Genomic DNA, 72,089 nt, shown 5'->3' with positions numbered 1-72,089 from the left:
CAACTCCTTGTGCTACTCTTTTACTTACGAATAGTGGGATTAATCGTCACTTATAAAGCCCCCACGGTTGAAAGGGTTAGTATGTTTGGTGCGACGGGGATTCGAACACGTGACCCTCAGATTACGAGTCGAACGCCTTAACCCATCTGGCCATGCCGGGCTACAACAATTTGTTGCTTCGGAATTTTGAGATACGAAATGAACACTATTCAGAGTGGTATTTTTATGAAATAATAAATTATGTCTCTTCTATCTCCCACATCCGGTATTCATTCGTCCTCTTTTTTCTCTATGTTGTTCATAAACGTCCAATGCATTTACTTAGCGCCAGATGCTAATAGTTACCATGTTATTAGACAGTTATTATTTGCACCTGGCGCTAAATAAATGCTTTGGACGTTTACAAACAACCGCAGTCAGAATTTGTACATGTGATGTAATGTGATTGATCAGTAATGGGAACTGCAAGTTTGCCATGCAATAAACCACAATCAGGATTTGTATATATACGTGAGTCCTCAGTATAGGGAGTCCAAGGGTTTACAGGCCCGGCATGGCCAGGCGGTTAAGGAACTCCACTCGTAGTCTGAGGGTAGTTGGTTCGAATCCACGTCACACCAAACATGCTCGCCCTTTCGTCCTTGGGGGCTTTATAAGTTACGGTCAATCCCACTATTCGTTAGTAAAAGAGTAGCCCAAGAGTTAGCAGTTGGTGGTGATGACTAGCTGCCTTCCCTCTAGCCTTACACTGTTAAATTATGGATGGGTAGTGCAGATAGCCGTCGTGTAGATTTGCGCGAAATTGAAAAACTAATAAACAAAGTAGAAATTGGATTTGTACATATACGTGAGTCCTCAGTGAAGAACGTTTGCAGGTTTCAGGTTTTATTGTAAAACAAACTAGATTTGTTCATGTACGTGAGTCCTCAATAAAAGAAAAAGTCTGCAGGCCTACTCTTCAACAAACCAAAATCTACATGAGGGCTATCTACGCTAGCCGTTCCTAATTTAACAGTGTAACACTAGAGGGAAGACAGCTAATCATCACCACCCACCGCGAACTCTTTTACCAACAAATAGTGGGATTGACCGTCACATTACAACACCCCCAGACTGCTGAAATAGCGAGCATGTTTGACATGACGGGGATTCGATCTCGCGACCCTTGGTTTACGAGCGAGCACCTTAACCACCTGGCCATGTCTGGGCCCAGCAAAAAGAGAGATTTTCAGTTTACTATATTACAAACCACAATCAGGATTTGTACGTATATACAGGTTTATTATATAACAAACCACAAACAAAGGTTTGTACAAGTATGCATGTTTACTGCACAAAAAAAGTTTTTATTGCACAATTATCTGAAAACAAACAGGTTTTAAAGTATGAAGCGGTACTTAGACTTGACTGAAATGGTTCTTATATCTAATTATAATAAGTCACTGTCAACCAATAATACACTCAATTATGTTGTAATAATGTGCTTATGTGAGAGCAGCGACTTATTAAAACTGATATAAAGCAGTAAACAATAGAACATTGTTATCAATTCACAACATTGACATTGACTTGGCATGTTTTTAAAACCACGTGTCTGGTCAGTTTGAACATTTGTAATTCATGTTGTACGGTTCTGTCCTCATTGTTATAATACACCTTTTGGGTTGTAATAAATTATAAGTCAACCTTGTATTCCATAACGCCAAAATCTGTGGTTCGATTACCCGCGGTGGAAGCAGCGGATAGTCCAATGTTGTTTTACTCTAAAACAAAAACACAATAGCTTTATATAAAACACTTAAAGAATTCGCAGAATACTAGAACCTAAAATAAAATGCTTCACAGTTGGAACTTACATGTTCAGATTTTATGAAGTTTACTTACATCTATCGCCTTTAAATAAATGTATGTAAAGATGTGATGTGGAACACCACTTGATAACATGGAGTAAAATACATTATAAAAGAGTATCTCTCTCTCTCAGCTAGAGTTGCTTCAGCGACAGGGATCGAACGTATGAAGTCCAAGATGAATCCGAAAAGTATATAGAATGTACCCTCGTAATACATATGTTTCTTCTGTTTCTCACAATCTACTCGTGTAAGGAGCTTATAAGGATCAATTCAAGGTGGTTAGTTAGCGTCAAGCTTCTAAAACGAAAGAAACTCACGGATTTTCAACTACCAACCATTACTGGATATACACTTAGTGATGTAAGCAAATAAGAAGTTCCAGCCTTTCTATTCATAGCCATTTATACTGCAGGTAATGAACTGAAATAACAACTTAATATAAATCCTAGGTCCAGGAGAAACTTGAAAGACTTGTGAATTAAAACTGCACATTTGACAATAGAGTCAGCACTCGTGACGTTACTGAGTGTTTACAATAAACATTGTACATGAAGACTTCCAGTCTGCAGCTCATAAAGCGCTTAACATAATAATAATGCAAAGCATAGACTCACGAGATGCCTGGATCTAATCATTAGAATTCAAACGCTAAAACAGATATTTGCTTTTGATACAAATATTGGTTTGATGGAAATCTGAAGTATACTTTAAGTATGGCATCTCGTGACATCCAAATCTTGAAAAGTATTGGTCCTGTTTTGGGTCATTCGGCTTAAGACCCACTGAATACAGTTAAAAGTATCATAAATCCCAAATTGTAATGTAGGATTCTGTCCATTGCTTCAAAGCCTGCATAGATAAATTATAAAGGTAAATATATAATATCTTTCAACATGATAATTCGTTACACTACATCACATACCCTGTAAAATAAAAAGGGACATGGAGCAAATAACATCCACAAAGTGCCCTGCCTACCCAAAATATCCAATCTTATTCAGTTTTAAATATTCTTGGACATTTTAAAATACCACTTGAAGATAGAAGTAATAGATTTGAAACTTTCATTAAACTTGAAGATACTCTGCAAAAGAAATGGCGAAATAGTCACTAGATGTGTTCCAATTATCAACAACAAGTGTCATTAACAACAATTTCGAAGCTGAACCAATTTTATATTAAAATGTGACCCCAGACGAAATAAGACAACCATCTTAAAACATGCTTTCCCAGTAATTTTAGTGGTATATGTGAGGGCAAACAATTTTTTCTTTATAAAATGGACATACAAGTTATATTTTCACGCACAAAAGCAATGAGAGAATTGTTTACAGATTTCAGATTCAACATCTATTTCTTGTTCTTCTCTTCTGTCCGAATTTTCGAAATCCTAGCCCGAAGAACCATTAAACATAGATCTTAAAACGTTACCAATACCAAAAGGTTGTATAAAAACACTTTACGAAAAGATGAACTCCAAATATCTTGCCTTAACCCTAGCAGTGATACTATGTCGAAAATATATTATCGTTTAGTAGGCTTTATAACATTGTGAAAACTTTAAATGTGATATCTGTCTGTTCGAAATTATTAACAAAAAAAATAGCTGACTGAAACTGGAAAAAAAATCTAGACTTGGTAAACTGCACCTTGAACCGTGTTTGCATTTAAACTGATAGCTTAATACGTCAGTTAAATAGAGCTTATATGAAATACGGAGTTATTGCTAGATTATGTAAGATGTGATTGATTGTGAGTTAACAAGATTTTAATTTGAGTAAAACAAAACCCCAAAAGCTTTTTTTTAGATAAATGGGTTGACAAACGGAGATTATTGATTATGGTTTATCTGCATCTTAAACCAGTCTCTGATGGGAGCTGCAGCTTTTGTGCCTGATTTGTCGAAAGTTGGGTACCAGCAAGGAGTTAGGTTTATTTGCACTTTAAGTTGAAGTTTACTGTAAATCAATTCAGTTTGTGCTAAAATTAACGAAGTTGAGAATTTTTAAATTAGTTATTTTTGGTTTTTCCCAACTTCGATCTAATGTGACGTTTTATTTCAATAAGAGAGTGTAATATATGAAGAAAACAACAACAGTAAACACGTGTCAGTTAATCTATGAATTCTTTTTTTGATTTAGTATGACGTGAACATGCTAAGCCTTTTAAAAATCGCAAAATATGAACAGAAAAACATTCTTAGCTACATTCAAATGTGAGCTTGTGCGAATTTTTTTTTCTACTAGATTACGTTGACAAGAGTTTAAGGCACTCGACTTGTAATCACAAGTTCGCGGGATCAAATCCCTGTCCCATCAAACATGTTCGCCCTTTCAGCTGTGGGGCATCATAATGTGATGGTCAATCTCACTATATGTTGGTAAAAGAATATCCCAAGAGTTGGCGGTGGGTGGTGATGACTAGCTGCCTTTCCTCTAGTCTTACACTGCTTGGACGGCTTGTGCAGATAGCCCTCGAGAAGCTTTGCGCGAAATTCAAAAACAAAACAAAATAAACGTTGGCAAGAAGCGATGACTTTACTCATGTTATAAGCAGCAATGATAAGATGTTTATTTCATTTACAAATATTTGACCAGAACTGGATATTCTTGGTTGAATAGCTGTGATTTATTGATATATGGCATACTGTGATATAAATATCAATTGTCGTGTTTCAATTTTAAAACTTTTGTAAAGAACTGATATTATTTCTTTAATTGCAAACTAGAAACAATTAAAGTAAAAACACGTCAGTTATAGATTTGAATCGAAGTTTTCCTCAAACTACAAAGCAACGGCATTCAAATTGTAATCGAAATGTTCTAGAGATATAAATCTTCCGTTTATATCATTGGCCACGATTTCAAACATTAACGAATAAGTGTAATTTTGTATATTTGATTTTATAATGATTAATTATAATTACTAAAGATAGTAATTTAAAATAACCCACCAGCCAATTATTGAAGAACAATAGAAATCTGGAATAACATATAAACAATCATAATAATAACAAAGGAGTCTAGAGTACTTTGTAATGAATGAAGCTTACATTTCTTACCTGAAGTTTGACTTTCTAGTTCAGGTATATGTTTTAATAGAGATGTGTTATAGACTGTCACAAGTTATTGTGTTGACTATAATGAAACTGGCGTAACCATCAGTAAACTGTCTTCATGTGGGAATAACTCATGGTTCTAAAATCATTTAGGAGTTGTGATATGAAAGACTTAGGAACACTCTTCTATATTTTGAAACCATAATATTATCTGCTTTGGTAAATCGGTAACAGACTGTTGAAGAAATGTGATCATTTTACACGTTCATTGATACGAGAAAATGAATGTATAACACTGGACTTGGAAGAAAAATCATACGTTGTATCTGAAGAACGAAGTGTTTCTAAAAAACACAAATTGTATGTAAAGCTATGCAGATATTTAAATAATAATAATAATAATAATAATAGTTACAATTTGAATAACTACGTTTTGTGCCTTATCCTGAGAAGACTAGATAATATTTGTGGTTTTTTCAGAGTTGAAACAAAATACACCGCTACACCGATTGTATTATCCATAGAAATCTCTAAGTTTACCAAGAAACATTTGTTACTGTTATGGCTGACCGTTCCAGTGCTTTCAACTTTAACTTCTTGGTAGCCGAAAGATTTTATATTCAGTTTTTATGTCCACCAAACCCTTGTTTAATGATCCGTAACTTCTATTTCTTCTCAAGTATCGGAACAGATCATTATAACTTTGATAAGACCTATACTTTAGGATCTCGTGGACAGGTAGTTTCTAACTTTGATAAGACCTATACAATAATATCTTGTAAGCGTGTAGTTTCCACGAAATTTTTGTTTGTCAGCGCTTTTTTATAATTTTATCCATTTTACTTAATATTTAAACACTAGACCAAAACGAGTCTCTGAGAGACAACTTTAGAAAAACGAACATGTAGCAGAAACAATATGAAAAATAATAACAAGATATGTATGATAGTGACATATGTGACATATTTAGAACCTGCACAAAACTTTTAAGATGTGTATATTCATTGCATTAAAAATATTCGTAAATATTTCATGTTTTCTTGAAGTTAGATCATTTGTTTGTTTATTGTTAAGTATAAAGCTAAACAATAGGCTATCTGTGTTGTGCTCACTATGGGTATCACTTGTTTTCTAGCGTTATACCTCCGTAGCCTTTACACTGCGCTATTAGGTTTCGTGAGCCTACAGCTCAGAGAGAAATTTCAAAGTATGTGTCTGTGTGCCTTTAGATGCATACACAGCTGTCAAAAGTCAACAGAAAATAACAGTAGAATATATAAATGTATAAGAATAGTAGAACTAAATCAACAACTGTAAACATGTTTTATGAATGTTTCGGAGTTACACTTATTCCATATTCAGTAGATCATAATAATAATAATAACTCTCCAGCAGAACAGTGGTATGTCTGCTGAGTTACACGCTAGAAACCAAGTTTCGTATCCATTGTAGATAGGGCACAAATAACCCATTGTTTACTTTTTTTTGCATAATTACAAACAAACAAATCTGTAATAATAGCGACTGAGTCAGCCTTTAGTATAATATAAAAATAAAATTACTAATGTTAGGAAATTATAAGACATTCATTCAAATAAAAGAGAAAGATATATTTGGCTTAAACAAGGGGAATAACTGGGAATTCGTATTGAAGATTCGATTCTCACTCATAATGTTCAGATGTTCTTTTATGAACAGTTCACGATCATTACAACCATAGGTTAGAGGTCAAAAGTTTCTGAGGAAACAAGGTGTAATAACGTTTCGTTGTGAGAATATATACGTGGTTAGGTGGTTTTGAGATTTAAGGACACATGTGTTAGAGGTTACCCTTTATAAATAGAACAAATCCAAGAAGTGTAATTTAGTTTATATATGTAAAAACGGCTCGTTTGGGTTGGGAAAATTTTTTACGTAGAGGAACAAACATCGTCAGGTTCACAAAGAGAGATTAACTCGACCACATGTTTGAAAGGGGTTGTGTAACTGAGTGTCGGAATGTAGAGAGCGGGCTTAGATGTTTGAATATATAATTTTATATTATTTATTTTATTATTAATATTATATTATATAGATATAAAGGTGTTCCTTTGTATTGGTTTATTTTGGGCTCAAGTTGTATAATTAAGGCTTCTTTAATTTTGCGTTTGTTTATGTTTGTTTCTTTATTTAGTATTTGAGTGTTTTCTATGGTTATGTTGTGTTTATTTGACTTGCAGTGTTCGGAAACGTGTGAAGGTGACTTTTTATGTTCTTTAAATCTGGTTTCCATTTTTCTACTTGTTTCTCCAATATAAAAGTCGTGGCAGTTATCACATTGTATTTTATAAATAATGTTGGTGTGGTGTTTGTCAGTGTAGTTTTTACATAGTATAGACCGCACATTTGTGCCTGATTTTTTAATAAATTTGGTACTAACTGGAATGTCATATTTTTTACTAGTTTTTGCCAAATGTTGGTTATTTGTCTGTGATGTCGGGAATATGTGGTATGCAGCAGTATATGGTTTCGTGATTTTTTGATTCGTGAGATATATTTACTTTTGTTGGTTGATTTTGCTTTCTGTCTAGTTGTGTGCGTATAATGTTTTCTACGGTTTGTGGAGGAAACTTATTGATGTTGATAAAGTATTGTTTTATTTTGTCTAATTCATCGTTAATTTTATCTGGTGAGCATAGTTTTATGGCTGTGTTTATTTGGTTTCTTAGTATGTTTGTTTTTTGAAGTTTTATCGCAAAGCTAGACAAGAGCTTTTTTCGCATAAATAACCCTGGTGTTTAATATATATAAAAAAAACTAGAAGGCCGCTACTCAAGAGAACCCACTGCCAACTGTAGTCTCACCAAATAGTGAGATTCGACTGCCACTCCTCTAACGCACCCACAACCTCAAATATATATATGTACATAAGATTATCACCGTGTAGAATAGCAAACAAACCAAACTGTTTGATATCCACAGGTAAAAACAAAAGACTGCCGGTATAATGGAGAAAAATGATCGTACTCCATTGAAACAAAAACAGCAGCGAATTGTAACATTATTGCGTTTGAAAAAATATTTGATTATTCTAATCGTTGTATGTATAATTATTGTAAAATAAAACTTCCCACTCATCTTAACAATGCTACCTTTTATTCTCTCAAACTCTTTCTTTGTTGGATCCTCCAATAATTGAAATGCACTAAAATATTTTTTTCTGTTATGTTGATGTTCAAATTGTGAACCACAAATATAATAGTTTTCAAAGTTATTAGGTATTAAATGTTTTGATGTCAAAGGCCTGGCATGGCCAAGCGCGTTAAGGCGTGCGACTTGTAATCTGAGGGTCGCGGGTTCGCATCCGCGTCGCGCCAAACATGCTCCCCTCCCAGCCGTGGGGGCGTTATAATGTGACGGTCAATCCCACTATTCGTTGGTAAAAGAGTAGCCCAAGAGTTGGCGGTGGGTGGTGATGACTAGCTGTCTTCCCTCTTGTCTTACACTGCTAAATTAGGGACGGCTAGCACAGACAGCCCTCGAGTAACTTTGTGCGAAATTCCAAAACAAACAAAGAAACAAAATTTGATATCAAATATTATAAGAGATTTCTAAATTTTAAAGCAATAATATTTGTGAAGTTTTTACCCGAACTAACTATAGTGTGTAATATAAATTACTTCACTTATGTTGGTCCTCATCGCGTATCAAATTATTCATGAGTGAACAGCGCATGCGTGATTACTAAAATAATTTATACGCCTGAGCCCTTGTTTCAACAGCATATTGATTACAGAAATGGTCGAAAGATGCTAAACATCATTGAGTTTTGTTTTTGTTTTCAAACCAGTAATATTGGTTTATTAATATTTTTCTCTAGTTTTTCTTTATTCAGCTTGGTTGCTTTCCATATCCACACAAAACTAAACAAGAAATATTTCCGTTAACCTCCCTAATTTTGAATTGACAAGTTAAGGAAATAAAAGGCAGTTAGTTACCCAATAATGTAAACTGCCAACTCGTGAGATACTTTACTTCAGTAGTATGAGTTGGTTTCTTATTCTACAATTCACAGACGAAGCGCGAGTTCACGAAAACAGAGTGCGAATTTCAAACCATCGCATTCATAGTGTGGTATGTTAAATCATAAGCCAATTACAAGTATCCTTTTATTAAATAAAACAGGCGTATGTAGGCTGGTGATTCCAAATAATAAAGCTCGGTGTGGCCAAGTGGTTAAGTCACTCGACTTGTAATCTGAGGGTCGCGGGTTCGGAATCCCCATCACACCAAACATTCTTGCCTTTTCAACCGTGATGGCGTTAGAATGTGTCGATCAATCTCACTCTTCGTTGATAAAACAGAAGCCAAAAATTTAACGGTGGGTAGTGATGACTATCTGCCTTCCCTCTAGTCTTACACTGCTAAATGAGGGACGGCTAGCACAGATAGCTCTCGTGTTGCTTTTCGCAAAATTCAATACAAACAATTTCATATGACAACGTTACGCAGCTGTCAATCATTACGTGACGTATTTAATATTTCTTTCACTTGTTTCGATTTTCAAATGTGCAAAACAATTGTCTGATGGAAGCGTGTTTACAAATTTCCCGCCACTGACACGAATAGATCAAAACGAGTTTCTGTGTTTTGGCTTATGAAAACAAACAATCTATATTTCCATCATGGATCTCCATTTGTCGTCAGGAAACAGCACTACACCGAAAAATAAACAGAACTGAAGCGACAAAGAAAACAGCAAACGAATTAGCGTATGATGAACGCGAGTAGCACGTACAGAACGCGACGAAATAACCGCGATTTCTCGAAAATAACTAATGAAATATCCTTTTTTAACTCCATGTAGATGTACGTTTTCCATGTCTTGTAACTTCTACCATCACGCTGGTTTGTGTTTGTCAACAATGTTTCTCAAAAACGACTGGATGGATTTGGATGAAAGCTGGTAAACGTTTGAACTACTACCTATTTTAGAGTTTATTAGTTCTTGCAAGGTCAAGGTCACGAAAATAAAAAAATAAAAAATAGCTGTCGAAATGGAGATTATAATATCACACTATACTTACTCTATAACTCAGTCAAAAATTATCGGATTTCGATCAATCACGGTGTATATTAGAATACTATTTCTCGTTGTTATGCCAAAAATGGTTCGTGTTCGTTGATAACGACAGACAAACAGACACTTTTTCATATTTTAAAGAGCCGAGTATCATCAACGCTGATTGGCGGATGTATGTGCTTGTCTGAGTGCCTTCCTAAGTTTATTTCGTGTTCGGTTGTTCAACGTGTCTGCTCTCTCGTATAGTCAAGAGTCCATTTATATAATTTACGACTTTAGCTCATGGATGAGCATAATTATGGTAATCTACAGGATTTCACGTTGAATACTTTTCAGCTTTTATAATATATGTAGCTGTTTGCTATTATTGTGTTCAAAATTCAAAAATCATATGAAAATTTTAGCTTTTAAATGTCATTTACTAACTACATTTATTTCCGAGAACAAAATACTTGTATATTAAGCTTTGAAAAAAACATATGAACTAAAGTTAACCGATGTTAAATTAAACGTATGAAAGACAAAGGCTATTTAACTGTTCGATGTTTTGTGAAATGATTAAAGGTTATTTCTGCCCATATAATAGTCAGGGTTTATGTGAGCTAACTTATAGTAAAGCTCATTTAACTACAGAAAACCTAATATACACAGCTATTTTTTTACAATAATTGTAAGATGCTTTATAAATGTATTTTTACCTTAGTTAGTTTTTATTAGATGATTAGTAGTCTTCAGATTTAATATATTTTTTATTTAGAACATTTTTAGCTTTCGTGAATTTTCATTATTTTTATCTGGTATGCTTTGTCTATACATACCCTTGCATATTCTGTGCAGAGAAAGAGGTAAAGTTAGAGGGTAAAATGAAAAACATAGCTTTTATTTAGTGGCATTTGTAAGAAAAGAAATGTTAAACCGCAGTGATTATGTAACCATTATCTTTATTAACCAGTAGCATTAATAAAACTGTATTAGAAATATCCTTACAGAAATTATGTTTGAATTTCGTCTGGTTAAACGTTCGTCCCTAAATAATAATTTTGCTTGGGTAAAGAACACTTTGTTCAGTAGTCAATATTAACATTGTGGCATATTCATTATCGTTTTATAACTTTTAATATAAACTTTAGATTTATGTTTAGGACAAACAGTCTCTAGACATTTGAATCACATTCACAACACTGAATCTGGATCTGTATAGCACGGAACATCGAATTTTGGGAGCTATATTAACGTCACAACATGAAATCTAGATCTTTGGGAGCTATATTAACCGTCACAACATGAAATCTAGATCTTTGGGAGCTATATTAACCGTCACAACATGAAATCTAGATCTTTGGGAGCTATATTAACCGTCACAACGTGGAAACTCTGCTCTTTGGGACTTACATAAGTCCTTGCAACGTGGAATCTCGGTCAAAGAAACTGTAATAATCTTTGTTGTACAATATCTCTTTCAAATATGGTTTTATTAAAATATTTTAAAAATTATTTTTCAAGGTGTAGTTTAAAAGATTAATATCAGAGCTAAGAAGTTCCTGAAGTGTCTAAGAAAACGTCTCTAACACAAGCTTTAATAGAGTTCTTGCTCGGAAGTCAGTGTTTTCAGTAAACGTGTGTAAGATTCCATGGTTATGTTATATGCATGTCTTAATCAAGTGTCCATATATTTAGTATTATTTATATTTAGTACATAACATCCATTGGTAGCTATTCTGTGTTTCAAGAACTAAGTCCAAAGTTTGATATTTAGTGTTGCAAGGGTTACCATGACTCCAAAATCTAGATGTTTCTTGTTGTTAGGATTAAAGCAATTAAAATATTTCTTCCAAATGCTATAACCTCACAGAACAAACATTTAATGAATTTCTTAATAGGCATACGCACAGATACACATTATATTTGGTATATTAAAAGTAAAATGATTATTACTCCATGATACCTTTCATTCATAAGGTTGTAAAGTCATGAATCACATCTTAGGGTGTGCGACGACCATTAAGTGACTGCTAACGTTCCAGCCAGCTCCTGTCTCTATGTGTTTTACCGAGCACATAAAATTAGGCGTGGCTACATCCCTGACTAGAAAATATTACGAACTGCCAGATACCGCCAAAGTGCACGTGCTGTAGCGTACACCAATAGTATGCATACACTAGCAGACAGTGGCGCCAGAACTGAGTCACGTCCGTCCTTGTGAGCTCTTTCCCGGAAGCCACTCATTTGTTCAGCTGACCAGGTGTGACGGTTTGTCTACGTAAGGCAAATGATTGGCGGTACTAGGAATGAAAATATTACTTCATTCAACCAGTAGCTTGCATGACACTAAGGAAAGTGAGTTTTATATTTAAGACTTGTCTCGTTTTATAAAGTATAGATCCCAGTATCAAGTTAGATTCAAATACTTCCGAAGCAGTTTTAAAGTTATAAATATCCCAGTCTGAGTTTATATCTCATTACTCAATTTTTTTAAGTGTTTAAGAAATGTAAATACGAGTATAACCAGAACTTTATTTATTTACCAGATCTGAGTATAGTATCTGTGATAGAGTTAAAATATACTTGAAATATTTAATACATACCTATGATAAGGTTAAAATCACTGTTGAAAGTAAATATGTGTTACCCACTAAGTTTATTTTTGTAAAAAACAAGTATACGAATACCTGTCATATGAACTGCAATGAAGAAAGGGAGTCTTTAGCCAACGCTAATATTTGATATGAGCGGCTTTGTATCTTTGTATTTCATGACATTTCTTTCCAATATTGGATACAAACAGCCTGGTATTGGCGTTACTTGTTTATATTAAAACATTAAGTTCCTGAGATGTCATTGGCTCCACCCCTGAAATAAATAAACAAAAGAGTTTATTGTTTGTTCGAAATTAAGCAAAGAGCTACACAGTGGGCTATCTGTGCTTTGTCCATCACGAGTATCAAAACCCGGTTTCTAACGGCGTGAGTCCGCAGACATACCGCTGTACTACTGAGTAGTTAGAACTGTTTCCAAGACATATTTAGTGTGTGTAGTCATTTTAAAGTACATGACGCTAACGGTATCATCCACTGCGTGCTGTCCGTAATCGAAATTCGATTGGACAATCATTCACTCAATACGAGACTTCGGAGAATGTGTAGACCAGTTTAGCACAGTGGAAATAATTGTCATCATCATTCATGCTTAACACACAGCAACAAAAAGTTGTAAGATGTGTCATCCATACATTTTGGCATTTTTTGTTACCATTCTGCATGATATAGAAGCATTGTTTCCTGTCCGAACCATAATTTCACACTGCTACATATAAGCATCACGTATGTGACAAAATATGAAGTTGTATATGGTATCAGATTCTCTCCAAACGAGCACACGTACACTCTTTACATGTGTGCAGGTTTAATGACACTCACGTGTGAAGTTAATATTGATCTGCATTAATTCGCTGGACTGGATTTTTTTTTTTTTTTTGCAAGCGAGCTGTTATGTGTCGCCGTGAGTGGAACGCAAACACACATTCCTGTTACATTACACAAAACTGCTTGGGAAATTTAAATTTAGAGCTGATCGTTTGATTTCTCATGATGCATCACGAAAAATATCTCAGTCCTCTATAGTATACGGAAGATGCAATCCAAATTCAATACGGCGTACTGAAATGACGTTTGCGAAACGTATGACATATGTTAAAGAAATTGAGCTAGAAAGCGACAGTGGTCGCTTCTAAACTTGTTGATCTTCCACAGATGTTCCAGTCTCAACTCAGTCAAGTAAGGGCATAAAAATTTATGTCGGATACACAACACTTGTATGTCGGTTACGACTCACACATTCTGCTGGTTTAGTAATGATATAAGATTCGCTACAGAGACGGAACGTGGGAAAAGCTCTTACAGTTAAGTAATAATTCTGTAAGATAAAAAGGAAAGGTAATCGGTAGAAAAGACAAAATCAGTGCCACAAACAGTGAGTTTAGGTGCTTTTGACCAAAAATAGAAACAAAACTTTGTACAGTCATCAGTTTGACTCTTATAGTAACATTACTAGGGGCTCAAATACTGTGATTCAGTCAAATTTATGTGACATGTTTTCGTTATTTAACTTTTAAGTATCGTGTTTCGTAAAAAAAAAAAAAAAGACATTTTACACTGAAAATGCGCAGTTTAAAACTTCATTCAATGAAAACGAACTTAAGATTATCTGAACAGGTTGACGGCCATTTTTAATTTGGAAATCATCTTGGATGTCTTTATTTGTGAGTTAGCTACAACTGTTTCATGTATTAGACAGTGAGACTCTGCCATTTTGAATTTTGAAACATTGATTCTTATGCATAAAGAGAAAAAGAAACATAGGCCTAGTTTATTTTCTGACATGAATGCTTTCAGGACCGACATGTATGGTTGGGATTGTATGATTTCCTATAAAATAGAAAACACATGACGAAGAAGAAAATGGATACTCTTATGACAGACACGAAATTACTGGAAAAGGTAGTGTCAGTGATGCGTTTCATCAAGATATTGTATATCTTGTATAAGGTAGATCCAATTGTATTTTTGGTTCAATGTGGCCCAATGCATGTACAGATCCTTTATCCATATCATCATCAGTACTTGTGCCAATTTCAGTGCTTTCAACACAACGTAAACAATGTTTACACTGAAATTCTCATCTTATTTTAATAAAACAGCAAGGACAAGGTGTTAGAACAACTCGAACTATCGTTTTAAGGGTATGTTAGACATATCAGAGATATGGCTTTAATTCACTGCTCTTACCTTTTCTAGAGTGGATGGCGTTTCTGCTTTTATCATGAAACCTTCTTTAGTCAAAACAAAATTGAAACCTCGTTCTGTACAATAAATAAAGAATTTAAATTATCCTGATATTTTTATCAAATCCACGTGTTTTAAAGAAACTGAAAATTTACAAACGTTCACTAACTATAACATTTTGTTCACTTGCTAAAGCATCTAAAAGTAACTAAAATGAAAAAGGTTTGGACTACATTTTAGTTGCGAATTGTAAAAATATATCAGCATGGATCATATGTGCTTTAGAATATATTATAATAATACTCACTTTTTATCTATTTTGAAAATGCTTTTGAATTTTAAAATCTAAGGATGTAAATATATTTTAATAGACGCTTTGTTCAACAACGTGTTTAAGCTTATCACTGTGTTTCAAAAGATGTTACGTTAGATCGTAGAATAAACATTATAAGTTTATTTAATGATGGTAATACTAGATAAGTACGGTAAAGGTGCCCTAACTAAATTAAAGTAAAAACAAACAAAAACGTACACAAGTGACAATGTTCATTTGTCTCTTTGTCGAATGTAGGCTATACATAACTAATGTTAAGCCTTAAACAAGTGGACTTAGAGATTTCGGTGTCTTCGAATACAATTATTTTGTATTATTGTAGAAATAACTTATTTAATGAAGTAATAATGCAATAAACATACCAATTTGATTCCAAATTGCAAGTATAATAACTATTTCATATAACCTTTAAGAATGTTGATTACTTGTTGACTACATCACGTATTAAAATAATATTAGGTTTATTACGGTAACTCCATTCTAACGGTTGAAGATGTTGAGTTTCAATAAAACAATATTGATTACACATCTAGTATTAACTCTACGATGTAACCAGGTATTGATTCCGCATCTAATAATCACTCCTTAATCTAGGAAAGTATTGATTACACAACTGGTATTAACTCTTGAATCTGAGAAATTATTGACTACACATCTGGTATTATCTCCTTAATATAAGAAAGTATTGACTACACATCTGGTATTATCTCCTTAAAATAAGAAAGTATTGACTACACATCCATTATTAACTCCTTAAAATAAGAAAGTATTGATTACATATCTATTATTAACCCTTCAATATAAGACAGTATTAATTACACATTTAGAATTAACTCTTTGATGTAACAAAGTATTGATTCCACATCTAATATTAACTCTTTAATCTAGGAAAGTATTGATCACAAATCTAATATTAACTCTTTAATCTAGGAAAGTATTGATCACAAATCTAATATTAACTCCTTAATCTAGGAAAGTATTGATCACAAATCTAATATTAACTCCTTAATCTAGGAAAGTATTGGATCACAAATTTAATATTAACTCCCTCATCTAGGAAAGTGTTGATCACAAATCTAATATTAACTCCTTCATTTAGGAAAGTGTTGATCACAAATCTAATATTAACTCCTTAACCTAAGAAAGTATTGATTACATATCTAGTATTAACTTCTTAATCTTGGAAAGTGTTGATTACACATTTAGAATTAACTCTGATGTAACAAAGTATTGATTCCACATCTAATATTAATTCTTCAATCTAGGAAAGTATTGATTCCACATCTAATATTAATTCCTCAATCTAGGAAAGTATTGATTCCACATCTAATATTAATTCCTCAATCTAGGAAAGTATTGATTCCACATCTAATATTAATTCCTCAATCTAGGAAAGTATTGATTCCACATCTAATATTAATTCCTCAATCTAGGAAAGTATTGATTACAAATCTAGTATTAACTCTTTGAACTAAGAATGTATTGATTACACATCCAGTATAAACTCTTTAATATAAGAAAGTATTGATTACAGATCTGGCATTAACTCCTTAATATAAGAAACTATTGATTACACATCTATTATTAACTCTTTAATATCAGACAGCATTGATTACACATCTATTATTAACTCTTTAATATCAGACAGCATTGATTACATAACTAGTATTAATTCCAGAATCTAAAAACGTATTAATTACACATCTATTATTAACTCCTTAACCTAAGAAAGTATTGATTGTTTACACATTAAATTTCAGAAACTCCATCCATACTGTTACATTGAATGAAGGAGTTGCAGCTAACAATCGTTAACATTAAAGCTATCTTTGTTCCACTCGGTGGTCAGATCTAAGATTTGAAGCAAATTTGAAACCAGTCTTATGAATATGATTACAAATTGAAGAGTGTCATAACGACCATGTAATTTGGTCCACTGAAAATAATTAAAGGATTCATGAATCCACCGACATCCAGGACAAAGATCTCCTGCTTGCATTGACATAGTTAAAAGATTAAGGATGATATGTCGTTTAGTTTTATATAACTTGGTATTTGTAACAATGATTTGAGACGAGTGTTGTTCAGCCTGCCTTAGACTGTCCAGAACATAGGAAAGTGAATAACAGCTAGTTAGAAGTAAACTACCAGAGTGGAAAGATTGCTATAAAAAACAACATTGACATCAAACAACATTCTTCAATCATGAATAACATTAAATTGCACATTGTAAAATTTGTTTAACAATATTAAACTGCACATTGTAAAATTTGTTTAACAATATTAAACTGCACATTGTAAAATTTGTTTAACAATATTAAACTGCACATTGTAAAATTTGTTTAACAATATTAAACTGCACATTGTAAAATTTGTTTAACAATATTAAACTGCACATTGTAAAATTTAGTTAACAATATTAATGTTGCTGTTAATTGTTGCAGTTTTTTATTCTGAATTGTTCATTTCTGGTTTTAATTACAGTCAACCAAACAAAGAAAAACGAGTTAACTTCTCTTGTTGTTTTTCAAATCATTCTTGTTTTGTTTTAACTTTCCTTAGATGCAGTAATATGATTTTAACGATGTCAAAGGACTGATGTAAGTTCTTTATATTTTGCTTTAGGTACTGAAAATGAAATCTGTAGATTTACGAAACATTTATTTCTGCCTTCGAATCTGTTATTATATAAATGTCATCTTTGTTCTTGTGATCTTACTTCGAACACATTGATTATAAACTATAATTATTATAAAAATAATTTGAAAAAGAATCACGTATTAACTTTCAATACATACTTAGATTTATTTTATCAAAAATATGTTACATCATATTACATTGTATTCAAATCTATTCAATACCAAGTTGAATATACTGCTGTTTTTCTCTCAACTTCACTTTGTTCAGGATGATGAAAAAATCTGTTTAATGAAAACTAAATTATTACACTGGGTAAACTTGTCAATTTTAAAAATCGAATAGTCAAACCTCTCTACAATATATATGTACTTTTGAGAATCACTTTTTAATTAACTATTATAAAAATCAATAACATTAATGTTTTGTCTATCTACATTATGCCACATACATACTCAGATTTATGTTTTCACTGATATAAATGTGTTATTATAGGGATACATCCATGTTCATGATTCAGACTTTACGTAAAGTTGATATAACTTGGATATATGTACACAAAAATCGATTTTTTTCAGGAAACATTACAATGTAGCTCTGGAAGTTATGCATGTACGATAAAAAGTTTAAAACTATTTTTTCCAGAAGGGTTTAATAAGATTTAGATTATTTGTTTTATTAGGAACTATAAACAATTCTATAAAAATACATTAAGTTACAATAATATATGCTACAGACTAGATTTTATGTTATTGATTCTCAGTTATTTAGAATCGTGCTATGATTAAGATTCAAACATTTTTGACATTTAAATACTCGACTCAACAAGCAACATCATATTCACTTTCAACATAAAAACATAAACGATATGTCAAAAATTATAATTCTCTCTGGTATCAAACTGTAGAGTACGCGTGTATTTACTGTTGTCTGTCAGTAGAAATTTGTTTGTTTGTGACAATGGTTTATTTGTGCTCTGCCACTGTGGTGGGTATCAATTACTGAATTTTAACTTAATAAACCAACAACTGCCACTGAGCCATTGAAGGTGACAGTGAAAATAAAAACAAAACGTTTATGGCATTATTGATAAGTCTGGTAGTTAGGGCTACCGACCCATAATCTACGGGTCGTGAGGTCGAAACCCGTCGCTGAACGTACATATCCGCAGGAGACTATATAATAAAATATGGATCTGATTATTCTTTTTTTTTTTGCGTTCTTTTACCACAAAAATTGCACTCCACACTTTCGGGTCGTTGTTGAATAGTCAAATCCCGCTATTTATTAATAAATAATAACCCAAGATCTGGCAGCAAGGGACGTTTTCTATCTACTCTGTTACATGAAAATTAGGAATGGTTAAAGCAAATAGACCTGCTGTAACTGTGCGCAGAATTCAAGACAGACAAAGAAAGTAACAAACGAATTGGTGAGGCTTAACTAAATTAGATATTATACTCGCAATACATGCATATATATTAATTTGACTTCCCTGCAACTGGAACTATACCGAAATCAAAGTATTCTTTAATAGTTATTAACACTGACCATAATAATTGTTTATTGGTTTTTAATGAGTTTCTGTAAAACATCAACCATTTAATCATGTATCATGTAAGATAAATTAATAAACTTACGAACGAAAACAAAAATATCAATACTTATTTCAAGGTTGTCAATGAACTGTTACGTTTACCATCCGCAGTTTGTTTTGAAGATTTATTGAATAAATTATCTAAACTCTTCTGCTAGTGTAGTGAAGGCAACAACATGAGTAAAACAATTCTATAATTATGTGATAACGAATATACAAGCAAAAGTGTAAAATAATTACTGTAACAATACAATTGTATAGATTCCAAAAACGTGTGAGAGATTAACAGATTGTAAAACAAACTCCAAAATGTCAAATTAATACATAAATAAAAATCTTTATAAATACAGTAGAAAATTTGACAATATTCCATGGGAAACATCACACTCTGTAAAGTAAATTATATTATTTATCCCGCACTGATAGAAAATAAATTGATTTTAGGACATAGTTATCGGGTGTATCTGTGACAAGAAACCAATAGCTTTAGTTTGAAAAACACTGATCCGTTTCGCCAATCGTTTCATAAAACACGGTGGATGGTAATAAAACATTTCGGTATTTCTAAGAGCTACATCAACAGAACTGTTAAATGTACAAAGAGAAAAAAACGGGCCCGACATGGCCAAGTGTGTTAAGGCATTCGACTCATAATCCGAGGGTCTCGGGTTCGAATCCCGGTCGCACCAGACATGCTAGCCTTTTCAGCCGTGGGGGTGTTATAATGTGACGGTCAATTCCACTATTTGTTGTTAAAAGAGTAGCCCAAGAGTTGGTGGTGGGTGGTGATGACTAGCTGCCTTCCCTCTAGTCTTACACTGCTAAATTAGGGACGGCTAGCGCAGATAGCCCTCGAGTGGCTTTGTGCGAAATTCAAAAACAACAACAACAACCTACGCCCCAAATCCTTCATTATGAGTGTAAGAGTTGTTGTTAGTCTTAGGAGTGGATAATTTTTCAGCTGTGTTCTTGCCATATTAAATATCGTGTAGCTTTGCGCAAAATTCATTAAATAAACACACAATAATATATATGTGCTCACCTGTTGCGCAGGCTACTAGTTTAAGCTAATTTCCTTGAAAACAATGTGTAGGTTGTATCATTTTACTGATTTTGTTTGTTTTTGAATTTCGCGCAAAGCTACACGAGGGCTATCTGCGCCGTTCCTAATTTAGCAGTGTAAGACTAGAGGGAAGGCAGCTAGTCATCACCACCCACCGCCAACTCTTAGGCTACTCTTTTACCAACGATAATGTGATTGACCGTCATATTATAACGCCTCCACGGCTGAAAGGGCGATCATGTTTGGTGCGACGGGGATTCAAACCCTCGACCCTAACTTTATTGAAAATCAGGTAATAAAAACTTAAATATTTCGACATTTCTAGTTGGGGAATTTTTTCTAGAAAAATCCATGGATTTTTTTTCTCCTTTTAACTCAAAATAATTAAATTAATAAATTAATTTTCAAGACGTTTGAAGTCAATTTTGTTAAATTTATGGGTAATTTGTATTCACTTTATGCCCGCTACATCTATTGCAAACAATGCACTTCGCTTAATGTCAGATCTCACCATGCCGACTGAATTAGAACTATGATGGGATTGATGTCTTCCTCTAGGGCTTTTATTAAATCCAAATCTTGAAATTAATACTGCCATAAATTCTATACCCATATTTACCCTGTGTTAGACATTTTGTGAAATGTTTAGAATTGTGTATCATTTTCTTATCATTTAAAGTGTTTCTCGCTAATAATACAATTTTTTTTAAAACATAAAGTTTTAAACATTTATTGAAATCGTCAATGAATTTTATAAGTAAGTTCATATCGAAATTTGCGCGATGAGTATATGTCAATAATATGCAGTAAAACTAATTTTTAGTTTGAAAATGAATTCTACTATGTAATTCTATGTAATGCCTTTTTATTTTGTCTTCATTAGAAATGATTTCTGTTTTTAAATGCTTGTTGTAGCCGTAGTAAATACAGGGTGTTCCGAAAGCCACTGTGCAGTTTTGTAATCATATTTTATTCAGTCTATTTCAAGCCAGCAACTGATAGCGGTGTTTAAAAACAAAATAAGAAGGATCCAGGCCTGTATTGATGCCAACAGGGGTCACTTTCAACATTGTTTATAATTGTCATTCATATTTACCTCCTGTATTCTATATTGAAACATGTCTGTTAATAAATATATAAGTGCACAGAGACTTTCCGAACACCCTTTATTATTTGATGTATATATTTAAAACGGTAAGGGTAGAGAAAATTTTATGTAGAGGAGCGAACAACGTTTCGACCTTCTTCGGTCATCGTCAGGTTCACAAGGTCGAAACGTTGTTCGCTCCTCTACATAAAATTTTTTCTACCCTTACCAGCCGTTTTTAAATATATATTTTTTTTCTACAAGTGGGTTTTCTCGTCATCACTGATTATTATTTGATGTATTTAACATTATTAATATTGTCTTAATTTTTGGCTTTAGTGTTACAGTGTCGGTCTTTCTGTACTTTTTAATTTTAATTTTTGGGTTTAAATGCTAATATAAATTTCAGCTGAAGATATGATAAGAGAGGGAGATAACCTGATATAAAACTTTCAACCTTAACATTGTATTATACACACGTAAGTTGAATAAAAAGGTTAAAACCCCCTATGGCTGTGTGGCCCGGCATGGCCAAGTGTGTTAAGGCGTGCGACTCGTAATCTGAGGATCGCGGGTTCGCATAACCCGTCGCGCCAAACATGCTCGCCCTTTCAGCCGTGGAGGCGTTATAATGTGACGGTCAATTCCACTATTCGTGGGTAAAAGAGTAGCCCAAGAGTTGGCGGTGGGTGGTGATGACTAGCTGCCTTCCCTCTAGTCTTACACTGCTAAATTAGGAACGGCTAGCGCGAAATTAAAAAAAAAAACCCAAACCTATGACTGTTCTTAATTTATATTCAGTCATTTTTTATTGACTATCACCAAACCTGCAGTACTAAACGTTTTCAATAGTGTCGTGTCTCAAACCTTGGATCTATCAATTCGCAGGTAGATACGTAAGCCTCTAGGTCACGATCGTACTATAAACATATACTTAAATACATTTTTATATTATGTATGGTTTGACAACAACCCCTTCTCCTCTTTCTTTGAATATTTAAATGTTATCCTTTTTGTACATCATATGGTAGTTACTTACACATCGTATGGTAGTTACTTACACATCATATGGTAGTTACTTACTGGTTAATAATACAAATGTCACTTCTAAAAATTGCTTATTAAAGGGTTTTAAAGACATGTTGTTTCATATAACAAGATTCTATTACAAAAAACAAAAACAAATATATTTCATGCTTTCTCATCACTGATTTACTATTGAAAAAAAATAATATACATTCTGAATTTCCTGCTCTTCGGGCCTCCCCACTGGCACAGCGGTATGTCTTTGAATTCGCACGGCTAAAAACCAAGTTTCGATACCGGTGGTGTGCAGAGCACAGGTAGCCCTTTGTGTAGCTTTGTGCTTAATTCTAAACAAACATAACCCGGCATGGCCACGTGGTTAAGGCGCTCGCCTCGTAATTTGATGGTCGCGGGTTTGAATCCCCGTTTCCCCAAACATGCTCGCCCTTTCAGCCGTGGGTGTGTGAGAAAAGTGACGATCAATCCCACTATTCGATGGTAAAAGAGTAGCCCAAGAGTCGGCGATGGGCGGTGATGACTAGCTGCCTTCCTTCTAATTTTACAGTGCTAAATTAGGGACGGCTAGCGCAGATAGCCCTCGAGTAGTTTTGCGCACATTTCAAAAACATACATACATAAATGACTGTGTAAGAGAGAGACCCTCACGGCTCATATCAATATTCGTCTTATTTTATTTACCATTATCTATTGTTAAATTATCATTATTTATTAATCACCCTATATGTTTCAACGGTAACTTGGTGAGAGTACTTAACTTCTTTTCTTCCATGTATTTGACAACTTTACTGTGTTTGTTCACGTTGTATTCTTGCCTAGATAAGGGAATCGTTGTGATGTCCAGCAATGTTTGTCCCGATCACGATCGCTGATTAATATTTCCCGTCACTATTTTACTATGAGCACATACATTTACAATGTATAATTACAATGTCTAACTCACGGGTTAAATGGTCATTCTTTCTGCAATTAAAACTGTTAACTGATTGTTTTAGAGGTTTTGTTTGCAGGTTAATTATGGTTTTCATTTCTTTTGTGATAAATACAAAACTACTTGATGGGCTATCTGAGCTATTTTTATCGAGATGAGCCCTCAGAGTTATTTTTGAGCCACGGGGTCCAGAGTATTCCATTTGGTGTGATAAAATGTGGAACCGTGGTTCTGTATTAATGACTGAACAATGGTGTATGGAGACGCTTGACTGCCATTTTGAAGAAAGTCTTTATTTCGAATCGAATACTTTGAATTTTGATTATATATATTAAAACCTTGCAGAATTTAAAGCCTTCGACAAAAAAATGCATTATTAATTTTATTTTGTTCTCTTTAATTAATATTAAGTAATTAATCATTTCGTTTCTCGAAGCAAGTCAAACGGAAATAGTTGTATGCACAATAAATGTAAGATCATATCTAACACCTTCCATCGGAGAGTGTTCCCTTTGCACACGCTACCATTTATTGTTCGATTATCATTAGTACCGCATTTATTTTCTATTCCAGTTAAACACCACTAATTAGGTAAATCTATAGACCCTAGACTTTACTCAACGTCTTAAGTGGCTTATATTTTATTGCAACGATCAATCCAGGCATTATCCAAACACTGGAATAGTAAAAACAGATCTAGCTACGAAGATATCCCAAAATGATTTTCTCTGACTACCGTCACTAGTCCGTTACTTATATCACATTATTAACAAATAATTTCGATAATACTTTATATAACTTAAGAAAACGAGAGCAATCTAACCCACCTTACATTTGCACTTCCTTGTCCATGATTACTGATAAAAGGCGTAATTTTCTTAAACCGGTATAACTCAGTGACGAGCGTCAATCTAATGGCAGATTGGGCATCCAATTAATTTCAATATATGGACAACTTGTTCGCTGAGTAATGGAGAAGAATTAGTTAGTAACATCAGAACAACATCGTCTTCAAATTACGTAAAAGTCAAAGCACCATATATACAGAAAACATTTAAACATTGTAAACAAATCTAACGTTGTGCTACTGTTCCTTTTTGTCAGAGTAATTAATGAGATTTGCTTTTCCCCCAAATTCGTATAATCCAACATTCACGCATGGTGAAAAAATAAAAAAACTGGGCTTCATGTTTGAGTTTAACGAACTAAGCTACATTTGAGTTTTTTTTTTGGCTTTGGTTTTTGTTTTGAATTTCACGCAAAGCTACACGATAGCTATCTGTGCTAGCCGTCCCTAATTTAGCAGTGTAAGAGTAGAGGAAAGGCAGCTTGTCATCACCACCCACCGCCAACTCTTGGGCTACTGTTTTACCAACGAATAATGGGATTGACCGTCACATTATAACGCCTCCATGGCTGAAAGGGCAAGCATGTTTGGTGCGACCGAGATTCGAACCCACGCCCCTCGGATTATGAGTCAAACGCCTTAACACGCTTGGCCATGCCGGGCCTTATAAGAAAAGCATAATCGATGGACTTTTGTTTATGTGTTTATATTGTAACTATGTCGGTTTATTCAGTTTAATAAAATACATGAAATAAACTAGATTATAAGTTAGGCATTTTGATGATGGGATGTGACATTATTAATTTATTAATATTTTTAACTACAATAATCATCTTGTTTGTCGAAGTTACGATAATTATAATCAATTGAATTATTAATGATTTTATAAACTAGTTAATCTGGAAGTTTAGTGGTGGAAATTCTTAAAATTAAAAGTTTTAACAATGTTAAATTATTAAATAGAAATATCCCAAATCAACGTCTTTGAAATCTTTAACAAGTAAATAAGAAGCGATTTTATAGTTGGTAATAAAGACGAATTTCCATTAGATTTTCGAACATCAACGTACCAGAAGATTTTATGTTCAGATGTAGACATGTCTTTTCTACTGGTTTACCCCTGACATTGGACAGTTATTGGCGATAGTGACACTATCCAACTTCCTCGTGTCTTTAACTTTTTACGAACAATTGGCCTTTTTAATTCTATTTCAATCTTTTATCCCACTTTTGGACATTATTTCGTCTTAACAAGATTTAGGTTTATAATTTATATCAGTTTTATTTTTACATTTTTGCCAGTTGTTTGGCGTATTTAGCCTAGTGGCTTTGCGCCAATAAACCCCAACCAACCATGTTCGCCCCCCGCTAGTATAGCGGTAAGTCTATGGATTTACAACGCTAAAATTAGGGGTTCGATTCCCTTCGGTGGGCTCAGCAGAAAGCTCGATGTGACTGCTATAAGAAAAACACACACAAACACACACTCAACCATGTTCAGATGCATTTAAAAGAAAAATGGTTGATTCACAATATTTAACGACCACTGACCACGATGTTATTTACCTAAATAATTATTATAAATAAAACCACAAGTTCCAAATTAAATCTTTTTATAACCTTTCTTTAATTATATCTGGTCATGCTTTTAATGTTTTTTCTTAGCCTATTATATACATTCATTTTTAAATACCACTTACCTTTAACACAAAACATCACCAAAATCTTAGACCGATGAAGTCCGACGAATGTTTGACAGATGAATTATTTTGTCGTTCGCCTCCCCACATTACTTGACACTAATACAATTTTTGTGTAACAATATGACACAAAAATGTGCTAGTGCCAAAAAATGGGAGAGTGCAAAATGAAACTAATGGGTTGTGGTCCTTTTAGAAGGTAATCATTTTGATTTTAATTCTTCAATCCGAATCGAAGTTGTTGTTTTTAACTTGTCGTTTTTCCTCTTCTTGTTTTCCTATAATGTCTCCTGTTTTGTGTGTTCTTTTTGTTGTATTTTGTCTTAGCTCGTGGTGCTCTGTCCAATGAGGAGAATCGAACACTGCAATTTAGCGCTTTAAGCCCCTAAACTTTCCGTTGACCATCTTGGGGACCTTTTTTAAATATTTATTCCCTTTAAGCTTCTAAACTTTCCGTTGACCATCTTGGGGACCTTTTTTTAAATATTTATTCCCTTTAAGCCCCTAAACTTTTCGTTAACCATCTTGGGGACCTTTTTTTAAATATATATTCTCTTTAAGCTCCTAAACTTTCCGTTGACCATCTTGGGGACCTTTTTTAAATATTTATTCCCTTTAAGCCCCTAAACTTTCGTCGACCATCTTGGGACTTTTTCTTAAATATTTATTCCCTTTAAGTCCCTAAACTTTCTGTCGACCATCTTGGGGACCTTTTTTAAATATTTATTCCCTTTAAGCCCCTAAACTTTTCGTTAACCATCTTGGGACCTTTTTTTAAATATATATTCTCTTTAAGCTCCTAAACTTTCCGTTGACCATCTTGGGGACCTTTTTTAAATATTTATTCCCTTTAAGCCCCTAAACTTTCGTCGACCATCTTGGGGACTTTTTTCTTAAATATTTATTCCCTTTAAGTCCCTAAACTTTCCATTGACCATCTTGGAGACCTTTTTTTAAATATTTATTCCCAACAATTATTGTAAACAAAACATTCAGAATAAAACAAATGCAACTGTTAACGTTTCAAAACCTTGAGGTCTCCCCAAGTGAGTAATAGGTTATGGAATTACATCGTTAACATCCTGGTTTGATTATTCGCTGCGGAAAGATCACAACTGGCTCATTGTGCAGCTTTGTTCCAGAACAGCAACAAAAAACAACAGCCAAACACTTATTAGTCGTAACACATTATCACACTGTAGCAAAATCATGCAACCCTTCCTTGACTATTAAGACCAGTAACCCACAATATAAGTGGTTATTAGGACTAAGTTAGAGAATCCGAGACATGACTTCTTGCTACTTGTACAAGCGTTATCGTAGAATTCATGTATTCCTTTATATGAAGCACAGTTACCTTTACATTAGGCTCATATTGCATAAATAAGTTTCGTTACATTGGATAAGAATTATTAAGGTATCCTCCTGTGTTCATATACGTACCAAGGGATCGTCATATGTTAGTATTATGATACCATTATTATTCTTTGATTGGAAGGTATCGTACATTAAGTACAATTACCTTAGGATATTTCTAAGATCTTGATTGTGCAGCACTGTCATGCCCGGTTTGAAAAAAACTATAATCCAAGTGTCATTTTCCTTACTAGGTGCTGAGTTTTATGCTTGCTTGTCAATGTATCCTTTATCTCTGACACCCGAGAACCCACGACTTTAAAATTTATCAGTGAATTCTTATGTGCCAAGGACAATGGAATCACTTTCCCCTGTAATTTATCACTTCATATTTGAACTCGTCAATTATTCATGAACTGATCTGTGACGTTCTATATAATAAGATGCATATTTACAACTTGTTTTCTTGTATTTACAGCAGGTATCGAATGCAGATGTGTAATGTTATAATCTCGCGGCCTTACCATTGAGCGAAGTAGAGATGAGATGTAGTTAATAACTTAAGGAAGGATAGTATTAAAAAGCTACAGAAAAGTAGAAGAGAGATAGTACGTTACGGTTAACACATTGAAGTTCAGTCTGATTAAATCAAACTGTGCTAAATATAATTAAAGTTCGTTTGATGTTACTTTTTATCCCGAAATGCAGTATGAGGATTTCGCTACGATTGAAGACAAAATAGTATATTATACGCTATTCTTTTCCTATTATTTCATACCAATTACACAGAGCTTCAATTTGGTTTCTTGGATTTAACTTCATTTATATTTGTGCACACACAAACATTTCTGGTGTGTGAAGAAATACTGTACAGTAAGAGTGAAAAAAATACGTATCACATTATACAGCACATAAAATAATCTGTCATGACATTTGCCTGTCGATATCAAACTATGTCACAAAAAAAATGGTTGCAAGTTAACTTAAAATATCAAAGTTGATTTTGAAAGTGAACATTTTTAGTAAACTTGACTGAAGATAACGTGGAGATAAACTTAAGAATGTTACAGAAGATGTTAACTTACCTGAAACTGTTTTGTCTACTGCCAGCCTGTAAACTATGAGCCGAGAAATAGCTACGAGTGCTGGTATGGATCCTGTTTCTGGCACTGTTACGTTTCTGCTCACTTTGATAGTGTCTGTTCAGCTATCAAGCTATGTATGTTCAGCTGTCGGTGAAATAAAAAAAAACAACATTCGAATGATTCCGTGAAGACACGTGAACAAACACAGGGTGCGAATCACTCAAAGTATAAAATGCATGATATTCAACGAGAAAAATGGGCGTGATATACAAGCACAGTATGAGCCATTGCGAAAGAGAAATTCCTAATACCTGGACATTGTGGACTAATGGCTTCCGGGTAATGGTCTCTTTCGTCATATACGCAATAGGCAAGCTTTAATGACATCAACTAATAGTAATAAGTCATTCTAATTGGACCCTTGACTTGTGAACGAGTAATACACTATCAAAGTTGTAACACAGTTAAAGTAATGAACTAATAGTATTTTTTCACTTAAATGGGCTTACAGTTATTATTTTGTGGGTTACGGATAAGGCTGAAATTGGGTGAAACCCAGTATAAATTTAATAAGCATCTATAAAAAATTTAAAGAAATTGACCCAAACATGACTCCTACATTTTAAAGGTGGTTCACAGATAATGAAATTGACCGTAACATCAACTTGGATATAATTTGAATATAAACACAATTAGGTCTTTTATACAACCTGCGATTAGCTTCCTTACTTATGTTCGAGCATTTGTTTTATAAAAAAATTCTAATAATTCACAGAACATCTACATTTACTATTTTAACAAAACTTTAAAATAGTACTCGTATTAAATAATGTAAACATCCGTTTTCTTTGTTTTTTAATCCCAAAGTTACACAATGTGTGCTGTGTCCAAAACGTATATCGAAAACCAATTCTCAGTGTCATAATTCCTAACAGTTACCGGTGTGCCGCTGGGTGTTGGCGGGAAGGAGAAAGCAACATTTACTGAAAGTTAACATCCAATTATCTTCATTTGTTTTACTGCAATAAGTGACGTTTGTTCCTTACAAATATTATTTCATTTCTTGACTACGAATTTAAACAAAAATCACTGAAAACTGTTTTTATCCATGAAACCACAGATATATACCAAAGAAACTGTGACTTTAATGGCACAGTCACAGCGTGTTTGACATGTTCGTTAAAGTCATTTAGTAAAAGTCCCTTTCCACCAGCTGCATGTCTGCGGACTCACACCTTTAGAAACCGGGTTTCAATCCCAGTGGTGTGCAGAGCACTACTAACCAATAGAGTAGCTTTGTGCTTAATTACAAACAAATGAAAACATTTAGTGAGTTTTACTGTCAGTTTTGTACCACGAGTGTAGCCAAGTAATAAGAATAGAAACCACTGAGAAATGTTTCTGGGATAGTGATATGTAAAACTTTAAATATTATCTATAAAGGTCACACGATCAATTGCTTTATGTGTACACTCATGGTACTAACGTGATTCAACGTAGATGCTTGGTTCGGTGTCTGTTGTAAGATCTTTGAGGGCCTCAGAATAACGTTTTTAAAGGTGTGCATACAAACGTTGATTTTTTTTTGTGTGGTATTTTGACATATTAATGTTTGAATGTTGAAGCCTGCCATTTGTTGATAATTGTAATCCTACAATTTAAAATAAGGACTGTTTTCGGATATTCGCATTAAGCTATTTAAAGGTTATCTATGTTTGTCGTCCTAAATTGTTTAAAAGATAGACCAGAGGAAAGTCAACTGGTCAACATCCCCCACAATCAACTTCTAGACTATTCTTTAATGATAGAATATTGGGATTTCACAATAGTTATTTTAATGCACGCACTGGACAAAAACATTGGACCCGTCGTTCCAGAGTCCGACTAATTACTGGATCACGCTAGGCTTTTAAAATAATATACAAACTTAACAGCATCTGAAATATACGATCAAACGTACTGGTCTAAACGCCTTAATCGTTTGCTGTAGTTAAGAAAGTTGATATCTTCAATGCTGTACTAATGAGTTTGAATTTAGTATAATAAAGGGTTAATTGCATAACTTAACGTGATTTGTTTCGAATATTAGATGATCTAATCCAATAAAGTTAAAAATCGTTTGTACTTCATCATATATTTTGTTAATTTCGCACAAAATACGCACACAAGTTAAAGTTTATGCTATACAAAAACTTGAGCCCCAGTGGCACAGGGGCATGTTTGTGGACTCACACCGCTAGAAACCGAGTGTCGATACCCGTGGTGGGCAAACCACAGATAGCCCATTGCGTAGCTTTGTGTTTAATTCCAAACAATCAATCAATCAAAAACTTGGAAACGTTTTCACTGGTTTCTGTTGCTTCATCCGGTCCAGTCTGTTAAAGTTGTTTTCATTAATCACTTTGGCCCGGCATGGCCAAGGGTGTTAAGGCATTCGACTCGTAATCCGAGAGTGTCGGGTTCGAATCCCGCTCGCACCAAACATGCTCGCCCTTTCAGCCGTGAGGGCGTTATAATGTGAGGTCAATCTCACTATTCGTTGGTAAAAGAGTAGCCCAAGAGTTGGCGGTGGGTGGTGATGAGTAGCTGCCTTCCCTCTAGTCTTACACTGCTAAATTAGGGACGGCTAGCGCCGATAGCCCTCGAGCAGCTTTGCGTGAAATTCAAAACAAATAAAACAAACATTAATCACTTAGAGTAATAGAATGCAGTAAATATTTCATTTCACAAACAGTACGATCCAAAAAGTACATTGGATCAGATAGCCTTGTCATTAAACTATTTCTGAAAAATAACTTTCAGAGTTTCTCATGACTGGCAGAGATGAATCACTTTTGTTGATGTGCAAAATTATCCGAGCAAACGAGAATAACGCCCAGTGTTAGACGCTGTTTCTGTATTTTGTGCACGAAGTGAAGTTGGCTCATTTTAAATTATTTGAATGTCAGAAAATTACCAATTTTAAATGTGATGTACATAGAAAACTACATCAGATATTTTCTCCTTTTATTGCTTGAACTGTTAAAAAATTGTTTACTAATTTATTTCTTCGTGTATATGATTACGAAACTTATTGTACTCTGAGAGCATATATCACATAAATCTGTACTAACACCTGCGTTTATTAATGTAATATACATTTATACGGCCGGTTGATAATGTGAACTACCCATCGGTTGTTTCAAGACAGGGTACTGTTCATTTTCCCAAATGTACACAAAACAGAGCATGGTAACTTTAATCATCTTGGTGTGCACAAGTAATTCTAAGTTTATATCACACGATGAAACTGTTGGTTATAAAGTTGAGTTTATTAAATGGAATTGTTTAATATTTCTGAAAAATAATGATTGATGTTTCAGTTTCTTAATGTCCTTTGGAGTACATTGTTTTCAAGACAAATAATGACCCACTGATGCAAACAATTACACGTTATCATTACTGATCATGATATATAACATGACATCTGAGTTTTTATTCTCTCTGAGTAGATGACGAGTAATCTACAAAGGTCAAAGGTCATGGAATTTACATTCTGCAATTCTTTTAGAAACAAATTACCTTAATAAGGAATTCTGATTTAGAACGCAGACTCTCCTCATTGTAAAACAGCGCACATCTCCTAGAACTCGATCAGCAAGCAGTGCTCAGATGAAACCTGTATGTAGAGATGTCCAACCGCTCTTCACAGCACAAGAGAAACCACGGATTTGGATTCAAGCCGTGATTTCTTCCAGTGCCATTAAGAGCGGTAAGTAAGGCACAATTTTAACAACGAGAACACTAGAATTAAGATTTCTTTCGTTACGTTCGTACAATTGCATCTTTCTGAAGATCTTACAGAGTATATTAGCATGCTGAAATAAGGAAAGGTTCAGGACACATGAAAGTCCTTTACATCTGTTTCTTAAGTTTTACGTCTTTAATGGAAACATTTTACGAGAAGTCACTTGTGGTACCTGAACAACTTTTTTTCACAGCTCTACACAACGTAGTCGAAGATTAACGAAACGATTCACTGCTGGTTATTCTCAGAATCTCAACCATAAATGTTAACTTCTAAAGTAAAACGTACTCGAAACCAACTACTTAATAGGGTCTACTGAAAAGTAAAGAAACGTTTTAGGACAAATCAGAAGGCTAGGGGTGGAGTTATTTCACGGTGTCATAACCTTTCAAGGTCAGTCAAGAAATACTTTGTATATTTTTTTTCAGGTAATAACTGTTTAATATAATGGTTGGGAGGGGTAGATAGAGGAAGACTCTTCATGCGTCAGAAAGTAGAAAAAGTGCTATTACAATTGGTAGAGTGAACACAGTACGACGAAGTCAAGATCAGTGCGTAATCCGTAATACAATGCATAGTTTACAAAATTAATGTCCAAACTATATTACGGAACTATAGTAAGATACAGAATTAAAAACAAATCGTAATAATTTTTGTAGTATAAGTTCAAAGTTGTCTCACTGTTGAACAGCACGGAGTTAAAAACTAGCTTCCAAGGTTCGATTCCCCGCGGCAGACAAAGCAAATAGTCTAATGTAGCTTTCTTTTAAACACAAAATTATTTCGACACTCAGCACGATGTCCTGAAATATTACATTTTAAAAAAATTACGTTCGGTTAGCTATGCGGTGGTTCAGCTGTTAAGTCTGCGACCTTCTAACGCTAAATATTAGGTTTCGATATCATTTGCGAGCACAAAACAGACGGCCTATTTATATCTTTGTGCTTAAATAGAAGCAAATATGTTAGAATATAATAATCTTTAATTATATTGAAATTCATTTAAATGAATCAAACGATATAAAAAGTTTTGTAAATGGTATCAGGCCATGTTGTATTTCGTTCAGTATGTTATCTCATAAGGCAGTGTTTTATATTAGACGAAACCGTATCCATGTGTCTCAGAACGGCTGGTATGGATTTTAACACTTTTATCGATAAGGAGAGAACAACGTTTCGACCTTCATTGGTCATCAATAAAAGTGTTAACATCCATATCAGCCGTTCTGAGATACATTTTTATTTCAAGTAGGTTTCTAGTCAGCAAGAAACCATATCCAGTTGAGCTGAATATTAAAAAAAAAAAAAAGTTTAATTACAAACGTCAAGCCATTTCTATTTAAGGTTATACCAGTGCTTATAGCTGATATGAAATTATACCAGACATTCCTCGAATAAGTTATAGAATATGTATTAATGTTTTATATGGAGTCAATACCTATTTTATTTTACCCAAACAGGTTACTGAATATGACATCGTATTTTGTTCAAAATCAATGTCTAGGACGATTATTATAAAGGAAACTATACACTGGAAATAATAATTTGTTCACAAATTTCCTTGTCCAACTGGAACCACGTTTTATCAGAGACACATTAAGGATCATAAATGTTAGTTAAGAACGGGATGTTACACAAACTGTTCAGAACTTTGTATTTCTCAATCAGCACAACAGACCAAGTGTTAAATGAATCTATTGTTATAATTATTTCTTACACTTATTGATCTTCGACAGATCGTAAGCGTTCAGTCATTTTGTTCGAGTCATCGATCTTGTATTTTTGATACAGAGAAATAATAGAAAAAACAACCACAGACTGCAAAAAAACAACAACAGAGATTTTGATATGCAGTGTAATATGACTTTGAAATACCTTGTGTAATGTATCCAAATATTCCTATATAAAACGTATGCTTATCATGTGTGTGAGTGTTTATTTGGTTAAATTATTTACCCTGATACGTAATCAGTTTAATCAATCGCTGTATACCTTTAATTTATATGCGGGCTGTATTGCTGTTTGGACCACCTCGCTTACACTAGAATTAAAAAATTCCATAGAAACCATAACTAGTTGGTGTAATAATTGGGAGTAGCTTTAAAATTACTCAAAACAACAGGAATTATATTTATGTGTAGCCTCAACAAACATTCCGAAAATGTCAAAAAGGTTAAAATCAAATTAAACAATTCTGAAACGAAAGTTCGCCCCATAGCCAAGTTGCTGGGTATAACCTTTAACAGCCGTCTTACATGGACTGAACACTTCAAGCACGTTCAAAAATCCATCAGTAACCATATTTCACGTTTAAGGTTAATCACAGGAAGAAATAAAGGTTGCAAACCAGAAATACTGATAAAAATCCATCGATATATATTCGGGTTTGGTTTGTTATCGCGCAAAGCTACACGAGGACTATTTGCGCTAGCCTTTACTAATTTAACAGTGTAAGACTAGAGGGAAGACAGCTAGTCTTCACCACCCAACGCCAACTCTTGGGCTACTCTTTTACGAAAGAATAGTGGGAAAAGCCGATACATTATAACGCCCCCACGGCTGAAAGGGCGAGCATGTTTTGTGTGGCGAAATTCGAATCCTCGGCCCTCAAATTATGAGTCGAGTGCCTTAACCACTTGGCCATGCTGGGCCCCTCAATATATATACGAGTGTCATCTTAAACATGTCAAGTAAAATCAAATTGCAATTACAAAATAGAGTTTTTAAATTAGCTTTAAGACTTTAAAAATTTGCTTCAATAAGTTATTTATATAAATATGTAACATTCAAACAATAAACGAAAGATTAACATCCATTACGCTTAAATACTATGATAATGCAGAAAAAAACCTCCGAGCTGCCGCTTTCCTACAATGAAAAGTGCATCGTACAAACAATATTCCCATACAATGAAAAGTGCATCGTACAAACAATATTCCCATACAATGAATACTTAGCCACAGAAGATACCTAAAACACTTGAAAAGTATATTAATCCGTTTATGTTGTTTCTTTTTCAACTCCAGGCACAGGATATGAGGACTAATCGGCGCCTGTCCTGTGGAAGTGGGTTCTCTCGTTTCCCTATAGGCACTCTTGGATCCCAGCCACCAGATGACTCTGGTAAAAGGACGTCTGATGAGACAAATTTTGTTCGAATCCTATCGACCTGCATCTCATCAACGTCACATCATCAAAGCCGTCATCATCACCGAAGACACTTAGTCTTCCCTCTGTCTCTACATCCAGCATACATTCGCCAAATTGGTTGGTTAACAAACATAAAAAATTGCTAAAATTATAATTATTAATTCCCGATCTTTTAAAAAACTTAAAACCTACAAGTGCGGGAAAATAACGTTATCCCTGAACACCACAGTTTTGGAAAGTGTTATATCTTTTCTTTCAAAAAACTAAATGTCTGCCACGATTTTTGTGTTTATATATATATATACATGTGCTTTAAAACAATATTTTCAAGTAATTTTAACCAATACATTTTCTGAATTACAGGAGTGGTCAGACTGCAGTATTTTCTCTCAATTATTTTACAAATACACAAAAAAGTGCTTACGTATGACGTTCTGCTCAATGCCCTGTGCTGTCAGACATGCAAATGTTTATTAATTGGCGTATTAGATATATATCGATACTTATAACTGCAAGATATAAAAAACAAAAACGTACATAGTTTTAAAATGTAACATCATTTTTGAGGAACACCGCATGTTGCCGAATATATAACATTCCATTCACACTTGCACCTACAAATCATTGACTTTTTACCATGATTTAACAAACAAGGCACAACTTATGGGTTATAAAGCTCTGTCAATAAGGAAATGTTTTCATATAAATCTCTTCGCAACCCAAACGTGGTACTCGAACCACTTTTTTCAATTGTTATATTGTATAATTGATGGGATTCGTTATATTAGTTTATGAAATATAAGGATAAACTGTAGAGCTATCTTATGTTAAAGCTTATTGAAGTATCAGTGATTGATATATAGGATTGAATCATACAACACGTTGGGGACAAGTCAAGGTCGTATAACAACATAGAATAACATTATGTTTTGAAACTTCAAGGGACCTATTGTTCCATCTTGGCTCTCCCATCCTCTAAAGTAAACTAAAAGTATTAAATTAATAATATTGTAAATCTTAAAGCAAGCCCTTATCATTCATATACTTACCAATTATTCTCTCAGACTCCCTTAAACTTATTGTCTCTACATTATTCAAAGGCAATTCAAAAGGCCAACCACCATGTTAGAAAAATAAAACTGTCTTAACTGAATGGCTACCACCATGCCAACGTTTATATATTTCTCAGTCAGATTTATTCTTGTCTTTCTTTTTCAAGAGAAAACAATTTTTAGGATCTTAATTTGTCCTCATACGACAGCGCCTTCATCCCAGGTAATATTTTAGCAACCATCCTCAAAATCCTGTCCAACAATTTAATATCCTTCCTAAGGTAAGGAGCTTAAGAATGGATGATCCAAATATGGCCTCACCAACAATCTGTATAATGAAATTATAACATTTCTTATTCAATAGATCTGTAGATACAAACTAAGGTCATATAAGTCCTGCCACCAGCAATAGCACACTGCTTGGATTTCATAAAAGACTCATTGACTCTTACACCAAGATCCCTTTCTTTCATAACACTGTTCAGGTTATTCCTATCAGATTGCCCCCCAGTGGCTCAGCGATATGTCTACGGACTTATAACGCTAAAAACCGGGTTTCGATACCCGTGGTGGGCAGAGCACAGATAGCCCATTATGTAGCTTTGTGCTTAATTCAAAACAACAACTTATCAGATTATACTTATAATTTAAATTGCGATAACTCACATGCCTTATCTTTCCTTTATTATAACTAAAACCCATCTATTATTTCTTTGCTCAACTCCCTAAATGATTCTGCGAATTATCAGCATCCTCTCCACAGCTAACAACACCAAAGATATTAATATCACTTGCTACAAAGATGTTACGATAATACACTTTGAAATTGTCAAGGTTTGTCAGTTGCAGTTTTTGACTGTCTAACCTGCCGAGCCATTGACATTATACATTCGCACACTTATACCAGTATTTATTACAAAACATTTATAACTGCAAGTGCACAAACAAAAATAAAATTTTACGCCCCTAAGTCCCTCTAGAATAAAAATAAACAAAGCCTTATTAGATAAAGCATTATTTAAGACGAAATATTTCTTTTGGGTTACGTTATGCGTGTAAGTAGGTTAGTAAAATAAAAGAAAACAACGAATACTTAATCAACCAGCGTTAAATGACAGAAATGGCTGTGTAGAAACTGATAACATGATAAAAATAGGTATGCTAATGGCAGAAAGGAAAATAAGCCATTATTCATATATCCCTTCCAATCAAATGGTCCAGAAACAGACATATAAAAAAAATTAATTAGCTCTAACTATGCCCGGCAAGGCCAGATGGATTAAGGCGTTTGACTCGTAATCCGAGGGTCGTTGGTTCGAATCCCAGTCGCACCAAGCATCCTCGCCCTTTCAGCTGTGGGGGTGTTATAATGTTACGGTCAATTTCACTATTCGTTGGTAAAAGAGTAGCCCAAGAGTTGGCGGTGGGTGATGAAGTCTAGCTGCCTTCCCTCTAGTCTTACACTGCTAAATTATGGACGGTTAGCGTTGATAGCCCTTGAGTAGCGTTGCGCGAAATTCAAAATAACAAACAAATAACAAGCTCCAACTATCACATGCGACAAGTGAAAATTATGGTCACAATGACGTGCGCATAAGTTTACCTTCGGAAAATAACAAACTCTTATGTATGTTAATAAACGAAACGAGAAAAGAAGAGACATATTTTTAAAAGTTGTGCAGAATTAATTGTATGGAAGTTTTATATCCATAAATAAAAATAATGTCAATAACAATACATAGAAACGTACAAACGGAAAAGTTTATAGAATTAATTATATTTGATGTAATTGTATGGGAAAGACGTACTAACACATATTTTCCATCTTAGGTAATACCCCAAATTCAAGTGGAAACGTGACTTTGTTCAACAATGTTCAATATTGTTGTAATTATGCAATTTAAATGACCTTTCACAAACGATTGTTTTTGGTCAAAAGATAATTAAAAGGTACAACTTATTCATTAGAAAACTTATCAGTAATAAATAAATTGAAGGTAGTTTTTATGTGTCATGTCATTGGGAAGTGCTAGTAGTGAGAACGTAGCAAATTGTTTGTTTTTATAACTATGCTGTGGACGTCAAAGATAAAAACTCTTAATTTTATTGTTATAAGCCCTCAAACTTCGCCACTGGGAGTGAACTTTGAATTAGCTAGCTCACATTCAAGTTACGAAAGCGGTTTATAGATTAGCTATGGGCTAAGATATTAAAAATAAGTCTTTTATTTTTTCATATGTAATTTTATGACAGTAAATAAAGTCAATGACTTTTAAAAGGGAATTCAAACTTTTTTAAATATTAGATTCTGAGCAATAAGATAATTACTGTTCATGAAAATATTGAAAGAAAGCTTATTGAAAATCTGATCTAAAAAACATTTAATAATCTGAATGACGGTTAAACATAAACTTATGTAACACATCCCTATTTAAATCTGTTAGACACCGGGCCCGGCATGGCCAAGCGTGTTAAGGCGTTCGATTTATAATCTGATGATCGCGGGTTCGAATCCCGGTCGCACCAAAGATGCTTGCCCTTTCAGGCGTGAGGGCGTTATAATGTTACGGTCAATCCCACTATTCGTTGGTAAAAGAGCAGTCCAAGAGTTGGCGGTGGAGTGGGTGGTGATGACTAGCTGCCTCCCCTCTAGTCTTACACTGCTAAATTAGGGACGGCAAGGGCTAGCTTTGCGCGAAATTCAAAACAAACAAACTGTTAGATATTACTAGGTGCTTTAGTATAGAACGAGAAATATTTTAGAGGAAATAGTAAGCCATTATCTCAAAGTTGATGTTTTTCTCTCCTTAAATATCTGCTTGTTCGTTTTCACAATTTGATTGAATTAATTGGTCATTCAAAGTTTTATGCCAAATTCTTCGTTCAATATAGTAAAACAATATCTTCCTATCCGGCATTTTTTCTTGTGTATGTTTTGGTAAGCAAAACGTCTGTACGCTCGATTGTTCAGACTAGTGAACCTAGTTACAAATATTTAAGGTTCTAACCTTTTGAACATCACAACATCCATCACCTGTGACAGGACTCGTGTGCCGGACTGTGGAAGTAGTTTAGCCACCCAGCCATAATTATATATTGCCACTATAATGTATAGGATATGTATACACCCGTGTGCTTTTGAGATCAAATATGTAAACATATGATGTTTAAGTCTAATGTTTAAAAAGTCTTCACCTATCGAGTTACTTGACAAAAATGATAATTTCTAATAACGAATATTTTAACTCAAAGAATCATGAACTTTTAAAAGGAAAAAAAATTCAAGTATGCAGATACGTGTTTTGTTTTCAATAAGCTTTACGCCACAAGTACATAAAATATTATTTTCCACCGGTGGTTTAGGTGGTAAGTACGAAAAAATATTACATTAAAAACTTAATTTTGATAATCACGGTGGGCACATCACAGATAGCCCACTGTGCAGCTTTGGGCTTAACAACAAACAAATATACAAAATTTATCTCCGTTAATCCTCCGTAAATTTGAGTTAATGGACTAAATGGCAGGAAGCTACTCAACAGCACTCACCGCCTACATTTAGACTACTTTAGTCAAATCATGGGATTTGACAGCTACTCTTATAGTATATCCACAACCTCAAAATGCGGAGCGCGATTATTGTGATCCAACAAGACATGAACCATTGGCTTTCAGATCCACAATCTGTTACACTAACTACTCTTCCACTCCCTCACTAATACTTAAACTAAGTTATACCAATGGTAATTTTACAAATAATAATAGTTTTAAACCCAACATTTAAAACAGTATCACATGATTAAAAGAAGACGCCGCAAAACTCTCAAAACAATCTCAACATTTGACGTTTTATATATATATACATACCACCATTAATACATAAAAAATCAAATCTGTAAATTTTAAATCAATAAAAATCACAAAAGGTCCTCCACGGAATACGTGTCAGAAAACAATGAAAACTAAATGATTTGACACCAAAACTGGCCCGGTATGGCCAAGCGTGTTAAGGCGTGCGACTCGTAATCTGAGGGTCGCGGGTTCGCATCCCGGTCGCGCCAAACATGCTCGCCCTTTCAACCGTGGGGGCGTTATAATGTTACGGTCAATCCCACTATTCGTTGGTAAAAGAGTAGCCCAAGAGTTAGCGGTGGGCGGTGATGACTAGTTGCCTTCCCTTTAGTGTTACACTGCTAAGTTAGGGACGGCTAGCGTAGATAGCCCTCGAGTAGCTTTGCGCGAAATACAAAAACAAACAAGCAAACAATAGGTAATATTACTTTATTTACATTATTAGATTGGTACTGTTAAACATCTGGGAAATATTCAGCCAAAAGAGAATAATTTTGTAACGATGTAACGTATCGTATGATAATACACATGATCTACATAAGCTTGTGTAATTTACTAAAAAAAAGATACCCGTAGAATGCGAATTATTTGTCTAAAAAGATAAAAGAAGAGGTATAAGAAAATAACAATACAACCTGGTATAACAGTGCCTAATAGTGCCTGTATTTGCAAAACCATAAATGAAATATTTATGAAGCGTACAATTGTCTTTGTTTTCTTTAATTCTGTAATCAAGGAGAGTCGTGTAAGAGCAACGGTTTCAAGTATTAATTATGTAATTTAGTGAGCGTTTCATTGTATTTAATAGTAGTTGTCTTTTCACACGTTAAACAGACATTTTGAATTTATAAATGCTATGTTTTTGCTATATTGTTTTTTATTAGTTTATTGTTTGTCTAACAATTCAGTCTTTGAATAAGACTACAGTATACTCGAGGGAGTGTGGGTTGAGTTAGAGTCTCACAATGCGATAAACAGAAAACTAATTTTTTTTTTAAATTTAAATATGAATGGATGAATACATTGCAGTACCACAATATAGGAACTCAAATTCAATGTACAAACCCAGTGGGATAGATATTCTTACAAATGCAACTTAAAATTGAAGAAACTAAGACACATGATGAAGTTCATTCAACTTTTTTACCACGCTTATTCAAGGACAGCAATGTCCCCTTTGTAGATGTTCAATTAGCCATCTTAAGCCTCACGGTATCCAGAAATTAAATGTTCAACAAAATCAGTGACAGGAACGCTCTTATATCTTGTCTTGTTAGACTGCTCAGCTATTATTCTATTTTGTTTAAGTACGAGAATAAATTTATCTTAGCCTTGCTGGACGTACGTGGGATTTTGTTTTTCAAGATTAGCCAAGCATGTTATGAAAAACTTGGTGTAAAGTGAAAACGCGTCACATTATGTGCATCGTGTGGTACAATGACTTATAACAATGTATAGTTCATATTAAAACCTTTGAGTAAGCGGCCCCAGAGGGTGTATATGCTAATGAATCTTGAGTTAAGTGTCGAAACTTTCCCCACTGGTAGCCTAGTAAAAGGTAGTTATCTTCACAACTACCTATTTAATTAGGTGTGCTTATATCCTAAGAAAAATTTCCACATCACGTGTTTTCTTATTGCAAAGTCACATCGAGATATCTGCTGAGCCTACCGAGAGGAATCCAACCCCTGATTTTAGCGTTGTAAATCCGGAGACATACCGCCGTACTAGCGGGGAGCCTTCCCCATCATTCAGTTATTAATCCTAAGTTTTCTAATACGCTTCTTGTGCATTATTTGAATGCTTTTAGATTTATGTTTCAAGGGGAAAGCTAACATAGTTTGAAAAAGTTACTGCTGCATTTAAAATAACAAACTGCAATCCTAACTCTTTACAACAAAAGTTTCAACATCATTAACTTAAGATGAAATGTCAAGAACATAATACCACGTACAAAGGTATCGACACAAACATTCTGATTGGATGGCGATTATCTTAAATGATGTTAGATTTTGAAAAAATAAATAAAGTGGAAGTAGAGGATACACAGTTAAGTAAGTCTCAAATTTTGTTTATATTTTAATAACTTGTAATGATTTCTAAAGTACAGTTACGTGTTTGCTAACTTACATTGTGATTGAATGTCAATCAGTCAGTCAGTGAATACCCACATATAGACGGACAGGCAATCACGCTTTTCCCAGCAGTAGTGGATAAACACACTTACCACTCCCGGTGCTGAGATGTCACGTGAAAAATACCACATAGTGAGTGAGGCTAAGTTTCGTGTTTCAACAGGAACTGTAGGGAAACTCTGAAGAGAGTTCCTGAAACAAGTAATGTTGATAATTGATGATACAGAGAGAAAACCCAAACTCTTCTAAGGTTACGTTAAGTACTTGAGGGCATTCTTTCTTTGATACAAAATAATCCATCTGATGTCTTGCCAATAAACTAGTTGTAAGTACAAATAAAGACGTCACTTCCAGAACAACCTAGAGAGATAACCAAACCAAGAGTTTGAATTAGACATCAAGCACCCAAGTTCATGTTGTTTGACAACAATTAATGATAGTTTGTCTAATGGCAGAGATAAGAATGGAATCTACAATGTAGCATTTTGGAGGATTAACATCTCATCAATTGGCAATAAGGCTTAAACAAAGCTGATAGCACCCTAACTTCTGACAGTCTTATCTTATCAATTCCCTCCTTCCGATGAACTAGAACTGTAGGGTGGGGACTCATCTTCCAGTAAGTGATTTCAAAAACCAAACACCAACGTATTGTATAACTTGTAATATTTGTTTTGCAACAATACATTACAAATTACTCATCGATTGTAGCTCCTACGTGTTTTGATGGGGCGTCCCTACTGCTTGACAGAAAAGAACTCTGAAGCTGAAGGAGTATTATAAGATTCTAATCATACTATTCGAATAGGGTACCCGAACAGTTAGAATTGAGTGCTGTTTACTAGTAGCTTTCCCTCTAGTCTATCAGTTCAAAACTAGGAACGGCTAGCGGCTAGCATATATTGTCGTTGTTTCTCTAGACCATATGGTTAAAATAATGTGCTCTTCACACGTTGTATTTGGTGGAAACAGTGGTTACGAAACACGAATTACATTTAATACGTTTAAAATGACGATTGTTTAGATATTTTTATTGTCCATTTCAATTCACAGAATGATATTAAAAAAAAGGACCAGAAATTACATTTTTCAGTTTTTTTGTGAAAGTGTACAAACGACTTATACAGTGTTATACTTGTTGGGTCTATAAACATTTGACGGAGATTTATAAACTTAAAATTGTCGTTGGGGGTCCATATGGGTCCTTGCAGCTTCCCAAATACATTTTTGTAAACTACTGTATGTTGTTCAATAACATTGCCCTCCAATGGGACGGCAGTATGTGTGTTGACTTACACCGCTAGGGGTGGCGGGCAGTGTACAGATGACCTATTGTTAGTTTTGTGATTAACTTCAAACAAACAATTTTTTTTTTAAATTGCACAAAGCTACACGAGGGTTATCTGCGCTAGCCGTTTCTAATTTATTGGTGTAAGACTAGAGAGAAGGCAACCAGTCATCACCACCCACCGCCAACTCTTGGGCTACTTTTTTACCAACGAATAGTAGAATTGATCCTCACTTTATAATACCCCCAGGGCTGAAAGCGTGAGCATGTTTAATATGATGGGGAGTTGAACCCGCGACTCTCAGATTGCGAGTCGAGCGCCCTAACCATCTGACTATGTCAGTATGGTATTTAAATGTGAGTGCATCAATGGAAGATAAAGTACTTTCTTCAGTGAGTGAAAACTTCACTTAATATATCAGTGTTAATCGTAAGAATTGTAAATTAAAACTATTTTCAAACAATACCCCCCGTTAGCACAGCAGTAAATCAACGGATTTACAAGGCTAAAACCAGGGGTTCAATTCCCCTCGGACTGAGCATATAGCCCGATGTGGCTTTGCTATAAGAAAAACACGCACGCATTTTCAAACAAAATAAAGACGGTTACATAATTTGTCTAGTATTAACATTTAAAATATGCATTGAACTATTAATGATATTTGTAATTAAGCCACATTTAAATGAACTTTTATAATAAAAAAGTCAGGTATGGGCTTACTATTGTAATTGATATAAAAGGATAAGACCGATCAAACGTACCTCAAATTCGTTTTGACGTCCCAGAACTCTTTTGGAGCCGAGAATTATTTTTGTTTAATTGGTTTTAGTAAAGCCAAAACCTTAGTCACCTTGTTTTATAACTACGCGGTGAAACGATCCAATATTAACTCTATGCCAGTAGAAAATTTATAATAACCATAAAAGGCTCTCTACTCCCTCCCCCTTCCCCTTAAAGAAAAGCCAAACAAAGACTATGAAACTTCCATCGTGCATGAAATTTAGCCCAGGTCGTCGGATAAGCTAAAATGACGCCATTATAGAGTACGTGAGGAAACGTTCCGCACCTGCACGAAATGTCTCGCACGTGTGCTTCAAAATATCAGTTCATTAACTTATTGTGTTTTGATTTCTTTTTAGTTGTTCTGCCGAGTTCTTAAACATCTTACATGGGATTATTTTAAAGTCGCACATTTCGGAGTCAAATTCAAGGATACCGTGTAGTACTGAAGAAACGAAACAACAAAAATCCAGGAACCAATTACTAAACTTAACATTCTTCAACACGAAAATCTACATTACGTTTCCACAAAAGACAGAAAAAATGAAACAATAGATACGTGTGCTAACGTTGTTTTTAATGTTACCGAACATATAACAGAATAGGAAATTGCTATCTAAATTACCGATCAATAAAAATAATATATCATTCTGTCTACTGTCCTTAGCCATGGATAAATTTATCTGACTACCTCTGATTACATGAAATAAAGATAAACTGTTATAGTCTTTGAAAAGTGTTAGCTCAAATTGTAATATTTTTTTATACCCACTCTACAAAAACACTAATCGGAGCCCAAATGCGCTTACCTACAAAGAAGCTCCTGTGTCGGTAGAATCTCAATCAGTTTTATTGGATACTCGTTTCTGACACTCATACATGGTCGAAAAAACAGAAATGAGTTTACTGACACATTAAGTTGTGTTTCTTTATTAATTCTGAGAGATTTAAAATGATAACTTTTGTGTAAAAAGACGCCGTCTTAGGTCAGTAACACAGTATTTCAGTCAAACAAGTACCTAACCGATTTTTAGGATACCTGATATATATATATATGATGATGACTATATAACTTATCATAGTTTCAATAGTGCATTCAGTAAAGGCCCGGCATGGTCAGGTGGGTAAAGTCGTGTGACTCGTAATGTGAGGGTAGCAGGTTCGAATCACCGTCACAACAAACATGCTCGCCCTTTCAGCTGTGGGGGCCTTATAATGTGACGATCAATCCCACTATTCCTTGGTAAAAGAGTAGCCCAAGAGTTGGCGGTGGGTGGTGATGACTAGTTGCCTTCCCTTCAGTCGCATACTGCTGGGCGAGGCATGGCCAAGCGTGTTAAGTCGTGCGACTCGTAATCTGAGGGTCGCGGATTCGCATCCCCGTCGCGCCAATCATGCTCGCCCTTTCAGCTGTGGGGGCGTTATAATGTGACGGTCAATGCCGCTATTCATTGGTAAAAGAGTTTCGCCAAGAGTTGGCGGTGGGTGGTGATGACTAGCTGTCTTCTCCTCTAATCTTACACTGCTAAATTAGAGACGTCTAGCACAGATAGCCCTCGAGTAGCTTTGTGTGAAATTCAAAACAAACAAACCTACACTGCTAAGTAAGGGACGGCTAACGCAGATAGCCCTTGTGTACCTTTGCGCGAAATTCCAAACAAACATTCTTGTTCGAATATTTATCCCCAGATCAAATATTTTCATAAACAATCCCATTTCTTTATCTCTTTGAAAAAAATTAAAAAATGAAAGCTTGTTAAGTAAGCTTTCCATCTTAGTTAACAAGGAAGTTTCGTTTGTTTGTTTTTTGTCTAGAACAAGAGCTGGGAATTTTTAATATGACGTCTTCTAGTACGTATGATTGAACTACTGTACTGCTTCAAACATAAAATATTTCACATATTCACAATTGATTGGTTTTCTGAAGCACACACTGAAAAGAATATTATGCCAATCATCGCTGTCCATGAAACCTCAAGGCTCGCGTTTAAACACGAAAGCATGCCATTTGGCTTGCTAAAAGAACATTAAGATACTTCCTTATACTCGGCTCGGCATGGCCAGGTGTGTTAAGGCGTTTGACTCCTAATCCGAGGGTCGTGGGTTCGAATCCCGCCCGCTCGCACCAAACATACTCGCCCCTTCAGCACTGGGGGCGTTATAATGTGACGGTCAATCCCACTATTCGTTGGTAAAAGAGTAGCCTAAGAGTTGGCGGTGGGTGTTGATGACGAGCTGCCTTCCCTCTAGTCTTACACTGCTAAAATAGGGACGGCTAGCGCAGATAGCCCTCGATTAGCTTTGCGCGAAATTCAAAACAAATCTTTTACACTCAAATGTTCTCATACATTTCCATGTGCCTCTCATCCATTTTGTTCACTTATCGAACCACTATTTTAGCGGTGCAAATCCGTAGATTTACAGCTGTGCCAGAGGGGACAAACAAGAAGGAATCCTTAATACCCTCAGTTTGATTTTGAATTACGCGCAGAGCTACATGAGGACTATCCGTGTAAGCCGTTCCTATTTTAGCAGTGTAAGACTAGAGGGAATGTAGCTAGTCATCATTACCCACCGTCAACTGTTGAGCTACTCTTTTACCAAAGAATAGTGAAATTGGCCGAACTTTATAATGCCTTCACGGCTGAAAGGGTGAACATGTTTGGTGTGATGAGGATTCAACTCCGCGACCCCAGGATAGCGAGTTGAGCGCCCTAATCATCTGACTATGCCAGCCCAATAGCTTCGGCACTTGACTTTCTTTTAGGCAGGTTTGGAGTAAATTAACCTATTAAACCTTTTTTTTCCTCTTGTTATTAGATATAATTTTTGTGCGCCACCAATACCAAGCTTGGGACACACGTGTACAGAATTAAATTTTGTTACTCATCAGGATTTCTACCAGCTTACCCTCAGATTGAAGTCATTCTAAACAGAATTAGGGTAAATTAATCTACGAGACTTTGGGTGTGGTCAAGTTCACCAAATGAAAGAGTTTGGCCTTCTGAGTTCCAAATTGTAATTAGATCTCAAAATCAGACAACAGATGATGGAGTTATGAGTTAAAAGTGTGTACTTTAAAAAAATGGAACCGTTCTAGGAGCCATTTTTACCGCGGCAGAAACAAGACAAGAGCTGTCGAGTGCAAATCAAACTCCACAAACTATAAAGATTTTCGAACAACTAGCCTAGTTATTATTAATGAATAAACCATATTATCTTCCAAAACAAGCGTAAATTTATAACAACACACCCACTTATATCACCATCTTAGATTAATAAAGTATAATGTGGACATAAAATACTTTAACACATATTTTATGAAAAATATACATCTTCTTATTGGATAATAAACTCTACATCAAGCAATCACCTTAGCTAAGTCACGTCAATTAAATATTTGTCTAGGTAGATTAATATATTTCATGTTGAAAAGTTATACACCGCATTTACAAACAACTGACTAGTTGAACCCCCTTTCGCAACAATACAGAAGTCGTAGTAACATGCGATTGTTAAATTAGCAACACAGATAACACACATATTACACAAGAATAAAAATATAATTACAGTAGAAAAATACTCGGAACATAAACTACAACAATGCTTTGTTTAGTTTTATCTATATAAAGTTACGTATATTTACTAGTTCCTGAAACAATAAAATAGGGGTACATTTTATGAAATTACACGACCAAAGAATGATACATTTTGGAATACTCACCAGTAGATAGATAAACCAGAAAATCAGGTTAACACAAGTATTTTCTCCACACTTATACTGAACCTATTCACTGGTTAAATGCTTTTACTATTTGTCTTGTTCAGGTGTACAAATGCTAACTGAAAAAGTATTTGCTTTATTTTATACCGCAACTCTTTTCATAACGTTGCTTGAAAATGGAATATTGTATCAGAACAAAAGTGCTAATTTTTAACACTATAAAACTGTTCGTATATCTTGGAACTTAGAGTTTACGTTTAGAAACCTGAAAGTACTACACGTATTTACAAATGGTGAATATTTTAATTCTGCACAATTAGCTTACTCTGATATCACACAGAAAAGTAGTGGAAAAAATCTAATATTAATTTAAAAAATGCTATAGCAGTTAGACTTTGGTGTTCCACTTTATAAGGAATATTATCATTGTTACGTTCCCTATAACCCTTATACAGGGTGTTCGGAAAGTCCTCGTTTCGACCTTGTGAACCTGACGATGACCGAAGAAGGTCGAAACGTTGTTCGCTCCTCTACATAAAATTTTCTCTACTCTTACCAGCCGTTTTTACATATATACATCAAATATACAGGGTGCTCGGAAAGTCTCTGTGCACTTATATATTTATTAACAGACATGTTTCAATATAGAATACAGGAGGTAAATATGAATGACAATTATAAACAATATTGAAAGTGACCCCTGTTGGCATCAATACAGGCTTGGATCCTTCTTATTTTGTTTCTAAACACAGATATCAGTTGCTGGCTTGAAATAAACTGAAGAGACATATGATTACAAAACTGTACAGTGACTTTCGGAACACCTTGTAGAACATTTTAAATATTTGAGTTTTATGCAACAGTGAATACAATGGAATTGTCATTTGTTTTCAAACGATATACGAACGTGATTTCTGCTTTGGAGCTAGTCTGTTATCTTGTTTCTACTCGCTTGTTTCAGACGCTCATGTAAAGCTACTTACGAGCTGTTTTCGATAACCGTTATCAATTTTCTTTGTATAAACTAAAGGAAAAACAGCCACTTAATAGCTCCTACTACCAGCTATTAGATTACTCTAATTGAATAATGATTTGTGACTCTAGCTTCTGTCTCACACCCACGGCCCTACAACACGAAGTGTGTTTTCCTGACGACGGAACACGAACCATGAGCCCTCAGATTCGCAGTTCGGTACGATAACTACTGAGCTACGATCGGCTCGTATAAAAAATTTTATATACGTGCGCACTTTTCCTGTTAAAACAAACACGCACGCACAGCGATGCTTTCAGAACTTTATAACATACACATAACAAAAAAATATTTACCGAAATCAACACATATCAACAGTTCCTATACACTAACAACCAAATGCATTTGTGAAAGACAGTTTTTCTAATATATTGTCTCGGGACCATAATATGTCTTCGGATTTATAATGCTAGAACCAAATTTCAATACCTGTGGTGAGCAGAGTACAGATAGCTCATTGTGCAGCTTTGTGCTAATTACGAACAATGAAACCTACTGATTGTTTTCAAAAATCCCCAAATACAAATTTTCCCAAGATAAGTATATTTTTATGGAACGCTTTTATCTAGATAAAAGTAATAAACGCTAGAACTTTTTCAAATATATATATTTAAAGATACGTTCTTTGTATCTGACTATTTCGTGTTTTTTATACGTGGATATTTTTGAATGACTCAATATAAATCCAAGGTTTATCTTATTGTTTATAAATGATTTAACTCCTAATTTATTGGATAAATGTATGGTATATTTATTTGTTATGAATTTTGCGCAAAGCTACTCCTGGGTTATCTACGCTAGCCGTCCCTAATTTAGCAGTGTAAGGCTAGAGGGAAGGCAGCTAGTCATCACCACCCACCGCCAAATCTTGGGCTACTCTTTTACCAACGAATAGTGGGATTGATCGCATTATTACAACGCCTCCGGGGCTGAAAAGGCGAGCATGTTTGGTGCGACCGGGAGTCGAACCATCGACCCTCGGATTACGAGTCGATCGCCTTAACACGCTTGGCCATGCCGGGCCTGTATGTAATAAATACCTCATACTTGGTTATATGTAATGTTAAAGTAAATCCAGATAAAGTATTAGTTCAACACAAGAAGACTCAAAACTGTCATTTTACTGCCATATCGTACATTATATATATGTGTGTGTATTTTTACTATTTCAATAAACTCTTTCACATATAAAACCTATACATATATATATAGAGTATGTGTGTGCGTACGTTATCAGTTGCAAAATACAAAATAACATAATCTCATGTCAAGCGATAATTCAATGTTAAATATTTTTTTTAGAATTTTCCCGCAAAGCACCTCGTGGACAATCGACCCATTTCCGTCCTCAACATTAGATTGATAGGTTTAAGTGAAAACAGCTTGTTAACAGCATTGTTCTTCAACTCATGGGCTGTTATTTCCTGATTGGTTAGTAGAAATTTCTCTGTTTTTACGTAGTGGGACACGAACCTCATTATTTACACGCTGACCACTTGAACACACTCGACCCTTGTAGCTCGAAGATTAGTGTTTTTTTTTTACGTTAATTATTTACAGGAAAATGTTGTGTTTCCGTCTCGCAATCGAAATGTGACTAAATATTTCTTGATGATGAGAAACCAACATGAAATACACACATATACAATAGAGACAGCTGGTAAAGGAAGTGGGTATTCATACATATACAATAGAGACAGGTGGCAAAGGAAGTGGGTATTCATACATATACAATAGAGACAGGTGGTAAAGGAAATGGAAGTTCATACATATAAAGTAAAGAAGGCTGGTATAGGAAGTTCATACACATATAGTAGAGAAGGCTGGTATAGAAAGTGGAAGTTCAAACATATATAGTAGACAAGGCTGGTATAGGAAATTCATACATATACAGTGGAGAAGACTGGTATAGGAAGTTCATACATATACAGTAGAGAAGGTTGGTATAGGAAGTTCATACATATACAGTAGAGAAGGCTGGTATAGGAAATTCATACATATACAGTAGCTAAGGCTGGTATAGGAAATTCATACATATACAGTAGAGAAGGCTGGTATAGGAAGTTCATACATATACAGTAGAGAAGGCTGGTATAGGAAATTCATACATATACAGTAGAGAAGGCTGGTATAGGAAATTAATACATATACAGTAGAGAAGGCTGGTATAGGAAGTTCATACATATACAGTAGAGAAGGCTGGTATAGGAAATTCATACTTATACAGTAGAGAAGGCTGGTATAGGAAATTAATACATATACAGTAGAGAAGGCTGGTATAGAAAGTGGAAGTTCAAACATACATAGTAGACAAGGCTGGTATAGGAAATTCATACTTATACAGTAGAGAAGGCTGGTATAGGAAATTAATACATATACAGTAGAGAAGGCTGGTATCGGAAATTGATACATATACAGTAGAGAAGGCTAGTATAGGAAGTTCATACATATTCAGTAGAGAAGGTTGATATAGGAAGTTCATACATATTTAGTAGAGAAGGCTGGTATAGGAAGTTCATACATATTCAGTAGAGAAGGCTGATATAGGAAGTTCATACATATACAGTAGAGAAGGTTGGTATAGGAAGTTCATACATATACAGTAGAGAAGATTGGTATAGGAAGTTCATACATATACAGTAGAAAAGGCTGGTATAGGAAATTCATACATATACAGTAGAGAAGGCTGGTATAGGAAGTTCATACATATACAGTAGAGAAGGCTGGTATAGGAAATTCATACATATACAGTAGAGAAGGCTGGTATAGGAAGTTCATACATATACAGTAGAGAAGGCTGGTATGGAAAGTTCACACACGTACAGCAGAGACGACTGATAAGAGTATTGAAAGCTTTTATTTGAAAAGCTCAAAACAAGTAACGACGTTTCGACTTCCTTAGATAATCATCATACACAACTTGATGATGACCTGAGGAAGTTGAAAAATTGTTACTTGTTTTGTGCTATTCGAATGAAAGTGAGTAAGTGTTATACATTAGGAGATAATAACTCTATGTTTCTAAAGAAACAGTACCGTATGACGCTTACCTCTGTAAGAGCGAGTTACTGATAATGTTACATTTGTAATTATATTTAATTACTTTTTACAAGAAACTGTATATTGGTATTCATACATTCATTGTCCATCGGTAGCACAACGGCACATCTGCGGACTCACACCGCCAGAATCCTAATTGTCATTCTCTTATTGGGCAGAATACAAATAGCCCATTGCGTAGCTTTGTGCTTAATTCTAAATAAACAAATATATTTGTTATTGTCAGACGACACCCTCTTCCTTCCCCCAGAAATTAAAATATTTTATGATGAATAATTAAGATTACTTAGAAGAGTTATATTACAACTGATAGTAAGTATAATAACTGTCTTGTCTTTAATTCATTTTTATCTTTGGCATCTGGTTAGTGAAAGTGAGTTGTTTTTTTTTGGTGGTACTCCCGTTTTCCTCCCACATCTAAATTACCAGGTATTAGGATTTACAGATCCCTAACTCTTGTTGTTCTTTTTCTTTGGGGGGAGTCAATATTTAACCTCTAGCAGACCACCAACGAACCTTTGTCACCAACCTGCAGTATAATCTGGTGTACTTAAATTTATTTAAATCAGTTTAGTTTTTTATCACTAGCTCAGTAAAATTTAACTTCATGAGTAGGGCGAAGAGAAGGTCTCTCCTGAGCGCCCTCTATTGCTTTGCGTTTTTTCTGAGACGCAAAGTGTTAAATCGGAATACCTGTCACGAATTTGATTTGATCATTTTAACAACAGGAACAACAACTTACCTGTACGATTACTTACATGTTGTTTCCACACCATGCATTACACTATTTTACTTACAGTTTCATCTTTCAATACTTTTACTTTTTGAAAGTGTTAAATTTTAAATCGCAAGTTAGTAAATCAGTTCGTTATATTTTACGACTGTTTTACTATAGTGTACTACTCGAATAATACAATTGCTACACATTTTAAACCTTTGAATGTAACCTGAAAACCAGTAGATTATATTCTGTGAATACGTTCAGTACAATGAAGTATATTTATATTCGTAAGCCTTTTCGTACAGGAATTGACAAATTGTGTAACTTTTACACAATACATATTTGTTTAGATGTCAAAACTGTACAATAACTAATGAAACAAATGTGAAATAATAATAATAACGTCCTTTTTTGTCAACCTACACGTAACTAATTAATAAATCAAAATTGTTATTAATAAATCGTACCTTTGAGAAACTTGTCACGAAAGAAATCCTATATTTCACACTGATTATTTTAGTTGTCACAGTTTGGTTCGTTACGAATTTTGCGTAAAGCTACACAAGGGCTATCTGCACTAACCGTCCATAATTTAGCAGTGAAAGACTATAAGGAAGACAGCTAGTCCTCACTACCCACCGCCAAATTTTGGGCTTCTGTTTTTACCAACGAATAGTCGGATTAACTGTTATGCTACTCTGTCCCTACTGAAGAAACGGTAAACATGTTTGGTGAGACGAGAATTCGATCTCTCGTGACCCAAATATTGCGAGTCAAGCGTTTTAACCAACTGGCCGAGCCAGACCATGGTAAAGACAGTTAATATAAAAAAAAAGAATTTATCTATTTATTAATATTTGTGTATACGATTTTAGCAGACGAGGCTATGCAGAATTCTAAATTTTGACTTGTCATAAAATAGAGAGAAAAATTCACGTTACATTAGCTTGAAGTAATAAGAACATGCGCACGTAAACACGCAGAAGGAAAGACAAAGATATATGTACATAGTTTCATCAGACAAAGATAGTGTAAACTTTTACAGTTGTTCGCAAGTGTCACCATATTGTTAACTAACTTATCAGCAACTCTATGATTTTTAAAGATTCCAAAGAAGAAAGAAAATGTGTGTGTAAATGTGAAATAACGAACTTTGTCCTGCTGGAAACTGAATACAGTAAAATAAAAACACTAGTATTTAAATACATACAAGATATGTTCAATAATATTCATATCTGTAAAGATTATGCCAATTGATTAAAAAAATTTAAAAACCGTGTAATGCGAGAAAAAGTGATTTCCGTTTAATTATTCACCAGATTTGCTAAGTTACAAACACGTGTTTATTTGTTTTTAGCCCCACGCTAGTGCAGCGGTATGTCTCCGGATTTACCACGCTAAAATCAGGGGTTCGATTCCCCTCGGTGGGCTGAGCAGATAGCCCTTTGTGGCTTTGCTATAAGAAAAACACACACAAACACAATTTGTTTTTATTTGAAACTGATTGTTCATCGTCTCTTTCTTCAGTAACTGACAGTAGATATTCCCCCCCCCAAGTGACTTAGCGGTATGCCTGAGGGCTCACACCACTAAAACTCGGGTTTTGATACCTGTGGTGGGCAGAGTACAGATAATTCATTGTATAGCTTTGTGCTTAATTCTAAGCAAACAAACATTAGATATTTAACATATTCTTATATATTTGCAGTTTACTGTAGAATGTCATTTGTAATTACATTAATGTTGAAAGTTACTTTGATGAAATTTTACAGACAATATATAATTACGAACATTAACTGCTAGTATTTATTTGCATACATCAGAGCTCGAAGTCAGGCAGTTTAAGGGTGTCTGACGTTTGTTGTTTATTCGGTAAAACGTTTATGCTCTCTTTAAATGTTACAATTTGACTTTTTACTACATAAATATAGTTTTCACAATTACCAAATTATTCATTGTTTGTTTTTTGACACAAATATATAAAACAGACTATCGGGTGCCGTGCTTGCCAGGGGTATCGAAACCCACTCAGTATTTTATTATTTATTGGTTTGTTTTGAATTTCGCGCAAAGCTACTCGAGGGCTATCTGCGCTAGTCATCCCTAATTTAGCAGTGTAAGGCTAGAGGGAAGACACATAAGTGACTCAACTAAAAGGTTACAATAATAAAATAAATCTGGCATGGCAAAGTGGGTTAAGCCGTTCGACTCGTAATCCGAAGGTCGCTGGTTCGAATCCCGGTCGCACCAATCGTGCTCGCCATTTCACCCGTAGGGGCGTTATAATCTGACGGTCAATCTCATTATTCTTGATAAAAGAGTAGCCCAAGAGTTGGCGGTGGGTGGTGATGATTAGTTGCCTTCCCTCTAGTGTTGCACTGCTAAATTTGGGACGGCTAGCATAGATGACCTTCCTGCAGCTTTATGCAAAATTGAAAGACAAAATAAACACTGTCATTCTCACAGCTCCCTAAATACCTTTTAAAGTTACTGCTGAAGAGTAATTGTGCTCTAATGTTGTTTTACCTATTAGTAATATTGCGTATTAGAATATTTATTTCTTAGTATTTTAACAAATATATTATAATAAAAGAGCCATTAAATATTTTGTACTTCATGATTTTACTGTTTTTCATGAAAAGTCTATGGGTAATAACTCGTCAAGGACAATTATGTTGAAACTGTTCGTTCAGTTGCAGCGTGCGTTCACAGTTGGAATTAGGTTTAAAAAGTTAGACTTTCAATATCACCAACTTGCTTTGCCTTGAATAGAAAAATAAGGAAGGGTAATTGAAGTTATGACTTATGTTCTGTCCTAAAGACATCTATGAAAATAAAGAAACATATTGGATAGTATTTGTAACACACAGTTGTTACTAGATAACGGCTTACGTGGCTAATGGTATAACAAGAAGACAAAAATATACTGTACAGTATTTGTAACACTGAGCTGTTGTTACATGACATTCTGCACGGCTCTTGATATTAAAGAAAAGACAGAAATATATTGTGCAGTATTTGTAACACTGAGCTGTTGTTATATGACATTCTGCACGGCTGTTGATATTAAAGAAGAGACAGAAATATACTGCACAGTATGTGTAACACTGAGCTGTTGTTACATGACATTCTGCACGGCTCTTGATATTAAAGAAGAGACATAAATATATTGTACAGTATTTGTAACACTGAGCTGTTGTTACATGACATTCTGCACGGCTCTTGATATTAAAGAAGAGACAGAAATATACTGTACAGTATTTGTAACACTGAGCTGTTGTTACATGACATTCTGCACGGCTCTTGATATTAAAGAAAAGACAGAAATATACTGTACAGTATTTGTAACAATGAGCTGTTGTTACATGACATTCTGCACGGCTCTTGATATTAAAGAAGAGACAGAAATATACTGTACAGTATTTGTAACACTGAGCTGTTGTTACATGACATTCTGCACGGCTCTTGATATTAAAGAAGAGACAGAAATACACTGTACAGTACTTGTAACAATGAGCTGTTGTTACATGACATTCTGCACGGCTGTTGATATTAAAGAAAAGACAGAAATATATTGTGCAGTATTTGTAACACTGAGCTGTTGTTACATGACATTCTGCACGGCTGTTGATATTAAAGAAGAGACAGAAATATACTGTACAATATTTGTAACACTGAGCTGTTGTTACATGACATTCTGCACGGCTCTTGATATTAAAGAAGAGACATAAATATATTGTACAGTATTTGTAACACTGAGCTGTTGTTACATGACATTCTACACGGCTGTTGATATTAAAAAAAAGACAGAAATATATTGTGCAGTATTTGTAACACTGAGCTGTTGTCACATGACATTCTGCACGGCTCTTTATATTAAAGAAGAGACAGAAATATACTGTACAGTATTTGTAACACTGAGCTGTTGTTACATGACATCCTGCACGGCTCTTGATATTAAAGAAGAGACAGAAATATACCGTACAGTATTTGTAACACTGAGCTGTTGTTACATGACATTCTGCACGGCTCTTGATATTAAAGAAGAAACAAAATATACTGTACAGTATTTGTAACACTGAGCTGTTGTTACATGACATTCTGCACGGCTGTTGATATTAAAGAAGAGACAGAAATATACTGTACAGTATTTGTAACACTGAACTGTTGTTACATGACATTCTGCACGGCTCTTGATATTAAAGAAGAGACAGAAATATACGCTACAGTATTTGTAACACTGAGCTGTTGTTACATGACATTCTGCACGGCTCTTGATATTAAAGAAGAGACAGAAATATACTGTACAGTATTTGTAACACTGAGCTGTTGTTATATGACATTCTGCACGGCTCTTGATATTAAAGAAGAGACAGAAATATACTGTACAGTATTTGTAACACTGAACTGTTGTTACATGACATTCTGCACGGCTCTTGATATTAAAGAAGAGACAGAAATATACTGTACAGTATTTGTAACAATGAGCTGTTGTTACATGACATTCTGCACGGCTGTTGATATTAAAGAAAAGACAGAAATATATTGTGCAGTATTTGTAACACTGAGCTGTTGTTACATGACATTCTGCACGGCTGTTGATATTAAAGAAGAGACAGAAATATACTGTACAATATTTGTAACACTGAGCTGTTGTTACATGACATTCTGCACGGCTCTTGATATTAAAGAAGAGACATAAATATATTGTACAGTATTTGTAACACTGAGCTGTTGTTACATGACATTCTACACGGCTGTTGATATTAAAAAAAAGACAGAAATATATTGTGCAGTATTTGTAACACTGAGCTGTTGTTACATGACATTCTGCACGGCTGTTGATATTAAAGAAGAGACAGAAATATACTGTACAATATTTGTAACACTGAGCTGTTGTCACATGACATTCTGCACGGCTGTTGATATTAAAGAAGAGACAGAAATATACTGTACAATATTTGTAACACTGAGCTGTTGTTACATGACATTCTGCACGGCTCTTGATATTAAAGAAGAGACATAAATATATTGTACAGTATTTGTAACACTGAGCTGTTGTTACATGACATTCTACACGGCTGTTGATATTAAAAAAAAGACAGAAATATATTGTGCAGTATTTGTAACACTGAGCTGTTGTTACATGACATTCTGCACGGCTGTTGATATTAAAGAAGAGACAGAAATATACTGTACAATATTTGTAACACTGAGCTGTTGTCACATGACATTCTGCACGGCTCTTTATATTAAAGAAGAGACAGAAATATACTGTACAGTATTTGTAACACTGAGCTGTTGTTACATGACATTCTGCACGGCTCTTGATATTAAAGAAGAGACAGAAATATACTGTACAGTATTTGTAACACTGAGCTGTTGTTACATGACATTCTGCACGGCTCTTGATATTAAAGAAGAGACAGAAATACACTGTACAGTACTTGTAACAATGAGCTGTTGTTACATGACATTCTGCACGGCTCTTGATATTAAAGAAGAAACAAAATATACTGTACAGTATTTGTAACACTGAGCTGTTGTTACATGACATTCTGCACGGCTGTTGATATTAAAGAAGAGACAGAAATATACTGTACAGTATTTGTAACACTGAACTGTTGTTACATGACATTCTGCACGGCTCTTGATATTAAAGAAGAGACAGAAATATACTCTACAGTATTTGTAACACTGAGCTGTTGTTACATGACATTCTGCACGGCTCTTGATATTAAAGAAGAGACAGAAATATACTGTACAGTATTTGTAACACTGAGCTGTTGTTATATGACATTCTGCACGGCTCTTGATATTAAAGAAGAGACAGAAATATACTGTACAGTATTTGTAACACTGAACTGTTGTTACATGACATTCTGCACGGCTCTTGATATTAAAGAAGAGACAGAAATATACTGTACAGTATTTGTAACACTGAGCTGTTGTTACATGACATTCTGCACGGCTCTTGATATTAAAGAAGAGACAGAAATATATTGTGCAGTATTTGTAACACTGAGCTGTTGTTACATGACATTCTGCACGGCTGTTGATATTAAAGAAAAGACAGAAATATGCTGGACAGTATTCAAAACACAGAGCTGGTATTATATGACTGCCTATATGGTGATTCTAACAAGAAGACAGAAATATATCGGCGGTGTAACATACATCTGTTATTACCTGACAGTCTGTGCTAGCGTGAAGAACTACAGCCACTAATAGCAGCTTCCAATAGGACCAAGTCCGGTCTGAACATGTATTCCCCCTTCCCTCTCATGACCGGTTTGTCTAACAGTATCTGTGAGAACAAAGGAACCAGTCTCTCGCTCTTTCTCTCAGGGGTGAGTGCGTATATGATTGTATGAATATAAGAGTGGATTTTCGGGTGTAAAACGGCGCCAGGACCTATAACAAACACGTGTTAACATGTTCACCATAATACAAGAGATATACTTCTTTTAATACCTTGTAGACAAGAGAATAATTATAAGTAATCTCATCTACAATACCTTGAAAAGAGAAAAAGTATATTCCTATTATAAGGGGGTAATACGTCATGACAGGAACTAGTCTGATAAAAAAACAGCTCTGATCAATTCCTGTTTATGTCAGAAATGTCTGACCGAATAGTTCTTCAGATTACGAAATCTGATGGCGTGCTTTTAAAGAAATTTTAATGAGAAAAGAAATACAAAAAAAATCCTCTGAGCAATAAATGAGTTGTTTTTTTTAATAGAACACGGATGTTCATGTTCTCAGTTGATAACCTTGTATTCTATTCTACTTAGTACAGGAATAAAAAATGAAAATTCTACACACACACACACACACATATAGCTATAAAGTATGAAATCTTAACTATAAAAGTTCTTAATTGCTGATATTCCAAATGATCTGAAACCTTTCAAGAGAAATAATTCACAAAAGGCCTCATAACATTGAACTTTTATATCAGACTTGATTTGATGTCGAGAAAGAATTTAATTTAACCATAACACGTATAAAGGAAAATGTCTGTCTGGAGATACGGTCGCCATTTGTTTTTGTTTTTTTTTTTTTGGCTCTAAATAAAAAGAAAGATAAATATTATAATATTTGTTAAGAAATGAGCGTCGTATAGTAAATGAACCAACGGTTTTTTATTTTTACAACGCATACATCAAGCACCTTGATATATATATATAATAAATAAGTATCGTGGTTTTTATCCTCGGTTTTTAACAGATTGAAATACGACACAGAGTCAGGTATACAATTCGATTTGTATTACAAAAACCAACAAATCATGAATCACAGGTGACATATAGTGTGTGTATCATTCAAGTACTAACATTTGGTTCATGAAATAAAAAAATACACAGCTTCTATTAGTTGTTCTCTCGGCAGAACAGCCGTACGTTTACGCAGCATGCAGCTCAATGTGTCTTTGCTCCAAAATCACAAGCATCCTACTAACTTTAGCGATATTAATTTTCAGTTTTTTAGAGTAGATTATGTTAAATTAATGATCTAAGTTCAGTTCATATAATTTCCTCTTTTTGTTTTTTTAATCTTCCATCAAACATGTCTTCTAAAATCCCACGGTGTGACGAAAAACGTTTGGCCATAGACTTAAACGTATTCTGCAGAACAACTTAAAACATTGTTTCAATGTATACTCGTTCCACATTGTAAATCACTTTTCATACGTATCTTTAGGTGCCATCTTTACGTACCGGGCTAAACAACTGTAATTTAGATGTCAGAGAACGTTTCAGAATCACGAAATTTTCTTTTGTGTTCATTAAACACAAAACGTCAACAGCACGACCAACATAAAGAAACAATATTTTGACAAGAATAAGATTTTATAGCAGAAAATATCAACAGTGATTCTTGTACGAATGGTACGTTTAAAGAACTAGGGCTGACTTTAATGGCCTACAAAAATGAGTCATGACGACTCATGGTTAGGCTTAACCCCTATAATATATCTATATTCTTCAAAAAGGAAGTCAAAAAAAGTATACGTTCTCTTTCGCACGTCTTTAGACAGGTTTTCAAGTACTTTGTAGCGTGAATGGTACTGATTGTAAACAATGACTCTGTTGTGTTTAATACCGAGTTTCTAACGTTTAATATATTTCAAAGTACCGAAGCATGCAGGTGAAATAGGTAGTCGCTCGACCTATCTATACTTTGACTAATGAATGACCCATTATTTACTAATACTGGTATGCATAACGTTTCACTACTGTTTTATTAATCACGTTTCGAGTATTTGCAATTTAAATCTCTACATATTAATAACGTTAAAACATTATACTATTCATTATTAAATATATAGGTGCAATGAACGTTTATAACCAACCAGGACATTGTAAGTTTTTCTCAAGTTTTCAAATATTTATTTATTGTGTTTGATTTAAAACTGTTACAACGATATAACAATTGGCTATTTATTGATGCTGCTAATTTGTACCTTCTGTAGATAAACAGAAGAAAACGAAATTGAAATAAATCAAGGGTTATTGGTAATGATTAACTCATTTTGGTTTGTTTTTGAATTTCGCGCAAATCTACACGAGGGCTATCTACACGAGCTGTCCCTAATTTAGCAGCGTAAGACTATAGGGAAGGCAGCTAGTCATCACCACCCACCGCCAACTCTTGGGCTACTCTTTTACTAACGAATAGTGGCATTGACTGTCACGTTATAACGCCCCCACGGCTGAAAGGGCGAGCATGTTTGGTTTACGGGGATTCGAACCAGCCACCCTCAGATTACGATTTGAGTGCCTTAACCACCTGGCCATGCCGGGCCCCTCATTTTGGTATTAGAAAACACTGACACTTTTATTGTGATGAATTACTCAATGTTTCTGATAACTGTACTCAAAAAAAGAGTTACAGAAATCACAATGGTTTACCAAAATAGAAACAAACCTACCAAATATGTAACACAGATAATCTAGAGATGGGACAACATATCTGTAGCTGAGTATAAACTTGTAATACATGAAAAATTGAAAAATGTGAGTCGTCTCATAATGTAGACAAAAACAGAGCTGAGGAACTGTACCTACTTATGTTCTAACAATATTATCTTCTCCATTCTAGATGCCACACAGTGGCTCAGCGGTATGTCTGCAGACTTACAACGCTAAAACCCGGGTTTCGATACCCGTGGTGAGCAGAGCACAGATAGCCCATTGTGTAGCTTTGTGCTTAATTCAAAACAAACAAACAAATCTCCACGTCTCTTCCCCAAACTGTTGATGATATTTCGCAGGACTTTCTGGAGCAATATAATACGTTTCTAGAAGAGAGCAGCTCTGAGTTCCTAGACAGTCTCAACAGCAGGTTGTCTGTTTCTAACTGCTCTCCCTAGCACGTCCCTCACCTTTTGGATACTATTTAAGTCCAATGAAATAACAGACCAATCCGGTACCTCTATTCCTTCATCCTGAAAAAAAAAAAAAATGAAGCGTGACTCTGACGGTGTAAGGACGAGCGTTGCCATGCTGAAACACGAACTCATCTCTGACAGCACCATCAAAAAGGGAAACAATAGGTTGCAAAATCTCATCCACGTAATGTCTTGCTGTCAGGTATCCTCCATCCATCACATAGAGATCTGTACGCCCCTGCATGTAGATGCTACCCCATACCATGATTCAACCACCCCTAAAAGACATCATCGTTGGGTAATGTTACTGAGAGAATATGGATTTCCTACACGTTTTCAGACCTTTACACGTCAATCACTTAAAGATATACAGAATCTGCTCTCTTCTGTGTACAGGGTCCATTGCTGAATGGCCTAGGTAACATTTTCCTCGGTGAAAGCTGACCAGGCTGTTCGGTGCCTTAGGGTTAGTAAAGGACGTCTAATTGGTATCCTGGACTTTAATCCAGCCTCATGGAATTAATTTCTGAAGGATCAACATGACATACACAATCTAGTGGTTAGTGGTTTGCTGAACTTGTTCCTTAAGCTCCTAACGTTGCTGGTCCAGTTTTCGAAGGACTAACTTCTGCAGATATCAATCGTCTACTGCACCTATTGGCTACCTTCTGGAACCTTGGTTTTGCCTTCTGGTATATTTTTTGTGACTTCATGCCTGTGTCACATTCTACTGATCACATATTGTGACAATCCGTAACCTGTGCCACCTATGTCTCAGTGTGCCCTTCCTGATGAAGAGGATCTTGGATTTCACTAATTGGTTTCTAACTGTTTGTACGCTCTCTGTAAAAGCCAACACCAGAAAAAAAACAACAAAAAAACACAAAAAACAACAACCATCCATAATTCAACATTATGTCAATCGTTAACATCTTTTCTCATTTATCACAACTAGGCTTTTGCTTAGCGGAATTTAGGTTCACTTTTTCGTAAAGGCGTATTACATAGGGAATCATTTTTGGATAAATTTGTATCTCTTATTTGGGGTCAGTTTAATCCCCTACAATAAGGAAGCTAAATTTTAAAAAATGTCGGTAATTTAAACAGATAAAGAAATTATCTAATTTTTGTGATTAACTAATGTTGGTTTGTGACATTTGGTTAGCAGTTAGACCAACCTTATCTCTATTGCGCCATCTATATATATATCTTTCTTAATTTGGAATGCGCTTCAACCAATTACCAACTGAGAATTTCATCACGGAAAGGAGAACATAAAAGGTATGATCAACCTTGCCACTGTCACATAATTGATGACTATGATAAAAAAAAAAGAATAATGGTGAAAATACAACGCTAAAATCAGAGGATCGATTCCCCACGGTGAACACAGCAGATAGCCCGATGTGGCTTTGCTATAAGAAAACACACACGTGCATTTTATTTCTTAGAAATTCGTCTATTTTCATCTCTCCTTCCGACGAAACTCATTGAGTAAACTAATAACTGTACCAGAAAAATAAGGCTTTTATTTAAATATGAGTAATTTAGCCTGTCTTTTCCAAATCTTAAACTTGTGTCCTCTCGTCCTATTGCGTTCATAATGTAGCATAGGAAATTCCAAAGGACATTATCCTATTAATCACTGGTTAATCATACAGAATTGAATACTATCACATCTTACCTTTTTTTATCACAAGAAATTAAGCTAATAGGTTAACCCTGACCTACAAGATAATCTTTACATGTTCAGGACATTCCTATACTTGCCTTCTCCCGATCTCTTATCCAAAAGGTCAATACTTTTGTTAGATAAAATTACAAAACTATCCACAGTATTGCAAGTAAGGCCTAACTAGATATTTTTCTAATGTTTTAAATTATTTTGATTTGTAATCAATATGTATCTAAACACATCCTAAAGTTTTACTGACTTTAATATTAGTTATAAAATAGTGCTTATGTGACTTGAGTGACTTATGCGCCAAATATCGTATACTTCACTCACAAGATTTAGTAGGTTTCTACTTCCTTTAAATGTGTGACCTCAACTAAAATAATCTAAACCTTGCATTTAAGTGCCATTTGCCAAGTATTATGATAATATTAAACCAAATGATTTATAAGACTAAGCGATTTCCAACAACATGACGTGAGCTTTATTAGTAATAACAGGTATAAAAAGAGAAAATTATACTGTGGAAACAAAACAGCTAAATATGATTAAACTATTTTGCAAAATAACGAATTATACAGAATAAATGGGTCCATCCATGAAATATGGCGTTATGCTTTGAATTTTCAATCAAATCATAACCTAAGTTATAGAATGTTAGAGGATAATTGTTCAATAACACGTTCTGTAATTATTGATTATACACAACGCATAACCTAATCTAAATTTATCATAGAACGGAGAGCTATTTATTTTCAGTTATGTAGATATATCATACAACACAAAATCTTGAAACTGAAATGTGTGTTTTCTTATAACAAAGTCGCATCAGGTTATCTGCTGTGTCTACTGAGGAAACCGAACCCCTGGTTTCAGCGTTGTGAAACCGAAAACTTACCGCTATCCCAAAGGGGAACTGAAAGTGGAAGTTTGCAAAATCTTAAGTGTAAAATAGAATATTAGGGCTCACTTAGCCCTTACAATACCGATTAGTTAAAGGCCTAATATCACGCATTTTCCAAATATGCAGGCGTTGTTTTGAAAGGAAGTCTACAAACCAAGGGTTATTTTATCGGAAGTTTGCGAATTAAATGTTTTGACTTGATTGAAAATTATGGTAGAAAATGTTTTATATTTTGTAAATCCGACTTTAAGGTGAAACGGAAGTTAATAATAATTGTAGCTTATCAATCAGAATTCAATATAGAAATTCTCATATAAATCATGATCTAGAGACAATATTTTGACAGCATATATAAAAATCCTGACGAAAAGCCATTTTGAAAGAGTAAATCATAATAATATTACACTACTTATTTTTTGTTGTTTCTCAAATTTCTTTATATGCTTGTTTGTTTGTTTGTTTTGAATTTCGCGTAAAGCTACTCGAGGGCTATTTGTGGTAGCCGTCCCTAATTTAGCAGTGTAAGACCAGGGGGAAGGCAGCTAGTCATCACCGCCCACCGCCAACTCTTGGGCTACTCTTTTAGCAACAAAGAGTGGGAATGAGCGTCAGATTATAACGCCCTCACGGCTGAAAGGGCGAGCATGTTTGGTGCGACGGGGATTCGAACCCGCGACCCTCAAATAATGGGTCGAACGCCTTAACCCACCTGGCCATGCCGGGTCTTTTCAAGCAAGCGGAACATGATATAATTAATTATGTTTCTCAATAGAAGGAACGGCTAGCGCAGATAGCTCTCGAGTAGCTTTACGATAAATTCATAAAACAAAAACAAATCAACAGATATTATATAAGGCTTATTATATGAATAATATGATGGGGTTGAAATACTTTTCTAATCCTAGAAAAGTTTGTTTGTTTGAAACTAAGCATAAAGTTACACAGTGAGGTAGCTGATATCCACCAGGGGTATCGAAACCCAGGTTCTAGCGCTCAAAGTCCACAGACATTCCGCTGTGTCATTGAAGGGATGATCTTAGAAGGATTAGACAAGGAAGGTAGTGTTAAAAATATAATAGGCTCAACGTAATACCTTGAGCGAAAAATAATTATTTTCTAACCTTTCTATTTATTGTTGACATAAAAAGATTTATGGATAATATTAATAATGATAAATAATAAATTATATCTAATCAAGACACACGACATAGTAAAACATTTACTTATCTCCCTCCAATGAGCTGTGGTGTATACAACCAAAGCATACGTTTTATAAAAAATAATAAATAATTTGTATTTGTTTTTGGTAATATAATCAATACAATCGTGTAATTCATCAAGTAAAACTGTTCGGTTAAGAGCTGTAAACACGTATCTAGTTTCTTCACACACAGAACTGTCAATAAATTTGTGAGTTTCACACGAAACTACTCAAGTGTCTTGTATCTCAAGAGTTCAGTTATGAACTTAAGCCGATGCTAGAAAAGTGTTTTTAATTTCTAAACACACTGGATGATATTTGATTTGAGTGAAATATTGTTTTCATAAATTTGCACAACATTCCCTAAATTTGCACAACATTCCCTCTTTAATCAGTATTTCAACTTGGCATTTACCAGTTAAAAATTATTTTCAGTTATCCTTTTCAAGTCTGGTAAATTATCAGATGAAAAAAAAAATTAACGAAAATGATGTTCACGAAAACCGAGTATGAAATAAACAGTTAATAACCGTGGAGTTACAAGTTGACCACAAAACACCAAAGTCATTTCGTGATGCGGCACAGTGGACTTACACACTAAAAATCGGGTTTCAATACTCGTGGTGGGCAGAGCGCAGATAGCCCATTGTGTAGCTTTGTGCTTAATTCAAAAACGAACAAACAAACATTTCGTGATGTTCAACATTTTTTGTAAATAATGGTTACTCAATATTTTTCACCTAATGAGTCACGTGAATAATTTGGCGGTTTTCTAGGATTCGTTGGTTGTTTATTGTTGAGAAAAAAAAACTACACAGTGAAATGTATTATACTCATCACAGGTATCGAAACCCAGTTGTTAGTTTTATAACCACTCAGACTTAATGCTGAACGAATAGGGAACATTCTGGGGCTTATACTCGAGGAGAGGGAATTTAATGTTGAACTGATTTCAGTAAGATGTAGTAAGTTATACTAAAAATATGTTCATGCTTTTACTCTGTCTGACTCTGTCTGATTCTGCCACCCACCCTGATACCTTTTGTGACTCACCAAGGGATCGTAACCCATAGTTAGTGAACTATCGTCCTAAATAATCATGAAACTTAAGTCTTTTAATATGGATTGACTTTAAACACAAAGAAGAACAAACGGTACATAAAGCTTTAAGTTTATCTTACTTCAACAGACTCCTGCGAACCCTAATTTTCTGACACCCATCGTTGAGCTTGCAAACTCTTCGGGTAAAGATAGGTAGGTACTGAGAAGGATAAATCCACTTGGGAAAAGCTGCTCACGTATCGAACGTTCTTCTACCAGTGTAGAATAAACTGACGTGAAAAGAGCATAAAATGTTAAAAGAGAAGAACCCATAGCTACGAACGTGTTGTCGCTTCACGTAGTGAACAAATGTGTAAAAATAGCACATTCGTCACATGTTAATCAACATTATTCTGTAGCAGCACATTATTTTAAAGACATAGCAGGTTTTTTGTTAAGTTAAAGCCCCTCGGTCAATATCACAACCTTATTCAAATTCCCATTTTTCACGGTAGACAAGATGTAGAGAAAGACGCGGCCGAATGCATAGGTTTTTACCTCTATTGCAGCTTGCCTATGTACACTAGTCCAGGACCCCACTGCTATTCAAAGTGCCCACCCACCGATTAAGTCCCAGCATGCACCTGACACACCATTCAAAGGGAGAAAGAACGGTCTGGAGCACGAGGAACCGCGGGCTTACCTGACAACGTGACATGCACCTGACTCGGGACGCGTTTTTTTTTTTTTTTTTTATGAGCAAGTTTGACTTTGCTTTATAGACTAACTCATGTGCGAAGTGAACATTATCATAAACTTAATGGGTGCTTTATTCAAAATACTAATTTTCAGGAAAGAAACGAAACAGCATGGAACAAAACAAACATAAAAGGCCTAGCTATTCTGCAATACATCACCTTATTATTTGCTTAAGACCACAAGATAAAATAATTATTTATAATCTTAATGCATTTCCAAAAACACTTCTTAACTTGATCACGAGACCACTTAATTAATTCAAAATCAACAGGCTAAATTTTAAAACAGAACGTGAAACATTTCTAATTCTTTGATACCGACTATCAACATAGAGTGAGTCAGTATGAATACGTTAGTATTATTAAAGATAGATTTATAAATTCTGTAGACCTTGGGAAATGGGTGTGACGTATAGGTGTAATGAATATCTTTCATATTAACTTCACCACTACCAGACAGACTTGTTTGCTGTTTATTTAAGGCTGTAGCAGTTGATTGAACTTTGTATGAAACACGATCTTTCAGTTAACATGTAGGATGTTTAGAAAAGAAACGAAAACCAATATTTCCTTACTGAGTGTATAAAAGTGAAAAATGTCGGCTTGGAAGATTGTGGTGATAGATAGAAAGTTTAAATATTTTCATACGTTAGAACAAAGTAGTGATCAATACACTTATCTTTTAATCAACAGTGATTCTTCTTTATTTACAACAGGATAAGTATGTTTGAACTGTTTAATCAACAGTGTATTTGGTCTCTTTAATAAAGATGAATGTTTATTACTGACACATACCTGAAGGCTAGTTTTCTTTGACTGTTACTTGATGACAAGTGGAAGTTCCCTTTACCTGTAACAGAATGTACTTAACCTGATCTAGTGATAGAAGGTTGGTTTTCTTTATGTGCAGCAGGCTAAAGTAAGAGAGAGAGAGAAGATTGTTTGTTTGTTTTTGGAATTTCGCACAAAGCTACTCGAGGGCTATCTGTGCTAGCAGTCCCTAATTCAGCAGTGTAAGACTAGAGGGAAGGCAGCTAGTCATCACCACCCACCGCCAACTCTTGGGCTACTCTTTTATCAACGAATAGTGGGATTGACCGTAATATTATAATGCCCCCACGGCTGGGAGGGCGAGTATGTTTGGCGCGACGCGGGCGCGAACCCGCGGATTACGAGTCGCACGCCTCACGCGCTTGGCCATGCCAGGCCCAGAGAGAGAAGAAGAAAAAACCATTAATGATGTAAATTTATACATTCAATAGTACATATTTTGATTACTGTATTACTTTTAATGGTATTGTGTGAAAACGCCTTATAAGCCAAGTACTGACCATAATACGAATGTTAGCTTTAATGAGTTGATTATATACATATTTTCAGAATGACGTTACTCGTCCTGGAAATCGATTTTCACATCTTTCAACTCATTGAAAAAACACTATAAAGACATTTCTTCGTCCAAATGCTAAAACACACGCAAATGCATAAATGAAAATATTAGCTTTTCTCTCCGCCTATAATAGTTTTCACTTCTTTAAAAACACTAACGCATTTCAATTCGACCACAAATTAGTCTTAATACCCAATCGACGTAGAAGAATCAAATGTTGTCTTAAGAAACGATATCCAACATTAAAGAAACGTAGTCTCGATTTACGACTGATTTTACAGACAAACTATTATTCCACAGTGAAAAAAACACAGAATTTTGCAATCTATCATGAAAGGGACTTACGTTTGATGCCCAACCTAACAACAGAGAAAATAAGAAAAACCGGAGAATGCACATAACATTAAGAGGGACTAAATTCGTGTTTCTATATCCCGTTATTTGAAGCTAATCACTGTAATCAATGGTCGCTACTTAGCATCAGAACTGTGCAAGAAGAATTGCTACAAAGAGGAAACCACGAATAAATAGAAACCTTTTGAACAACATTAACAGGGTGTGATTACTTAGCAAAATAATGATGTGCTGTATTTCTAACACAGTCTGAAGGATGTAACTGTCTTGTCTTGTTTTGTTTGTTTACAGTTTTCGAAAGTCTTGGTTGAATTATCTACTGATGTAAAACACACATTTCGAAATTATGATAAAAGTATATATGTAAGTTTTATGTTTTCAACTGATGAAAAATAGGACAAACGGGTAAAGCTCGGTATTCTTATTTTGATGTAGTAGTCTGTGTGTTTTCTTATAGCAAAGCCACACCGGGCTATCTGCTCAGCCCACGGAGGGGAATCGAACCCCTGATTTTAGCGTTGTAAATCCGGAGATATACCGCTGTACTAGCGGGGGGCTGATGTAGTAGTCAGGAGATTTAACGTTGAGTTTTCATTTTTTATACCTGACACTCGTATTGCTACCTTAATGTTAAAAATACTCATGTGTCAAGTTGTACTAATACTAGTAAAATATTAAGTTGATGTTTTTCTACGTAATGAGTACTCCAATGAACTGTTAACATTTATTATCAGACAATCACATTGGAATAGGCCCGGCATGGCCGGGTGGGTTAGGGCGTTCGACTCGTAATCTGAGGGTTGCTGGTTCGAATCCCCGTCGCACCAAACGTGCTCGCCCTTTCAACCGTGGGGGCGTAATAATGTGACGGTCAATCCTACTATTCGTTGGTAAAAGAGTAACCCAAGAGTTGGCGGTGGGTGGTGATGACTATCCACCTTCCCTCTAGTCTTACACTGCTAAGCTAGGGACGGCTAGTGCAGATATCTCTCGTGTAGCTTTGCGCGAAATTCAAAACATTGGAATATATTTTGAACTAAAACACGTTTTTTATAACTGTGAGTATGTGAATGTGGTCTTATGCCGTATTACATTCTGCCATGATTCTGGTGAGCTTGCGTAAATGTATTCTCAAGTTATTATTAAAAGATCATTTTCATTTTTTTTTTTAGTCTTCATTTTAAACCGCTTTCGAAACTGAGAATAGGCAGACACGATGGCTTAAGAAACCAGTGTATCTATCATGTGAAATAATAGTTGAGGTGGTTCTTTTTGCTTTCCTCAACGGCTGAGGTTTATTTTTGGTCCCACCCAGTTCAACAATCTGAGTGAGTGTACTTTTGAAGCTACGAGTGTGAATCATGAACACTATATATAGATAGAAATAAAAAAAAACTAATTATTTTCCTTACTAAGAGGAAAACGCATGAAAACACAAACACAAAATGCGTAAAAAACTTGTTGTTGTTTTGAATTAAGTACAAAGCTACACAATGGGCTATCTGTGCTCTGCCCACCACGGGTATCGAAACCCGGTTTTTAGCGTTGTAAGTCCGCAGACATACTGCTGAGCCACTGGTGGGCCCTACAAACTTGAATAAAACAGACTGAAATTCGAATTACATTCACATGTTTTATCTTTAGCCTAATTTCAATGCTTAGTAAACATTAGGAATACATTACATGATACTAATATGCTTGTCTTAAACAAACAATTGGTAATAATCATAAGTGTAACACTTTTAAAAGAGACAAACTAAAATAAAACTCTCTTAACACTTTACACTATTTTGTTTTGTGGAGTATTACAAATAAAGTATATCGGAAATGAACTCCTGTTTCTTCCACATTTATAGCATAAGTGTCTTCCGATACACATATGTATTAAGCTACTTTTATTAAACATGTTTAACACATGTACAGAGAGTTAATAACACTTTATAAGAACCATTTACGTATTCTAATGAAGTGGTTTTGTCACCTCGGATACAAGTCATGCGCCACGGGTGACGCGTTTAGCATCTCCGTACTTCATTCAAGGCAAATTTCTGACTATTCGAAAATACCATGACAGTGGAAAGACCTTTCCAAGCAAGCAAGTTTGTATAATGAAATTTGTAATTAGAGAATATTAGAATTAACAACAGATTTCTACACCACACCATATTCGGTGTATTCCACATTCATAAAATGAAGTATAAGGTTAAGAAAAGAGACCCTTCCGACCCCAAATCGCCATTTTGATGGAAATGAGCATCTTTTATAATACCACTGACAATATAATAAAATTCACAAGCTGCTATTTCAGTAATTGCTAACCACGTCTTGAAATAGACATTTGCTTTTCATGT

At 34.7% G+C, this 72,089-nt stretch overlaps 2 long non-coding RNA genes across 2 annotated transcripts; one reads left to right on the top strand and one right to left on the bottom strand.

Annotated features, from left to right (window-relative positions):
• Positions 1 to 12,091: 12,091 nt before the first annotated feature.
• Positions 12,092 to 38,707, top strand: LOC143244602 (uncharacterized). Its single transcript, XR_013025223.1, has 2 exons — positions 12,092 to 12,310; positions 35,249 to 38,707. It is a non-coding gene; the product is annotated as an uncharacterized LOC143244602 (long non-coding RNA).
• On the bottom strand, positions 17,875 to 28,707 carry LOC143244769 (uncharacterized). Its single transcript, XR_013025324.1, has 3 exons — positions 28,436 to 28,707; positions 24,275 to 24,410; positions 17,875 to 18,009 (listed from the first exon to the last, which is right to left on the bottom strand). It is a non-coding gene; the product is annotated as an uncharacterized LOC143244769 (long non-coding RNA).
• Positions 38,708 to 72,089: the final 33,382 nt, after the last annotated feature.

Source organism: Tachypleus tridentatus, chromosome 1 (assembly GCF_004210375.1).
Source record: "Tachypleus tridentatus isolate NWPU-2018 chromosome 1, ASM421037v1, whole genome shotgun sequence".
NCBI classification, from domain to species: domain Eukaryota; kingdom Metazoa; phylum Arthropoda; class Merostomata; order Xiphosura; family Limulidae; genus Tachypleus; species Tachypleus tridentatus.
The sequence above is the reverse complement of the archived record's forward strand: the minus strand, read 5'-3'. Positions and strand labels throughout refer to the sequence as shown.